Below are 64,558 nucleotides of genomic sequence, written 5' to 3' on the forward strand. Positions count from 1 at the left end.
CACCAACATGGCCGACAGCAGGGAGACACTGTCTGTGTGTGCCCTGAGGGTGCTGAGGGCACCTGGGCTGGCAGGGAGACACTGTCTGTGTGTGCCCCGAGGGTGCTGAGGGCACCTGGGCTGGCAGGGAGACACTGTCTGTGTGTGCCCCGCGGGTACTGAGGGCACCTGGGCTGGCAGGGAGACACTGTCTGTGTGTGCCCCGAGGGTACTGAGGGCACCTGGGCTGGCAGGGAGACACTGTCTGTGTGTGCCCCGAGGGTGCTGAGGGCACCTGGGCTGACAGCAGGGAGACACTCTCTGTGTGTGCCCCGAGGGTACTGAGGGCACCTGGGCTGGCAGGGAGACACTGTCTGTGTGTGCCCTGAGGGTGCTGAGGGCACCTGGGCTGGCAGCAGGGAGACACTGTCTGTGTGTGCCCCGAGGGTACTGAGGGCACCTGGGCTGGTGGGGAGACACTCTCTGTGCCCCGAGGGTGCTGAGGGCACCTGGGCTGGCGCCTGTGCAGCACAAGAGACACCAGAGACATCGGCAGAAGAGAAAGGGCCGACTCTTAGCAGGGGTTAATCCAAGGTTTTATAAGGATCCCAAAGGAGCTCCTGCACCTCAGGGGCTCCTGCCGAGAGCCCCGGGAGATGTGTCAAGGTTACATTTAAAGGGAGGTGGAAACCAAAAGCAGATAACATTTTACCAACCAATGAGTGACCCTAAGGGACGGGTACTGGGGGACAGACATCTAGGACAGCGTATGGGGCAAGGCTGGGGGGGCTGACCCCTGGCCTCTGGCTAATCACTCGATGACTTGGACCGAAACTTCTGGATGGAGGGGATGGGAGGCTGAGTGATTGACAGAGAGCCAGGGTGGGGGTTTGGGGATGATCTCATCCCGGGAGAGGGATAACACAGGTAAAGGGAGGGGAGTACAGTCTGGGATAAACCATTTGGGAAAAATATGGGAATACAAAACAAAATTACTTCAAAGTATTACAAAATATAAAAACGCACTACAACACATGGTAATAAGGAAGATAAGCAACCAGGTGTTTGACATGTCCTTTGGACACTGGCAAAGTATTTTTGCAGTGGAGCAGCCTCAGATCATAATGCTGGTAGCCCTTAAGTGGGATCATTTGCATGCAAATCTGTTGACTACTTGATGATACATATATTTGTTTGCAAATTTTTCTCATGTAAATTAGCTTGAGATAGAAATTGCGCTTATTACTAAAAAACAAGGGCCAGATTCTATAATTTTTACTAAATTGTCTTGTGTAATTATTATAATGATGAGTAATTGCATCCGTAACAGTACAGGCTTTGGGGAACTTGGTCTTTAGCAAAGTCAAAAAAACAAATACATTTGATAAATATTTTGTGAAAAAAAATGAATGCCATCATTCAAAATAGCACCTATGGGATAAAGAAAAAATCCCTGATTCAGATATTTCCCTTAGTGATTTTCTGCTTTTCAAATTGTGGTCTATCTTTTCTCCATGAAATTGTAAAGCAGAATAAAATTTCTAAGTTCTCAACTCCAGTAAAATGCACAAAAAGCTGCTCTATATTCCCAGATTTTACCTTCCAGTGTTCAGCACTTTACCATATGCATTTGAAGAGCAGTGTTGAGTGAAACAAATTCTGGCATCAGAAGGTATATTGATTGCTCTGACTCAAGTTGATTTTAATATTAATTACAAGTAAGGTGGACTGATATTGCAGTGTTCCATGTGCTTGAGTTCCTTCTTCTCTAGACCCTTCACCGGGTTCATTGCTGTTTTAAAATGTTTTGGAGGGTCTTTTTTGAATGCATGCCAGAACTTCAATGTCTGACTTGTAGTGAAGTGCACAAAACCAGACTATTTGAGGTGCAGCCTCACCAGTGCTGAGGATGAAAGGGGAAGAAGCAGTGGTAACCAAGCCCCCCCTCCACACCTGACAGAAACCCTTAGGGAGCATTAGCAGGCAGGAGCATCACAAACAGGGCAGGCAAACAGGAGATGGTAGGGCAGGGTGTGCAGGATGGGCCTGCAGCTCTGTCAGCCAGCCTGAGCAGGGAACAGCGGTCTTGATCCAGCAGAAAGTCATGGCCTCTCTGAGCTCTGCCCCCACTATGGCTGACACAGATGCTGGGAGAAAGCTTCAGTGGGAACAAGCTGACAGCCAGGCTGTAGGACGGCCCTTGCTCCTAGGTAGGGATGGCAGCCTTAATTAGAGCTGTGCCCAGGTAGAACTCCTCCACTTAGTGGCAGGGCTCCAGGAGGAGGTGAGTAGACTAAGAAGTAGGAAAGGGAGACTGAAAGAGACTACTGCAATCATGCCCTGTCTGCCCTGAGCCAGGCCCCACAGGCACATGAATCCATGACACATAGGCTTCCCTCTCCTCTCTCTGCTCAGCTGAACACAGCTTCTTAAGGGATGAGGGAAATGGCAGTATTTACACTAAGTATCTTCCTTTGTAGCCTCTTCTGTAAATTCATGTACTCTATTTTCTCCTTGTACATTCATGAATTTTATGGCAATATTCACCTTGATGTTCACTAATCTCCTGGAAATAAGTTAAGCAAGAGAAAGGTAGCGAGAAAGGAAGAGGATGGTTTCAGCAATGCCGGGTCAGTAGTGTCTGCTTCCTTGGTAAGCACATTTTCCTTGATCACCACTTGTTTCCTGCTTTGTTGACAGTTGCTCAGAAATGGAGAAATGTTCAGTGCTGCTATTTCCTCTCTGTAGCAAACTTCTTGATGTGCATGCTTGGAAGTTGCCCAGTTCCTGAATAAATGCCTTCTCTGTCCTTGTGGGCCTAAGGATTTGTATGTGATAACCATCAGCTTGAGCAATGTAGCACTTGCTTGTAACTCACAAAGATTAATTTATGGGGTGCTTTTTTTTGGTTCAATTTATTGGTTGTAATTTTTCTGTGAACAATTTTTCATGTGTATCTTTTAGATAAAATCTGATAAATGGGTCCAGTTGTATATCTGTTGTTTTTCCCCTGTTGGATCAGGATGGTTTTTTAGAAATAGAAATGGCATTACATATGCCAACATAAATTTGAAATTCTCCTTCTACTTATCACCATTTGATAAATATGCTGAGTTTTCAGAGTTACTGCAGGAGGTCAGCCTGTCTTCTAGCACGAGAGAATGTATATCTTGTCCCATGGAAGCTTTGCCTGTGCTTGTTCACAGCTCAGAGCTGAAGAAGTTGGACAATCCCCCTGTGAGAATATTCTTGGAAGGATATTTTATCTTCTGCAATTTTCTGTAGCTTTTACTGGGATGAATGATCTTTGCAGGATAGGTTTTCCCTTCAATTTTCATTTAACAGTCTGTGTATATTATGACTATTAAAAAAAAAAAGCTGACTATGGTATTCTATTAAAAATAATAATAAAAAGTCTTCTAACTTGAAACAGGAATACGTTCCCTGGAGAAATGAGAGCTTTTTACTTAAGTGAATGTTATATATATTGAGCTGGAAATGATCCAGACAGGAGATTGACTACTCAAAATAATTGCAGTCCAGTAGGACAGGCTTAATTAGGTTTTTCAACAAAATTTTGGACTGGGTGGAAGCATCTGAGCTTTATCAGCCTCCTACTTTATCATTTTCAAGACAGCAGTCAGGATTTCCACAATGAAATTACTGTATTTGAAAGACATGGTAGTGGTGCTGTGCTCTGACCACACAGCAGGGGATTCTGAAAGCATATTAAACAATTTGTCTCCCCTCAGTCTGACCACCCTCATGTATCTTTTTTACAATAGTGAATGTATCACTTCTGAATGCTGCTTGACCTTTCTCATCCAATTGAAAACAACTGTAATATCACTGTGCTCACAGAGTATTTCTATGTTTTAAGAATTCTGGACAACCAGAAACTTATCATAGTAAGATTGTGGAAAGCTAAGATTTCCTGATATGTTTAAGATACAATGGGCTCTGCTACTCAAATTGAAATAAAGAGTTTTTTGGGTTCCCCACTCCATAATTAATATCTTATACATTAGAAGACATAAATTGTTATAGTTTTACTGACTTGCATGGCCTTACACTAATTCACAAGAGCTATGAAACTTCTTCAAAATATCAGGATTAGTAGAGGATACCATCTTAGAAATTGCAGCTCATCATGGGATGTTACAACTTGTGCTGTAATTATTAAACCCTTTAACTATTTTGGTGTGAATAAAAGTGGTAAAATGTTATTTAAGATGTTTTCACAAAAACGTGCAGCAATTAATATACTGTGGGCTTGAAATGAGAGGGAAATAGCATAAAAAAGGAGCTATCTGATAGATGAGATATTCAGATATAATTTAATGGGCAGAGCAGTGTAGTCTAATATTGAATGAAATATTGAATAAACACCTTTGTGAAAAAGGTAAATAAGGACGTATTCTTCTTTGAGAAAGACTACAAGTTGCACACACTCCTACAAAATGAAATGTCTAATAGGTCTGTGGAACTATTAGATTTTTTTTCTGTCTATAACTGAAATTTCTGATCGTGCTATAATTTCATGGCATTGGTGCAGACATGTTTTGTCTAAAAATAATTGCTCTTCCAGGGTAGGTTTTAAAGGACACATGAGTAAGAGTGGACAAAGTGAAATCAAGGCAAGCAAAGTGGTAAAACCCCTCTGCCTATCAAACATTACTGAAGACTCTGATATGGAGATGTTTGGAGTTGCTTTTTTTTCCTGTGTCACTTCCTGTGTATGCACTCTGCAGGATTTTTGTTGTCTTGATGTTCACACTTGAACTTCATCAGTTCTCATAATGCTGATTCATCATTTTAGGGTTGAGGAAAACTCTGTATGGGGATATGACAATTAAGTGTTATTTCTGTTAATTATAAGGTTTTATAGATCTTGATAAAGATGAGTGGGGACAAAGTGCTTCAGTACACTGCAGTACTGAGTCCTAAGATTATTTAGATGCCTAAGCAAAATTGCAGGTGTCTACAGCATTCAGAAGAGCTTACCTCAGTAGTTTGGCAGCTAATTTAGCAAATGACTCTCCTGCAGTCTTGTTTGGAAAATAAACAAAACTGTAAGACAGTAAAACAATAGAAACATTGGGGCCTTAATTCTTTGGTGAAATTAATGTATATCTATCTACAGGCAACAAAATATATTTCAAAATATTTCTGTCTCCTTCCTGTCTTGAGACCAATTAAGAGAATTCTTCTAAGGTAATTAGCAGCAGATATACTAATCTGACCTCTAGAAAGATCAAGAATGGTCTATAAGAGCCACACAGGCATCTTTTCTACTGGACTTGGCATTCTATCATGCTATTGAGCTGAACCCTCAAAAATTACTTTTAGCTTCAGTGTTGCATTCAAATTTTTAAGAACATTTCCCTCAGTAATACTTTCACGCAACAGACAGCTTCTTGCCTGTTACTTTTTTTAAAAGTCATTGTCTCTATACCTGAGATTTTTACAAAGTAATCCTGCTTCATAACTGGGTCTTTTAGCTCCAGAAGTTGTTTATAATGAAGCAGGCTAGACACAATGTATTTGTGTTCATTTACTGGTGCTTTCCCGAGTTACTTATTTTCCACCTTTCATTTCTGCATTTTTAAAATTCTATTTCATTTGTCTTGTCTGTTTAGATTCAAGTTGGTGATGACTATTATTTAACCTAAAAATTTTTATTTTGAATGGATTTGAGCTTAACTCACTTTGATCTTTACTGTAACCTGTTTTTGAAATTATATAATTTTTCTGCCATTATTTCTTTCTGTTAAAATGGCCTATTATAAACTATGTCATTTGGTTGATACGACATTATGTTTCATTCATATATTGCTTCAGATGCTATATGTGAGATCTAACTAGTATCAGTAGTACAGTGAGCAGAGGTTAAGAATGTTTGACCATTCTTAAAAGTGTTAAACCAAAATTACAAACAATTTTCTGGTTCAGAACATTTCCTTGCAAAAACCAGTTCTGTTATTCTATGTTTGAAGAAAGCAGCTGTCTTCTTTACTATTTCTTCATGGGGTAATGAAAACCAAAGGAGAATGTATATTTAATTTATGAACTATGTCTGCAGCACTGGACATTTGTCTTGCATTAAATTTTACCTTAATGCTGCATGAGTGTTAAAGATATAGATCACTCATGCTGTGATTGCATTGAGTTCTCCAGAGAAGTGGACTCTATTTCATCAGGTACAATAGTCCTTGCCCCTTTTTTACAGGGTACACATGTTCAGGGTAAAGATAGCAGGAGAATATTTATTAGGACTGCAGAGAACACAGGCTGTGAATTACAGCAAAGGCAGCCAGTTTACCTACAAAAACTCCAGTGTGGTGGCTCTAGTTTAAATTGGTCCTCTCAAGTCAGAGTGTTCCTTGTAGCCAGGCAATGGTGTTTCACAGACTGTTTCTTTTATATTCAACGTCTTTCTGCAAGGTCAGACACAATGCTGGTAATACTGGGAACATTTGACCCAAACTTCTTTTTCAGTTGCTGTGAGGGAACAATGTGGTCTCCTGCACACATGTACAAAAAATTATGTAGTAGAACTTCAAGGTTTTCAGTAAAGGTCAAAAATTATGTGCAGATTTTGCCTGTTGATAATGGGTTTTATTTTTTCCATATTCCTCTTGGTAAGTGTAGGAATTGCATACAGATACTTCTACTTGGAAGATTATTAAATTCCTCTACCTATCTCCCACAGACTACGCATTCAATTTTATGACAGTGGCCCTTTCTTTTGTCAATCACAGCATGCTTTTAACAAAGAAAATATTTACATTGTTTTGATTTTTGTTCAGGAGGGCATTTTATTCACCTTTGGAAAGCATGTAAATTATTAAAGCCATCCCTGATAGTCTGCAACTGAATGGAACTTCTAATCCTAGTTTAAAAATATAAATTATTCATTGTAAGATTTAATTTGAAAGTAAGCTGCGTGGTTCCTATGGTTGCTTACATTGCACTCTCGTGAAATTGAAAGCACAAATGAATTCCACTAGGTTTTGTTAGAGACCTGACTTAGTATATCTGAAGGTTGTCTTTTATTTCTTTAAATATATAATCCCTTTGTTTTTGCTTCCTGTGTCAAAATAAAATATAGATAAAAGGAGAAAGTTACTAAGAGCTTTTAGCAGTAGCATTTCACTGAATGCTGTCTTCCATTCACACTGGCCACAGTTGACTCTTGGATGAAAAACATCCAAGGAAAATTGGTATCTGTAGTTGTAACACTAATACTTCCATATGTTGTGTCTCATTGTGAGCAAGAAATAAACTGATTTGCTCAGAACATGGTCATTTAAAGATAGTGAACAGTCTATACCATCCTTTTGAGAGAGGAGTAACAATGGGAGAGGGAATAGTAATGGCCTAGGGCTGAATGAAGTTTGTTTTATTCAGCATAAATACCTTTATCCCCCATTTCTTTTCCATCTAGTGTTTTGGAAACATTATGGTTATAGCATTTTACACTTCTGATGTCTTTCAGTAAACTTAGTATCTTCTCTTGTGTCAGTGTTGAATGCTCTGGTATTTTATAGATCAAACTGTGTAGATCCAATGTCCCCTCCCCAACATGTAAAAATGAACCTGGGCTATGCCACACATGAAACAATTTCCTAGTAACTCTTAGAGCATGAGAGAGGAGATAGGGAATTGTCTGAGTGAGTTCTGTGTCCTTGTACTTTTCAAAAACAAGAAGTAGGGGAAAATGAGCTACAAAATCAAGAACAGAGCAAAAATAAATATAAAAGCGTGGCATCCAAAACAGAATATCCCTTTATTTTAGCCTCATAGAAAGTGAGCCAAAAAAAGCAAGTAAATTAAAGAGAATATACTATATGAAATCTCAAGATTTTTTCCTCTGATTCCATTAAAAATTTTCATAAATTATAATTTTTATTGAAATTTTATTGTGCATCACTTGTTCTTCTTGGAGTTTTTTTGTTATTATCATTATTACTTTTTCTGAGTTACATGAAATTGTTCACACCTCCACCCATGAAGTTTTTTCTGATTCTCCTCCCCATCCCACTGAGATGGGGGAATTAGTGAAATGCTGCAGGGTACTTAACTGCTGCCTGGAGTTAAACTGTGTCAAATAAGTGGAATTATGAAGGAGAAAAAGGCTCCATACAGGTTCAGTTACACATTAGTGTGACACAAGAATCAACTACGTTCCACGCAGAGTGACTGATACATGATAGTTTTATGGGAATCTAGGGGAAAATTGGTCCACAGAGCTGTTATTCTGTATTTAATTGTGTTTAGCTGAGATCAGAATACAGCACACTGCTGCCTGGGTCTGTTTTGTTTAAGTTAATTCCTTCTGTGTTCTGTTTAAACTCAGTCCTCTTGCTTTTCTGACACAAGTTTCAGTGTATACCCTTTCTGCAGTGAGATGCTTTAGCATGTTTTCTGGGAAAATGCTTAGTTTCTAATTCCCGCTTCCTTTTGATCATCCATACTTAAATATGTTTGTGGTTCTCTAGAAAGTGTAATGTAGCAGCTGGCTGTTACTCCTCAAGCAGATTGACATGCCACAATCCTGCATGGTGCCCCCACCACAGGTGGAGAGCAATCCAATGCAGTCAGGTTTTTTAACTCTGTCATTTCCCATCACATCAACACTTGCCTTTCCTCTTTTTTGAAAAGAAGCACTTAAGAAGAAAGTTTATTCAAAATGTCAGCTGACACAATCAAAAATCTGTGACTGAGGCTGTAGTGCAGGGAACACTCTGAGATTATGATGTGTGTCAGCATGTCTGAGAACTAAATGAAACTGTGGGAGTTTTTTAATGTTTTAGTAAAACAGGGAAGAAATAAACACCTCTTGAAAAATTTCAGGGGCTTAGTTAATTTCTTGTTTCCTTTAAGAGACATAATTTTATTAAAAAATAGGGCATTCAATTTTGTTTTTATGAAAGCTACATCCTTTTTATGAAAGGTACCTCTCACTGTGTGCAGAGTTTCCCTCCAGAGTTTCACTAATGATATTTACCTTTTGCAGTGTTCAAGAACTGTCAGAAAATGTCATTTTCTTCCCTACAGGATTTTTGTCAATTTCAGTGAAATGCGCTTAAGTAGCTTTTCACGGGGGGAAAAGATGGAGAAAAGATTTCTGTCCTCAAAAAATATGTACTGAAGTGACATGACTGAAAGTTGTGAAATGCAACTTCAGCATAGAACAGGAAGTGAAAGTGTTTGGGCTTTTTCTTTGTTTTCCCTGAATGCTCTGGATGAGAGGTCATGGATCTGTCAAATATCATGGACAACTTCTGCATGTGTAGGAAGATTTTTCTTTTTTTTTCTCTTTGTTTAATGTTTTTTTTTTTTCATTAAAAAAATAGAATCATTTAGGTTGAAAATGACCTTTAATATTACCAAGCCCAACCATTTTCCTGACCTCCTTTACCACAGAAGCAATATCCCATAATCTCCAGGAGCCTTGCTGCATTGACTGCAGAACACTTACTATAACATTGTAATACACGTTTATTTGTCAAATTTGTAGTCTATATATTTGGGTTGGTGTTTGATCTTTTCTCTCCCCACCCCACATATCCCTGATTCCGGTGAATGGAATACATTATTGCCCATGGTTTTCTGCTGTGTCTGAAGGATCCTCAGTGGTTATTTCTGTATATTCTTCTGCTTGCTCCTAGAAGTTGATTATCTCACTGTCTGTAGTTTTAAGCATGCAGCTCCAGCATGTCAAATAGGCAGCTTTGCCACCCTAAGGTACTGACATTTGAATGCTGAAGTTCCTCCTCTCTGCATCATTTATGTAAAACAGAATATGGAATCCATTTTTTTCCCCTATACTTATAACCTATCTTAGGTTCTCTAGGAAAAGCTAAAGCAATATCAAAAAGCAACTCTTTCACTGAATAATTTTCTGATCTTCTAACATTGCCATGCCCATGGCATGGGCATTCCATAGCATTTCTAATCATATAATAAAACACTTTCTAAAGCATACTATTAATGCTTCTGGAATCAAAAGAAGAGTTGTGCAGTGAATACGAGTTGTGAATGCTTTAAATTCTGAAAGCAAGGATAGTTTTGATGATTTTCTGCTTCCAGACTATACTTTCTGGGACAATTCCTATTCAAAGGATAGCATACATAGTCTCTAAGGATTTGGCTTATGGCTGAGCTTTCAGGAAACAAACCTCAGAAAATAAGAACATAAGATCAGCTGTTTTGATTCAGACAAATTATTATCTAGCCTGTATCCTTTGGCTAATAGCAGATACCTGGGGAATAAGCATATAATGATACTGCCCTAAATCACTCTCCCAACACCTAGTGATTTGTAGCTCAGCTATTATGGAACCAAAGGCAGTTTCTTCCTTTTTAAGAGACTGTGCTTTATCTCCCTGTCCAGTTGTTTTTGAGCCACTCTAGTCTTCTAGCCTCAGTAATATCCTTTGGTTGGGGCTGCAAATGCAGACAGTGAGTGCTAGGCTAATCTAAGCGTAGGCTCAAGCATATGTGCAATCACATGACAAACTAATTTTTCGTGAGACTCCTTCCTTCTTGTGTGGTAGCAAATCCATCTGTCACTGAAACTCATCAATTATACCTTTTTTTTTTTTTTCTGTTTCACTGTAAATGTACTTAATGATTATATTCTTATATACTTTTGCTGCAGAACTGCGACTTCTGTAACTCATGTTACACTGGAGAAGATGCTTGGGTATGACATTTCAAAATCAATGGCAGCATGCCAGATTGTACTTGATAGATACAGTATACTCAGGGTTCCTGTATTGATACTTAATGTGAGAAAGAAATTGGAGCTGGTGTCCGGGGGCTTCACAGCAAGAAATATCACTGAAACAATAAAAATTTCTCAAGGATTTCCATTAACTTACACTTCTATACACCTTGTTCTACTTTGCTAGTATGTAAAAATAGATAAAAACTGATGTAAAATTTTGTAACAAAAACACCCCTAGAATGTCCGACTTGGTCAATACAAGTAAAAAGTTAATTCTTTGTGTAGGACAGGTTTGGAATTGTCTTCAATTCTGTGCTGACTTGCAGTAACATTTACCAATTTCTTCTATGGAGAGATTCTACTTCAGCAGTATGTGAGGAAAACCGAGCCATCTCATTTAATTTTTTTTTCTCAGATTTCATATCTTCAGGTTGTTTTCTCACTTATCAAATTCAGCAAGGATCTGAGGCTGATGCTGCCTCACAGTTCCATCTATCAACATTGCTAGTGATAACAGATTGCACAATCGGAACTCAGTTGAGGATATATTTGTTAGATGATAGAATAGAGTCCCTGCATTGCTGGCTATAGTTATAGCTAGTTTATTGTCACTAAGGAAGGCAGATACATCTCCAAATCTCATAGAATACAAGTATTGTACATAAAGTGTTTCTGGAATGGCATCATTTTTTGAAAATTGTTAGAAACCATCTCAAACACATTTGATTAAATGCTTAACCATAAAGTTATAAATTTTGGTGTAGTGGAAATTTACTGTGAGTATAGAATTTCAATGGTTTTCTATGAGAATGTTTCTGAAATGCATTGTGGAGTCTGGTAGCATCAATAGAGAAAAACAAAATAAAATATGTTAAGCACACATCTGAAGTTTTTTATGTAGGCTGTCTGTTTTGTCGCAGTTCTATTTTTTAAAATAGAATTAGAATTTAGGGGTTTTGTCTTGGACTCAAATGAAAACAGAGTATGAAAAGTGCCTATATGTAAAATACTTGTTTTGATTCTTTAAAAGCTCAAAATTTGATGACTCCAATCATGTTGGGGTTTTTGGTTTAATTTTTTGGTCTTTGTTTTTACAGCTAGAACTCTGGTTCTGTAATGTGTTCTTCATAGTTACATTAAAATTATGTTTTAGCAGATGCAAATTAATTTTAAAATTAGTTTCTCTTTTATGTCTATGCAAATAATACTATACTACATCAACTACGCTATATTCTTTTATACTTTTATTTTTTCCTTCAGGTTTGATTTTTTTTGTTTCTTTTTCCCATTAATTAGATAGCACAAAGTAGACACTAAATGTGATGTAAACAAAAGTCTCCAAGGACAAGTTGGTGTTTAGCTGATCTTTGTCACCAAAGACATTGCATTTGCAGACATGATGGCATAGGATCATCTGCAGGTTTTTAAACTTAACTTTGGGATTCCGGGTGGGGGTTTTCTGGTAATGCAAATTATTTCATCTTTTCCTCTTATGTGGTATACTTTTCCCTACCAAAGAAAGCAGACATGCTCAGATCCCAAATGTATTCCTTATGTATGGCCTGGCAGTTAATGTGATTTATATCAAAGAACTTCACAGCATTATGTGGGTTGTTCTAAAAAAGCAGAATTTTGTATGGTTGAGCCTTGAGTTTTAGGAAAATGTATTTGCAAATATCAATTTAAACATATAAGGTGTAGTTGAAACGAGGCAAGAAAACCCATGATCTGCTTTATGCCTTGCACTTTATATACCTAAAGGAAAATCTATATTATTATTCCTAAAGCTTAAGAAATATAAGAAGATGAAGATACAAGACACCCCAACAAATCTTATCTTAAATCAGTGACAAGATTGGTTAAGCCAAAAAGATTGATATAGACTTTGTCAAAATCTTGAAAGCATGTATTATCCTGCTTTGCACACTGAATGAACTTAATTGACTTCAGTTAAGAGTTGTTCCACGCCTTTAGTGAGAATGAACAGATTTTGCACTTAATGAGGTGAATATCAATTTCCTAGGAAAAAAGTGTTTGTGTAGTGAGTTTGCAGTGAGGCTAAGCAATACCAGAAGCAATGTAAAAGGTTGCACGCTTGGAGAGTGTGATGAGACTAACTACTGTTAGAATTGTCCTAGTGGAATATACTGCTTCAAATTAGAATATGTTCCTATGTCCTTATCTAGAATATTTTAGTAATATTTTTGTATGATATGGCTTTCTCCCTAGAGTTTTAGTATTTATGAGAGATGTAAGTAGTATATTTGTAAGGACTCTGCACTTTCCTTGCTTATTCTTCTGCAGTTTAATACTCATGGATGCAATAATCGATTTCTTTTTTTTTCACTCTTCCATTATGTAAAAAATAACGGTTTTCCCCAAATCTTTATTCATATTTTACTACTCTATTGATATTTGGCATTTGATAGATTAACAATATTCATACCTTAGAATCTGAGAAGTTTTGATAAATTGGGGGGGATTAGTAAAAAATAATAAATTATTAAAATTAATTTTTTGCTCTCGATCTTAACTCTTTTCCCACTTGAAAAATGACCCTTTTTATTTTTTCAGATTAAAATTATTTTTTGGTTATTGTATATTGAAATAATTTGACATTTCCGCTTTCTGAAACCTCAGCGTATTATTTTTATATGGAAAAGGGGATCATTGGTATTTGTAGTTTTTTCATTTTCCTAACCACAGTGGAGAGAAGACAAAGACTATCAGTCTTCCTTTTTTCTGTTGAATGGGAAATAAGTTTCTCTATTATCCAAAGGACTGGTTGAAGTCCAGCACAACTTTCAACTCTTGCTACCTCTTTGATGCTCCAGCTTTCTAAAGGTAGTACACCAGCCAACAGTAGGAAAGTTAGATGTAGTAATTATACTAATTATTTCCTGAGCTTTCTCTACTGAAATATAAAAATTACATTGGCACTTGACAGTATAGTATTTGATCTTGAAATTACTCATAGCTTCAGTAAAACAGTGTATTCAGGAGTGGCTATTTATCAATAGGCCATCGGTAGGATGAAGCCTACAGTGGAGGGCCCCAGTAAAAGAAATTCATTCTCATGAAATTATAGAGCATAAGTCTAAGGCAATAGAAGAAAATTAAAGGGCAGCATGAAAGATTTCCCCTTTGTATATTGATTTTTACTTAAAATGGATTTGTGACATTTCTGCTGTCATCAACTTTATTTATTTAATGTATTTCTCATGGCATTTGTTAAGTGGTTAAACATAACAACTTAGGAATAAAACTTGTCTTTGTAAAAGAATGTGGACCTGAGCCAGGCTGTTTAAAACTTAGGCTACATAAACAAGAGGAAATTAAACACTGAAATTTTCCAGGCACTGGAACTTGACTGTCATTTTGATAAATTGTTGGAACTGTCTTGCCTCAGTTTTGACCCACAGGCTTGCAGATGGTTCTCAGGTGCCACATGAGAGTGTGCATTGACAGTGGCTGGTTCCAAAAAGCAGTTTGGAAATAGTCACCTCCCCTTAAAGCATAAGAGAGTTTACAGAGACAGCAGTTTAGTGCCAGGATAGTGGCAGTGCTTGAGGATGCTCCTGAGCACATTAAATGTATTTAGTGGAAAAGCAGCTTTGCAAGCTGTGGCAAGAGTACAGGGGAAATAAAGGGAAAGCAATGCATGCAAAGTTTCTTGTCTTCGAAGAGTATGTTGCTGGGAATTTTATTTATATAACGTTATGTGAGTTATGGTTATTGCTGGAGACCTTAAGATGAATTTTGTTCTTATCAGGAAATGCCTTTCTTTCTCTCATACTTGTCTGCTGGAAGTCAGCTCTATTAAGCATCAGCTCCATTAAGGGCAAGTGGAATTAGCAGTGTGTTTTGTAACTGGCTAACTGAAATGTCAAGAGAATATAAAAACATTGAACCTGAATGACAAGCTTTATGGGAAAAAACAAACCTAAGTCCTCTCTACTCCATTAGGAAATATATTGTAGTAACTCGTGTCCTCCTGCTGCCTCCTTTTGAAATTGGTTGAAATGAACCAAATATCAGAATTTATGGGATGGGAGGTAAGAAATGGATGGACAGACACTCTATTTCCATGAACACTCTAAGGTAGATTTAGTTTGAAAGCTAAGGATGGAGCTTGTTTTCAGTAGGAAATAAATTGACAAACACACAGTTGTCGTTTTTATGTTGCCAGCACAGAACACTCAGTAAAGTCAATATCCCTGAAGTGGGTCTTTTCACTGGCCTCAGGTTACTAATGTTTTCTGGTTATGAGTCCTCCTCTCCCCTTTCTTCTTTTTTGCTCTCTTTCCAACTTTAACTTTCAGGTGGCTAAACTAATGAATTTGCAACAGCTATCTACCTCTTAGCTTATTTACTTAACATACTTTGTAAAAAAAAAAAAACCAAAACTAATCTTTCAATAAGATTTCAAATTTGTAAGTAGAGCATGATGAGTTGTATTTAATTGTTCATCCAGTTTACAATAGACTCAGCAGGGGCACTCTTTTGGTGAAAGAATGATTACGGTTCTGATCTCTTTTTTACCCCTGGCAGCAGGCTTATTTTAAACCACATTTGTTCACTTTGCTGTGTCTGCTACATGTGATCTAGGTCAATGTGATGCTTTTGTTCTTTTTCCTCTTCCAAGTGGAAAGTTTCCAGCAGCTCCATCTTCTGCTGATCTAGGCCTTCTATTGGCAGTAACAAAGCAAAGCAGTAACACTGGAGTAGACCTGATACGTGTAGAATGGATCAATATATAAAACAAATGGATTTTTTTACTGCCGAGCTGCTGATTCTTTGGTTTCATAGTCTAGTGATAGTTCTGATTATAATGGAGATTCTTTCTGATCTACAGAACTTTATCTTGAAAGAACTAGATATACTGTTCTTTGATTTGATATACTCATTAAGACATTTGTTATAAATCTCAGAGGCATCCTACTTTATTCATATTGTAACAAGGCAATGCTCCAAGCTATCCTTGGGGCATAGTTATGCATCTAAGACATATAATAAAACATTTATAGATAATTAGTAAAATAAATTCAGAACAAAATTTTCCAACTTTCTTGTTTTTTTTATTTTTTTTTAGTGGTAACGTACTTTAGGATTTCATATTTCTACCTTTTCAAACTACTTTGAAGCAGGCAGGATTCCCTGCTCTCTACTTCTAAAAGACAATGTCTTAAATAGCAATTCAGGTTTTGAACAAAATTTTACCACAATTCAAATGGAAGATTAGCATCTGTAAAGCTCATGTGCACTGTCTTGAGCTAGTGAAGTTTAGCAGTCAGACTTTTAGCACTGGATCTCCTCTTGGCTTTTCCACTGTGATGTACCTGCTTTTCTTGGTAAGGCCTGATTCAAGTAACAGGGGAAAAACAAAAAACCCCAACCTCATGTTCTTTCTAGAGGAAAAAGAGCATTCAATGAAATTAATATACAGAAACAAAATACAATTTTTCATTAAGTTTTGGGTTCCAGTGATCAAAGGTTTGCTACTCCATGCTCAAAACTCAGATTTTTCAATTTTATCTGATCTGACACATTTTATTTCATTTTTTTTTTCCAGTTCTTGGACATGTCATTACTTATATATATCTTCTATATAAAAGTAGGAAACATTCAATGTAAAACTTATTTAGGATACATTTTATTAACTAAGATTATATCGTTCACTGTTCATTTGGAAGAAGAAGATATTTAAATATTCCTGAAATGTCTAAAAAGAAACAAGCTTAATAATATTATTTTGCTGTTTCATAACACTGAAGAATCTCTCAAAAAGGTTGGCTGTAATTGCATTTTTATAATCTCCTAATGTTTTATTGCTTTTTTTTTAATGCATCATGATTCACAATAATGTTTTTCCATGGCTTCCATTAGATATTTCCAAGGTCTATTAGAATAATAGATTGATTCATGCTCATTTTCTGCTCTATTTTCAAGGTAGAACCACTTTTGCTTAGAATTTGAAAACTTGATTCCAGGTTTTGCATAGCATAATTATATGTCCTATCTTTTTCCAGCTGCGTTTTCTTTGCTTTTCACCCTGCTGAGGTCTCAATTCTCTTTCATCAGATTAATTGCCGCCATTCTATGCCTTAAGCATTAATATAAATTATGAAAGAGACTCATACAAGTAGAATATCCTAAGAAACACCACCACAGGGCCCAGACCTTCGGCCAAAATTTGCACAGTGTGGTGGGAGCTCACTTAGAGCTGCCTGGATGCTGCTTCTGGTATTTGAGTCTAGATCTGTGACCTGGAACTGCCCAGGTCTGCAATTGCCCTGTCACCCCCAGGCCACCATGCTACTGCAGCCATGACTCCAGCGGGTTTTGGAATACTTTCTACATGGCTTAGAAAACAGGCATAGATCCTTTTTGCTGAGGTAGTGTACAGGTTTCAGCAAAATTCATGATTAAGAAACTTAATGTTTTCCAGGTGCTGAAATGTTGCACAAAAATCCTTGGTCTTCAGTTCTATAAGAAAAGAAACCTCAGTCTTAACATGTTGCTCATAAAAGTTTACAAGTTTGAAGTAATACTGTACTAAAGGCATTGAGGACATTGTTTGTTCCTCAGTCTAATCTGTAACAAAACCAGGCTAATCTGTAACAAAAAATAGAGCTGTCAAAAAGGGACATGATCTGAGTTTGAATTTGCTTTTTTCTGTTTATCCCTCTGATTTTGTAGAAACAAGCCCATGATTTTTAGGGACTGCCAATTTCAAGCCAGCTGCACACCACCAAGTGTTTCACCTTTTTATAGAAAAGTACCTGTGAAACCCAGCTAGAGCTTCACTATAGCACTTGTATACTGCTTGAACTAAAACATAGGCAAAGGCCCTGGGCACACTTCTGTTAAATTTTGGTCACTGATAGGTGTATTTCCTTTTCTGTACAATAAAAAATTGATTCCAACACTTGGAGAGGAAGTCTAATTAAAGCCTTTCTGTGGTAAAGATTGTGAGCTCCAATACTGCTTTTGATACAGATAAGGTGGGGGCGAGGATTAAAGGATTTGTTGGACGTTGGTGAATGAAAGACCGAGCTTAGAGACAAGGTTAGAATTTACTGCACTGTGTGACTCACTTTTGCCGCTGGAAAAATTGTGAAAAAACACTGAGATTGGAATAAAGGACTGGTTACATGTTAAAAGGTATTTGAGAAGGAAATGAAAGTATGAAGAGTTTTAATCAAAAGAGAATGGCCATACAAATGTGATTATTATCCCTTGTTAAAACAGAGAATAAAGTTAGTAGACTGCACAATTTGATTAAATTTTAAGAAATCTAAGAAATCCAGTTTTAAGAAAAACTGGTTTTTTTTCTGTCCTGCCTCTGTGCACTGGGGGTTTTGGTGCACTTGCATGTTTGTATATTTGCATACCCATAGCTGAATTAACAAAAGCTTAATTGGAATGTATGGAAGTGCATAATAGAAATCAGACCTCCTTTGTTCTACAGTCAGAAAAGAGATTGATTGCAAAAACCATTTGCTAGGAATTGCAGAGTCCAGGATCCTTCCAGATTTTAAACCAGCAAATCTGTTTGACTCCCAGAGAATGAGACTGATATGGTGGTGTTTATTTCTCCAACTGCCACTCTCTACCTTGCAAAGTGAAGTTTAGGTGCTGTTGTCTTAGAACTGGTTTACATTAGCGGAACACCACAGCACCCAGAAACAGGAGAAAAATCCCATTCAGTACCCCAGATTATCACCTCTGATCCAGGCTAATAAGGATAAAGGACCAACCAACAGTGTAATGGGTGTGAATTTCACTGCAGGGTCAAGTTTTTCTGAAGGGGGTGAGGGCTTGCTGACTATGCTTGATGAGCACTTGTTTTTTTAGATATAACAGTTTTTATTGCTATTTTCTATTACTGTGTAGTTATACCCATGCTAAACATGGAAAAAATGTTTAGCTTCTACCTCTTTAATATCTTCATGAGTCCCTGCCAAGGCAACAGAACATCTACTAAAGTTCAGTGATAATGATGTGGTAGAGAGTCAGGTTGAGTAATAGGATGGTGTCCTCTGTGGGGAAAGTTGCTGAAGTTATTACAGACTAAGCAGTACTAGAATATCTCCAACAATATAAAAGCTGAAATCTGTCTCTATTTTAATATTTACTGTGGCCTCAGAAGAATTGCAAATCATGTAACTTGTAAACTCTTTTATTTATGTTTCCCCATAGCAATAGCAGCACTTACCTGCTGTAAAAATTAAGTTTGCATCACAAAGCTGAACACCAAGCCTGCTTTTCCCATGACAATTCCAGGTCCTGCCAGCTTCCTGAAGATTCAATATTATTGAGTTACATCTTCCTCATTCTAGTGGAATGAAATAAAATTAAAGCATTTGGTTGGTTTAAATTAATTTTTTTAAGTTTAAAGAAGATACTTAATTTTAGATTACTGGTGCTATGACTATTTTTATTTAAATTCTGAATTAATATTTTAATTGAGCACAATAACCTTTATGAATTCATGAGGGAAATCTGATGGCATGTCTTTTAATAAGTCAATCAACTAAATGTGCCAAAACCTCATGATTTATTTAATATATAATGAAGGGCAGAAAAGTATCTATGCAGTCTTGTCCTTGGCACAGCTAATCCAGAAAGTTTGCGAAGAATTTGTCCCAATGTAATATTAATTTTCTGATATGACTTTCATGTTGAAAGTCATAGCTCTGTGATTTTGAGGTTTGCCTCTTAAGTCAGTAATAAAATGTTGCCTCTTTTCACCTCTTTTATTTAACTGACTACTAGTAAGTAGTGACTGTGTAATTTTTTGTCAGTTTTGAGGATCCTCAAAGTATATAAAATTTACCTCTCTCTATGCAGACCCACAGAAAAAATTAATGGTTACTGGTCAGTACAATCTAGACTTTTATCCTGATGTATGCAGTTCTCCGGGTCTTTCTCCTTTCTTCTTGAAATGAAAGCCCAGGAAACAATAATCCCTGTATTAATTTTTCTAGTGCCAAAACATTAGTATTGATCTGTCTTATCCTAAACAGGCAGTGGCTGCTCTTTGTTTCTTTGCAGATCTTTTAAAAACCAGCCAGTTCAATAGGAGACACTAGTCCCTCTGCTGTGTCTGTGAAGTCTAAATGGTGGAAAAAGGGGAAAAAAAAAGCAGTAGAGGAATATGATTCTTTCAGAAATGAATATGATTCTTTCAGAAATTAATATTGAGTTCTTTTTATACCTGCAGTGGGTCAATGCTGGAAGAGTAATGGGAAATAACAATGACAACTACAAATCCTTGTAGTTGCTGAAGCTTTCAGTACTGTGTCCCTGTTAGCTGCTTTCTGGAAATCAGGGACCAAATCTGAGTAAATATAATTTTAAATGTAAATCCAGATATGTGCCTTCTTCAAAGAGGAACAGTTTTGGAAAGAAAATAGGTCAACTTAGGTCAGATTTATCTGATTATTCTTTACTTGCTATTGCAGCTCCAGGCCAGTAAACATAGTGGAAATTGCAGAATGTAGGGCTGCCCATTTGTTTCTATAATGACAAGGGGTCATAGGCCAACATTTAGAATGAGCTTGCGCTTATTCCAACAGGTGTAGCTGTAAAGGTTGATTTTCATCTGTCTCTGTGTTTCTTTCAGCTTTAGGTCTCCTTTTGTTTCAGCATTTTTAGTAATTTTTTTAATAATCTTTGCTTAGGCCCAGTGCCTCCTTTCTAGTAGCAAGTTCATTGTCAGGTTGAATTGCAATTGTCTTGTCCTGGGTAATTGTGTACACACCAGTAATTTGTCCTCTCCTTGTTTTTCATTTCTTTATTTTAGACTGTAATCCCAGTATCAGTTCCTGTAGTCTTTCATGGTAATCTTCCCCGAACTTCTCTAATAGTTTTAAGATTGGTTTCCAATTCTTAATTAATGAAAAATTTAAAACCCACTAAGAGCCCCCAAATGTTCTATTGGAGGTATAGGTGCTTTCTGATTGTCATCTTTCTTTTGATATCCACTGCTTACAGATACACAGTGTTTAGGTGCTCATCTTATTTTCTTTCTCTTTTAGAGTTTTGACCTTTGTGGGAATTTACTTGCTCTAGCCTCATCAGCTTATTTTATTTTTAACTCTTGAGAATCCGGAAGGCTTTTTGGTGAGCTCTTCATGGTTGAATTGCTGACTATCCATCCCTATCCCTAGGAAAAATGTCTTTCTCTGATATCGTCTCTTGTTTCCGGTGTTCCTAAAAATAAAGGAACACTTCCCAAGAATGCACACCAGGTACATGGTGTAGACTCACTCAGCCAAGGACACTTTTCTATAGGCTGAGCTACACAGTTCACAGGCTGAATTTACAGCTGTACCACAGTTTAAATTGATTTCTGGAATTAATGCAAAAGAAAAAGAAATAAAAAGTAGAACAGAAAATAATAATTTTCCCTTGCCTGTTATTACCTTAGTAAGCAGCTGATGTTCTGTAACTTGAACAAATTCTTGAACAAATGAAGCTGGTTTTCATCCTTCTGGAAAAGGATCTACTGATCGTCTAAAAACTCTTTTCTTGGTACAGGATTCCAAGTTCTGAAGTTAAAATCAGGTAGTTTATAGATTCAAAAGTGGAGCAGATGAAAAAAAGGACTTCTTAGAAAATGAAATGTCTTCTCTTTCAGTATGACCTTGCTTCCTACTTTTTGAATGTACTTCTACATAAATGGAGAAGTAATGTTTCAAAGAAATTTTTAAATTCCAGTTTTACAAAAATCTTTAGGATGGATCAAATTGTGTTCTTTATTCTCTGAAGAATTCAGCAACAATTTTATTTAAATTAGGAATATGTGTTTGGGAAAGGCCTTGAAAATATATGATATGTTTATCAGTGAGGGGAAAAAATGACTTTGCAGTGTAGCATAGTACCTATTTGAAGGAGTTAAGCAATGGATAAGAAACTATCTATGTTTGCTTTCATTAATTTTTGAATTTCTTTGTTTCCTTTCTTTATGTTTTTAGTAGGACTAAAGTGTAGTTATACATTTAGCTTGATAGATGTTCCCTCTGGGAGACATGCAACTATGCTAAGAATCTTAGTCTTAAGTAGCATTATATCTCACAGACAGTACCTTGATTAAGACGAACTTTAATTAAGATAAATGGTGGCTGCTTAGTCAACTGTTTGCCATGGTGAGACTTGTATCTTCAGATTAATGTTAGAAGTAATGAAAAATTTTCATTTTCTTAGTGAAAGCACAAATTAGATTTTTGCAGGGTTGTTGCCCACCTGTCCTGATGAGTGTGCACCTGTTAGAAAGTAAGCAATTTCATGATACAGATTTTTCTCTCTAATGAAGTTGTATTATCTTCCCAGCTATCCTAGAAGGATGAAAGTCAGCAGTATCTGTTCCGGGAATAACATTATTTAATCAAGGTTAACGTTAATTGCTACTGATGCAAACAGTCTGCATTTCTTAATTCAAAGAACAGTGAGGGTGGTGGTTTTTTATTTATTTGGGAAGATGGTCCATTCAGAAACCAAGAAAAATTGTTCTGTTGAAAAAGCCTCAAAAAGTATACATTATTTAGGTTTGATGTTTCATTTTTCTTTGCAGTATTGAGTACATCACCTTGAATAGCAATCCATAAAGGTACCATTTTGTCTGTACATCCACAGATAGGTTTAGATCTTGTGCAGTCAAAAATACTGGAAAATAGTCAGTTCCTTAATGTCACCTTGAAACTGAATAGCCTCTTATCTGGGAGTAATTTAAAATAGCACAGTGTTATTGGTATTTAAATGAAAGCATTCTCAAGATTGCACTTAAAAAGACAAAAAAAAAGAGTATCTTTATGACCCAAATCTACCATGGCAGATTTATACATGTGTTAAATTTTTATCCAAATGTTACTTTTTTGAGCTTCCACAGTCACAGAGAAAATCTGTCCTTTTTCTGGTCTGTGGGCTCTTCACCTGAGTTCCATCTTTCCACTCGCTTGGTGCCTCAGATTTTCCAAGCATATGTTCATGAAAGATTTGAGAGCAAATGAGTAATGAAAAATACAGTACAGCTCCCTAGTAGACAAATTAGTATGGATATGACGGTTAGCTATCTTTTTTACATTTCTATGGGAATGGTGTTTGAGTTACTTGTGTATGGCTGATGCCATGAATTTGTTCTTATCCATAAAGTGATGAGAAATTATATTGGAATTTAGCCAGATCAATGAACACCTTTTCTGCTACTGCTTACTTGCCTTTTTTACAGAGGAGGTTCATTTCTCCTCTTATGAGCAATTATCTTGTATTTCAAACATATGGTTAGACAAACTAATTAATGTCTGTAATAAAATTCGTATACAGGCTCTTTGGCATCTCACAGTCTTCAAGGACACTTTTTACTAAAACAGTGAAAATGTAAGTAGTCTGAAAAACACCAATCCAGTCTAATCTTGAGCTTGATTTAGTGCAGTGTCTTTGTTCAAAAGTAGGTTATAACATCACTTACCATGGGTATATGTGCTTCCTTAGATAAACAAAGCAGACTATCAAAAGTGGAAAATAAAACTCTTCAGAAAAGATTTTCTACTGCTATTGAGTATCCAGTTACCTTTTTCACTGTGCCAACATTTGAATAGTTCAATGAAACACACTCTTTCTGTAAATCTAAAGATTGTTACTACAAAGAATTAAATTGATGTTGATGGTTTCTTGATATGAGTAGTCATCCAAACAAGTTATTAGGAGTAAACAAACAATATGGTTATACAGCTTACTCCAGATTTTATTGAGAAATAGCACAGTTCTCTCAGCTTCTTGTTAATGTGCCCGGAAAAGACCAAAGACAGCAAGGCTTTGGTTTTGCACTTTGCCATATATATAATCTTGGCTAGATAGGATTTTTCAAAGGCTATCTTTTTACTATAATCTTGAAGGAATTAAACAGTTGTCAATGATACCTAATTCTTGTAAAATACTCTCAATATAGTTTTTGAAATGACCTAAAGAAGAAATAGTCCAGTTGTTTTGTTATAACGAAATATTTTCACTTGATTGTGAAAGCATGTATCACATTATGGTCTAAAGGACAAGTTATACAGACATTAGGATGTTGAGAAAGTGCATATTTTATGAAATTCTACAGCTGGGTATTTTATGATTTACATTTAACTATATACCATTTACTACCAATTATTGTTTTGTTAAAAGCAGGTTTTGTATCTAAAGAAGAAAAAAAGTCAAAAAGTCATATAACTTGAAAAATAAAAAACATTATTATCTTGAAATATCTGTAGAGAATATTTTGACAAGCTGTACATAGAAGAAGGAAAAAATTCTAACAATTTATGCTTTACCACTTTTTCTCCTGGGATACAAGCAATATTTTTCTAAACTATATTAATTTGGAATATTTGTTAAATACTTACACCACACAATTCAGCTGCAAAATGAAATTGTACTTCAGAAAGCTTAAAAAACCTAATAGCTTTCAATTCTGTATGAATGTTTATTTGACTTAGTTTATGGTAAATGACAAAGATCATAGTTTTATTAATTTTGTAGTTCTTGGCATGTTTTCTCTGTTAAGCTACGGTTTTATGTAGTGTAAGACATGTATGTGTAAAAGTAGTGGTCCAGTAAGCTTTTTTATGATTTCTAGGCTTCTTATTTATATAAAATTTTCATAAGAAATACAACACAATAGAGGCAGAACATTTTGGGCAGGTGTAGAGCTGAATAAGATTGCAACAGATCTCCTAAGCAGGCTATCCTGTACTTTAAAAAAATATTTGAAAATCTTTTTTTGCTTCTTGACCTCTAGTAAATATCAGCACCCTTCATCTCTTTTGCAGTGGCTTTCTAATCTTTAGTGCAGAGTAGCATTTGATATTTGATTTGATAGCCTTGAGCACCAGTTTCACTATTTCAGTGAGGTAAAGCCTAATCTCTTCATCCTGAAGAATCTATTTCTAGAAAGGACATGGTTTAGGAAGAAATTTCAAAGCAGCTGTATTTTCTAGTTCTATCAGAGACTCAGAAAACCACACAGAAATAAAATTACTTCCAAGCTCCTTTCTCTGACCTCTGGTATCTGGACTGTGTAATTCAATTTTTTTTTTTAGATTCTCTCTCTTTTTTCTACCCTGAAAAGTTGTCTTGAATTACCTGAAAGGTTTACATTTATCTGGGATTTCTGTATATCTGGTAGTGTTAATAAACTTCATGGTACCAACCAGGAAGTGGTTTATCTGGAAGTCCAAATATTATGGCTATTTCTATCAAAGCCATGTCTATCTAACAAGATACATACTTTTAAAAGCATCAGATGAGCTACCTGTGCATGTGTTTAGATTATGCATGCAAGGCTTAAACCCATTAAATCTGCTATATCCCAGTAGTTTGAGGTACACTTCATATGCAGAACAACCGATCAGCAGGTACAAAGGAGCCCATGTCTCCTTGCAGCACTGCATAACCTCTACACATAATGAGGCCATAATTTCCAGACAAAAGTTAGTGGGAGATGGTATTCCTAGCTCCAGAAACATCCTTGTGGGATGAACCATCATATATGATGATTCAATTATGGGTCACACACAATTTTTTGGAATAGAAGTGAGAAAGTAGGGAGGATGCCCCTGAACACCCAAGGCTGGGTTTGTGCATCACCATCTAAACTGAGCCCTGCTGTAAGGACACCTGGTGCAGACACAGGATGACACAGGATGATTCCAGAAATTCTGCTGGAACTTCTCATGTGCTCACCCTAGAAGGTTATACAAAGGATCACAGCTATATCTGGATATGTAATGTGTACTTTTTACATGCAGTCATGCAGATTTCCTGTGGTTTCTGCTGTGGGGGTTTTGTTCCTTTGTTTGTTTAATACTGTAGCCTACTATCTTGCATTAGCTGAAGCATATGAAAATGGCTTTATACTTAAGTCATTCAACTTGGGAATATATAATGAAAAATCCCCTTATAAACTTCAAGTATTCTCATGAGGTAATGAAAATTTATTGTTCTTACTAAGCAGAGCAAATGATTATACAGGTAATACTGAAAAACAAATCCCACCTGATTTATTGGCTCTGTTTTAATAAAACAGAAAAAATACAATGAATTATTACTAAAAGTTTTAAGGTTTTAAGCAATATCTGCACTTTTCTTGTTCTGTAGGACCAGAGCTTGGTTTTAGTTATATTTATTTTATTGTTTTAAACTCATATTTTATTAGTGCTTCCCTCTCATTCTTGGCAATTGGAGAACATGGTATGCAGAGATTGACCAAAATCTTTAGTTAAAAAAAAAAAATCATCACAAGGTAAAGAGCATGTTTTTGCATTGTTACAAAAATTGTTAAAGCCTCATGGCATACTCTTTTACAAGAAGGCTGAGCAAGGTGATTCTAGTTCTCCTTGATTGTCTGTGTGGTAAAGCACAAAATTAAAAAAGCAAAGAGATCATGAGGGGATGCAAGTAAGAAGTACGAGGACAATTTTCCTGAAAGAAAACACTTTTGGATAAAAGGGTAAAAGCTTAAAGATAGTTTTGACTACTTTGAGACTGTTGACTAAAAAAGGCAAAAAAAATCAGGATTGTTTCTTTCTAATTCCACCATGTTATGGGATTTGAAGGCTTTAAGTGGGGGGAGAGGGGGAAAAGTGAGAGTGACAAAAAATTGCAGACTATTGTGGGAAAATTTCCAACACTTTAAGACATCTTGTTTGAGTTTATTTGATGGCAAACATTTTTCTATCTTTTACTCCTCTGGCACATGTTTGATCTTCTACTGTTTCATAATGTTTAGCAATCAAGTTGATCTGAGTTCTCACTGATCACTCCCTGTCTGCCCACCTCAGTATTTTCAAGCCACTTGTGCATAAGATTTTTCTCACCCTTTCCAGTGTACACCAGTTTACAGATCATAATTTCTGTGACACACAGTATCTGAACATTCAGCATGTTGAAGATTTTAGACCAAGTACCCTGCAATTTGGATAACAGATGTACAGAGCTCTAAGACAAAGCCATGCCCCCTGCAAGGTACCTTTGGGATTCAATTGCTTTTTATGATTTACCTCTTTTGCTAGAAACGTCTCCTCCTATTTTCTCTCTGAAAAGAAAATCATCAACAGGCAGTTCCTTGCAGATTTTTCTTGTTCACAGTCATGTAAAAAATCTCCAGTATTCACTGTCTTCAGCATTTTAACCTCCTTTTTGTGTTTGCTTTGTCCACTCTTCAAAGATTTTAGAACAATTCAGTAACTATACAATCCATATACATTTTTTCTTGAAGCCCATCTTTTGCAGGTAAATTCAGAGTGAATTCTGGAGTTTTATTCTTCTTTGACAGGACATTTTTGTTATCCAGTGCTCATGTTTGCCATTATGGCACGTACTACTAATGTTACTGTAAGACATTTTTACAAGGTCCACATACTTCAAGTGGTTACGATACTTGTGATGCTGTAGCATCAGTTTGTAGAGGATGAGCTATAAAGTTATAAAAAAGCTTTACACCTTTACATTACATAATGAATTTCCAAGGACTCTCTAATTCTTTCTGCTTAAGGTGTAGAGAAAAATATTAAAAAAAATATATTATTGCTCTTGCTTTTCACTTCCATAATGCAAATGCCATTTGAAAGCAAATTGCATTAGAAATCACCTGTATTCTTCATCAATGTCTCTGCAAAGTCAAGTGCTGGAAGTTATGTCTGGCTAATTCTTTTGTCAGCTGTCATGAGCTCTGAGTGGTGATCATCAAACCAAGGGCTGCTTTCGTTCTTTCACAGTGTACCAATTTTACTGAGGTTCAGTTTTTGGTACAAACAGTCATTTGGTTTACAAAAGCTGTGACTATGACAGACAAAATGAGAGCTGTCTGTGTGTCTTTTCAACTGGTGATGTGATTGTGTTGCTGCTGGGATAGAATATCATGTATTCACATTAGGAAGAATAGTTTTGTACTATTTCTAGCCTTGTTCTAAATGTATTCATGGTTTAACGTTCACTGTCTGTTCCAAATTTATCCGATTGTCTCAGGAAGTCTGATAAAACAACAGCTGACATCTGTGGGTGCTTTGCCTCTCACAAACAATCAGCTAAAATCAACTCAAAAAAAAAGCATCTGTCACAGTGCAGATGAAGAGAAGAGTTGTGGAAAGGATGGGAAGATAGAAGTAAAGTATACTTTGTGGGTGGGGAGTGGAACAGATGTGTGATTTAAACCTGATGACACCATTACTTTAAAATTTTATGTGGTTTCTGGTTTACTAGTTTGGTTTGTTGAAACATGGCAGCTTGATATTCCAAGTCACCCACAATGTTTTGGGTATTTTGATTAAGTGGGGATTCTGGGGGAGGGTGGGGGGAGGGAGGCAATTAAATCATCTTCTTTCAGGATGAGAACATTTTTGCAGTATTAATTGAACCAGTAGACAGAATAAAATATGACTGAATTAGAGGAGGCTGAGGGGAGACCTTATTGTTCTCTACAGCTAGCTATAGGAGATTGCAGCAAGGTAGGGGTCAGTCTCTTCTTCCAGCTAACAAGTGATGGGTCAAGAGGAAATGACTTCAAGATGCACCAGAAGAAGGTTAGCTTGGATATAGGGAAAAAATTTCCTCACCAAAAGGAGTATTCAACGTGGGAACTGGCTGCCTGGGGAAGTGGTGGGGTTACCACCCCTGGAAGTATCTAAAACTTTTCTAAATGTATCACTTAGAAATGTGGTTTAGTGGCAAACATAGTGGTGGGTTAACAGTTGGACTCAATGATCTTAGAGGTATTTTCCAACCTAAATGACTCTCTGATACTATAAATTAATGTCTGAAACTAAAACTAGTTGTAGCTCTCTTGCTTTATCAAGGCTTGAGTTTAACCAAGGTAACTAGGTCTTGATCCTGGGAGTTGTGCTTATCTAAACATCCCTTTTTTGCAGTTGAGTAATTCAAATGAGAGCGGACTGGATGAGGTATTTTTTTGTCCTTTAGAGGTCCACAGGTGAAAATCCTCAGTTTTTATCAACATACATTCCTCTTCCCAATTACCAGCAGCCCTATGAAGAGTCAAGTGAAGCTGTAGTTACAAGTTATACATGCTGCTAATCTGCAATAGCATGATCTATGCTTTTACATTCTGACTTATTATTATGTCTTGAATTAATGATTTGCTTTCAAATTAATTAATGCATTCAGTGTCTTATATTAAAATGGTTTGACCTCTGAGATGTCTTGTGGAAAGGATCAGCTGATCCACTAAAGGCTTTGGCTATAAATTTTGGGGAGCACAATGGAATCCCTTCCTGGTTGTACTAGGTGATAAAACAGTATAAGAACTTCAATAAGAACATAGGTGATGGAATAGTGTAATAATGGTTAGTAAATATTGATTTTCAATTAATTCTTGCAAATTAATATATGACAATTCATGTAAGCAATATTTCAAAATAGGAAGTTAGAAAAATTATGGTGGGACATAACCTTTTGCTTTTAGCAAAGGAATACTTAAGTTTTGGGGAAAATTAGCAGAAGAACTCACACATATTGTTTGAAAGATAGAACATATAAGAATGTGATTTGTAGTACAGAAAGATTTTAACCCTTTCAGTTCAACAGTACTTGTCTCATTTTGTGGCAGTGGCTATAAATGTGTTTATTTTTTTCACTAAATTTAGACTGGCAGCAAATATTTGTGTGAATTACTGAGTCTGACATCTAATTAACACAGTCTTTACAGGTTTAACGAGCAGTGATAAATTTCTATCCTTTCTTTGGCACATTTTAATTAGTTCTAATTATGAGTGATGCGACCTGAAAAGCTTGTTGTCCCACGGATTCATCATAAATTTGTGTAATTTATATATGTATAGATAGGATGAATTCTCTTGCAATTGAAAAACCAAAGGTTGTTTAAAACATTACATCAGTCATATGGTATCCTTGTGTAAAACTCAGGTAAGCAAAGCATTGCACATAAATATTTGAGTATGCTGCAGATGATGCTTAATAAAATAAATTTATTGTGTTTTTTTGTCTGAAGAAAAAGCAGGCATGGAAATATGCTTTGTCTGTTGCTCACAACAGAAACATTGCTGACATTAATCTTTAGTGACAGTATAAGTTTCAGGAAGACAGTGTATGTGTTTAAAATATATATTTATAAATATTTTTTAGCACTGAATAGTGCTAAAAATGAAATAAAAATAAATGACAATATAAGCCTAATTAAAATGATGGCACATTTGTAAACTGTTTTCCTTAATATAAATATGAAAAAACTTTCTCAGCCAAGGCTTTTCTTCCTTCACAGGGAATTTGGTAGTCTCTAGACAGAGACATGAGAGAACTGCAACAAGACTAATACAATTTACATCACCTAAGATAGGATATTAAAGTAACCAAAAGATTCAATCATTTAAATAAACATGTATTTCATAAAAGTTATATAAATGAAACATGTTGACATCTTATAAAAATCTCAGCCAAGAACCGTACTTGGTATTAAAAAATATAGTTTCATAAAATGGGACTATATATAGCATTTATCTTCTGTAAACTTGATCTTTCACTTCTTGTATGAGTAAGAAGTAAAATGTTTTGAGGCCCAAACTTGTAAAGTGCTACCCTTTGGGAGCTGATAGGAACCTGGAGCATATGGCATCCTGCAGGATTCAGTGCTCTTCGTGCTGCGAAACACAGCGTCCCAGTTTTTTGGTATCTTTCATCCTAACTCCTCAAGTCTGGCAGCTACTACACAACCATGCAGAACATCTGAAGACATGAAAGACAGAAGAAACCAGGTAGGGGTTTTTTGACTGAATTAAAAAAAAAGAGTAAAATAAATCTGTCTTGTTAATACCATGAAAAAAAACTGCCTAGTCTCTATTAAAGGCAGCTAAAATATGCATGTTGAGAAGTCAGAAGAATATGTGAGTGTATCTGCTTGCACAAGTTGGGTTCAAATGGTCTTTCATGCAATTGCCAAAGCAGTGATCAAATTCCTAGCTTCAATATTAGCAGCAAAGTGATGATTCCCTTGGCATCTCTTGTTACTTTCATGTATGACAACACAAGTTTGGAGAGCCCCTGCTGAAGAACATATGGTAAAATTACCGAATAAGAGCTTTTGTTGAACCTACGCCCCATATGTGGCAGTTTGTGAACTTTTGGGGTGGAGAGGGAGCAGTTGAGAATACCTGTGCCTTTCCTTCCTAATCTGTATCCCTTCCATTATGGTTGCTTGAAATTGCTCTGTGATCTCAAATGTAATCTCAGTCAATCCAGAGACTATACCTGGACAAACCTGAAGTGAAATACATAAGAACAGACCTCTAAAAGGAATAGCCACATTAAAAAAGAACAGGGACTAGAAGTTGAAACAGGGCATGGATTGGAAACTTTAGATACTTTGGCAAGTTGGGTTTTTTCCCTCAGAAAATCTCTTGAAGATAATATTAAAATTAAATAGTGTATACCTGTCAAGCTCAGGTCTCAGTTTTTTGTAATGCCTTATTTTAATGAACTTGCTTTTTTATTCAGCTGTTTCACAGTGTTTACTAGCTTGGCTGTCTGCCTTCGTTTTCACTTTATTTTGTTTCATTCTCTTTATGAAAGATAAGTAAATTGCTCTCAATTACTCTGCATAATGATTGATGACAGTGCCTTGTTTAATTTTTTTTAATGTTTTTGTCTGTCATTTGGGCTGTGCAAGGATGTCTAGGATTTGTTAACACAGATAGTAATTGCAAGTACAGGAAGCTCACTTTTTTATTGGTGAGAAAGTTGCACCAGGTCGCATTTTTCCTAGAGAATATTTACTTTTGCTTTATTAGGCTGGTTTCAAACAGCAAAAAATAGAGAGGTTTTGGCAGTTTCCTTAGATCAGATCTGACCAGATCTGATCAGGAGGGCATTTTCTTTCTCAAAATTCTGCATTTTATTCTTTAGGCATGGTTTGTGCATTCTTAGAAAATTACTTAGGAGTTAATATTTAACTCCAAAAGGTACAGACAAAATTTCAGAATAAATTACTCTGAAAGAAATTTATTAATAGCAGAGAACTTCTTTGCTAAGGATCATTAAATAGTCCTTAGAAGGTAGGAAAAGTTTGACCCCATATTTTAACAATTAGTTCCTTTGTGTTTCTACAATATTTTTCTCAGGATCTTGTCCCTTTATTCATAAACATAATCTCATTCCAAGGACAGTTTTCTCAGTCCTTGGTAAATCTCACATGCAGAGTTTGTCTGATCTGTGGCCTTTCTTTTCAAGCCACTTATTCTCTTTAGTTAACTGAAGTAGCTTCAACTTTCACTTAACTTAAAATCAGTTTTTCTTCTTCAGATGCACTATTCTACAAAATGAGTAAGTTGAGTATTTTTGGTGTGGCATTTTGAAACTGGGCTATGAAGATGCAAATGAGAGCCTCAGCAGATGAACATCAGACATGTGAATACTATTTCTGAGATGGAATGTTAACTTGTCCCACTAACACTTTAAAAAATAAAGTAACCAGACTTTAGTGTCTCAGTTTGTTGAGCTGACTTTATTTTATCTCCTGCTATAAACTCATCAGGAGCAAAACAAGGAAATAAAATATTGTAAGAATCAACATTAAAATTATTCAGCCTGTGGATCTGAGAGAGATCTGGGAATAATTAAGTTTGCTTTAGTAATGCTGTCCATATATTTTCCTTTGTTCTTGATACTTATACTGTCATCAAGGAAAAAAAAATAGTTAAATGCTAAATCTCCTCCACTGTATATGAGCAGAGATATCTCCTTGGACTGTGTTGAAGGACATAATTTGACCTCTATTGTAAATTCTGTCAAAACTGCTCTGTAATTTGGGAAGGAATGATGACAGAGGATACACATCACTGTCCTTCCTGATTCTGCAGACACTTAATGATGATACACGTTAACCTGGACAGGTATCACTCTCAAACAGTGGAATTTCCTTTTTGGTGTATTTCTAGTACATTTCTAGCTCAACGCATTATGTTCAGGGCCTGGCCATGCTGGTTTGCAATGTGTATGCACATATATTTACAGTGCAAGTCAACATTTTACCATTTACAAAAGCAAGATGTGGTCTAAATGGTGCATGATCTGAAGTAAATTGATGTGTGAAACAGTGATCTCAAACATGTTTGTTTGCAGTGTTGGAAAGAAGTTATTAGAAACAGCATTTGTTGCATGCACTATTTTTTCTAGCTTTGATTATTTATAAACGAACCTGTGTTGATGAAAGGATGAATGAATGAAATAAACCTTTCCACTTAAAAATGGCCATACCCAGCCAGACCAGTCAAGTCAGTCAAATGGTGAAGAGGTTACCAATATATTTAATATTAGAAAAGGAACATCATATATATGATCTGCATTCTTATTGCTTATTAAAAAATTGCGCAGTTCCTTATTCTTAAAGGTATTTATTCAGGTCATCAGAGTTTGACTGACTTAATCTAAATTTCACTGGCAACAGGTAAGACTGAAAGTTAGAGGTAGTAAAGGATTTAGGTGCTTTAAAGTTGGATTTAGGCTTTCTAGTCCGAAGTTGTTATTCAGAAATATTAAATTTATTGATACTGTGGCTCAGGGCTATTTTCAAGCATTTATATAATTTCTTTATTAGTATAAATATTTCTCTTTAGCTGTAGAGAGAGTATTTCAGCATTTCTTAAGCCCTAACAGAATCCAATAACTACATGACACTTGTCTTCAATTTTTTCAGGCCAAATTATTGCACCTCTTCAACATAGACAAGGTCTTGCTTCTCAGGAAGCACACCAATTGAGATTTTGTTTCAGGGGAAGGTATGGGATAACACTTTTATGTAACAAACTGTTGTGTAGACTATTTTCCTGGAAATAAGAAGGCCAGTGATTGTTTAGAAAATAAATAGACCTGGATGCCTTAGCTGCTAGAAGAGACCCTCCTTCCTCTTTCACTTTTTGCACTTTTTTGTTTCACTTTTATTACATTCTCTTTTCTTAGAAATAATTTACAGGTTATTTCAAATGAGAATTCCAATATGTCATACATAAGGATGTTTCCTGGCCTAAAGAGAATTTCTGCTATCTCAGCTGCATCCTTTTCATCTGTTGTAGCCATGAAAAAGAAATAGAAATTTGCCTGTATGGCAAACTTATGTGCTGATTGTTCTTATTTATACTAATGCTTAGAAGATTCTTGTTTGAAAAATGAAAATTCTGATTCGCCTGATTTATAGAGAACTCTTTTGAGAACTATTTTAGTTTTTAATGTTTTTTCACAAAGGTTTACCCAAATGAAACAAGCAAAGTATTACTTGTGGCTTGTATAAATGAGCACTGTCCCATGATGCAGAAAAACTCTCACAAGAATTCTAATCTGCTGCTGAACTTCATTGATTAAAAAAACTGACAAATCCCACAATAACAAAACCCTATACTCATCTGTGTAGAAATTTAAAAAAGTATCTATTGATTGTTTTCTACCTGAAGGATTATTTTATTCTGATAAATTGCTTTTGTGGACTCCAAAAAAAATATACTTGTGTAAATAATGGAGTATATATGGTTGTCTCTGAATTGTGTAAATGAGAGGAGAGAAATTTTTGAAATTTTAGTATTTAATACTATTCTATGTTGTGTGGCTGGACTTTTTCTATAACAAATAGTTTGAAGACAGTTCTGCTCTGTTCCCTGTGTTCAAGGAAACAAAACTGAGAGAACTAGATATTGGCCTGGAAAATGTACATGAAGTATTTAACTGGTTTTATTAGTATTATTGTTTACCAGTTATTAGTATTATTTTGTTTCATTTTCCAATCATAAGTGCCGAAAAATGAATATGCATTAAAAAGCTCTCATCAACTAAAGTACCATCACTAAATTTAAATACACTTGAGCTTTGTAATCCTTTCTCGTTTATACTTAGCAGTCATAATTACAGTGGTACTAGACAGGTCCAGCTTCTACTTTAAGTTCTTTATGGTGCTACTGCAGCTGTTGGGAGCAGGATTTATTCCATGATTGCTATAACTTAGAGTAACTGTGGTCTGTGTATAAAGCAATAGGGTTTTTTCACTCTTTTCCACTTCCAAGTGCCTTCCAGCTTTGGTTAGCCTGCTTTCAAAAAGGCAAAGATACAGCTGGTTTATGCACTTAAAAGAAGTAGTGGCACCTGTCTCCTTAAATGAAAAAGAAAGAGTTCTCTTGTCACAACTACCTGCATGTACTGGGCAGCTGAGCAGCTAACAGTAATGTAATATACTTACAGTAGTGTAATATGCATTTACTGCTTAGCATAGACTAAATGAATTTATAAAATTCCACTCCAAAATAGACATTAACATGCAATAAATGGAGCTGTTGATACTTGAAATGTACAGGGTAAAATTCTTAGTTCTGAGCAGTTCTATTGCTGCAATACTTGGAGAGCATTTTTTTTACACCACCTTTGAGCATGTTTTTATGGGAAATGATTACTTGTGTTGGACATCAGTCTCCTTTTTTAACCCTGCTCTCTATTGGCATTGTGGACATCCCATTGCCAAGGTGCAGATTTCTGATTAGCAGTTGTAAAGATTGCTGTATTAGCCCTTCTACCTGTTTGCACTGGGAACTCTTTTTCATGGGTTTTGCTGGTACTGGAGTTGGGAGGAGGCACAGACAGGACAGCTGAAAACAACTGACCAAAGGGGTGTTCCAGACCCTGTGGGATTATCCCCAGCACATGAACTAGGGGGAAGATGTAGGAAGGAAGGATGTTTGGAGCAATGGTGTTTATCTTACTAAGCAGCTGTTACACACTGCAATGGGACTCTGCTTTCCTGGAGATGGCTGAACACCATGGGAAGGGGTGAATTCAACCCACCTTTTTATTCTTCCTAATCTCACTGGGGGGAGTGAGCAAGTGGTTAAGTGGTGCTTAGTTGCCAGCTGGAGTTAAACCACAACAACCTGCAGCTAGACAGGTGAAGTAATTTGTGAGACATTTTAGTGTCATGGCAGGTGTAAGGTGGAATTCACGTTACTACCATTCTTTATCTGCAGTAGATAAAAAAATAAAATATCACTCTTAAATAAATGAAGAGCAAAACTGTGATCTATATTAAGATGGTTGGGAACTAGCAGTTTCAAAACCAGCAAAAAATTAAACCAACTCAGGATTAGAGGGATGGCTAGAAGAAGGCTGTAATTAGGGAAAAGGGTCGCTGTCACTGTGTACAGTCTTATTGCTGTAGTCAAAACTGGGCTCACCTATTATACACATAGCAAAGTTTGACTATAGCATGCTGAATAATAAGTGTTCTGGATTTGGAACAATCAGAGTGAATATTTTTCTTGATATAGGATGTTTTTCCCCGTACAAAATCCCAAGATTTCTCTTGGGTGTACATATGCCTAGTCTTTAATGGTGCTTAAATTAGATTTTATTTATGCTTAAATCTGTACATTAGAGAATTGTCTGAAATGCACTCAAAATGAATTTTGATGGAATTTATTTTCCTGGGGTTTTTTTATACTATACCAAGGGCACCAGACTTTATCAGAATTAAGGGGCAGACTTTTTTTTAAATCTGTCACTGTAATCACTGGCTCTGGCACTTATTCTACTGCATTTTTTGCAGCTAATAGAAACAGGGGGAGTTAATGTGTTTAGTAACAGAGTGCATCATCATCCTAGAGGCTTGCCATCAAGGAACTGAAGGTTAGAAATACATGGGTTTTCCATGCACATCTTAACACTGCATGTGCTTCCCAAAATGCAGGAAAGTAGAAGATTTTCTAGAGAGAAAAAATTTGGCAGTAATCTCCAGGGATAGTAAGTGAAGAAAGAATGTGTGTGCATTTGGTGCCAGTAACATTAAAAAGAGGTTTGCTTGCACTTGAATACTGCTGAAAGATGGCCACTAATCCTAAAGTACTTCACTGATTTTTATACAAGAGTTGAATGTGGACAATGGGTCTCTAAGCCTCCTCATCAGCTTTCTGCTTTTTACTGTGTCCAGCATGACCAAAAAGGCACACAACAAAATGAAGATAAATAATGTAGCTGGCTTGATGCTTAAGCAGAGTCTAAAGAATGGAAACAGTCACTGGTTTTACAGTGCTAATGAACTGATGGGATTTTGCACTTCCCAAGTGTGTAAAAGAATTGTTTTAAAGTGAAGATTGAGAGGGGGAGGAACTGGCACAAGTGTCCTAATAGGAGTTTTTTCTGTACCTTTTGTGCTACCCACAGGCAGCTGTGCTACATAACAGATACTGCAGCAAGTGAGGGATTGAATTAATGGTATTCAGCAGAGGTAGAAAGGAAGGGAAGAAGATGGGAGAATGCCATAAGATCTGTGGGGACCTCCGTATGTGATGGGAACTCCATAGGCATGGCAGAGACAGGTAAAGGAGTTGAGGTGTCAACTCAGGATCTAATGAACAATTTACCATTAGGTCTCAGGATCTAATGAACAATTAATTCATTTTCCCTTCAGGATCCTGTGGAGAAAATTATAACAGATAACATCAGTAAGGTTTCAAGTCCAAACTGCATGCATTCAGAGGGCACCCTGAATTCTACCATCTCCTAGAGTTTGATGTTCAACTCTGAAATTGCTGTAAAATAAAGCTTTAAAAAAATCAATTGCTAATATTGAATTTTATTAAACTAAAATTTGTGATAATATATTAAAAAACCTGCTTTTCCATCAATATACAGTTGCTATCTGGGGACATAATTTGAACACTATATTTAATAAATACTTTTAAAATCATTCCTACAGTAATGCAGAATAATAAAATCTTTTACATATCATGCCTATGCTGTATACCATAGAGGAAGTAATAAAACATAGATACAAAATGACACACTACAACAAATGAAGTTTGAACTGTTAAAACCGATGATTTATAGGACCTTTTAGTAAGCTTTCCAAATTATGAAGAATAAGCGTCTTTCAGTAATTGTGTTTTCAGACATGGCAGCTTTTTAGACATCGCAGAATTGCAGCTGCCAAAGAAAAATAAAATCAAATTATTAATGAAAACATGTACTTTTCCTGTCCAAATTAAAAATAATAATAAAAAGAAACAAAACCAAAAACCTGTTCTAATCAAAACCACTCGCTATCCATAAGGGGAGGGAAAATCTTCATTTTGTATGAGTGCAAAATGAAAAATGTCTTGAAAAATAATCCCCACATGCTGAGACATGACAGGCTCTGGAATGATGTTTGATGACTAAATGACATCCTGTGGAATCTTGCCAGATTTTTTGCAAAAATCAGCATTTTTCTGAAATAATAATGAGATGTAACTGTCAGGTAAGACAAGCTCAATGTGTCATCAGAGAAAATGACAATTGCAGTTATGTACGTTACATGGTGTTTGCTTGGAAGTCTTTTCACTCATCAGCAAGGAGAGTGGAGCTCTAAAAGCACTGCAGAACTGAGTTTCTTACCAGCTTTAGAAAGCTTTTTCCATCCTTTGTATTGTCATATAATTAGAGGCTTTTCTCTTTGCAGAAATTGGGTGTACCACGGAAAGTATGACCCAGTAATGAATGAGCTGCCAGACAAATTGACACAAAAGGTGATCCTCTTGCACTAATTTTTCTGAGCTATTGAATTTAATATGAATTCCTGTTCAGGTTGCTTGAAAGCAAAACCCGAAAACCACTTCCCACAGCTAACCACTTCACTTAGATTTGGATATATGAAGGTACAATCTGTATACATCATTGAAAGTTATTTTCCCAAGTACTTTAAAAATAAATATGTGCCTTAGAAACCAAGCCAGGCAAAACAGCTGGGTCATATTCAGTTTTCACTCACAGGGGCAAAATCTTCCTAATCTCTCTTTTTATCATCAAAGAACTTATCCTTAGTGCATACTTTATTTTTGTGTCTCCTTTTTATCTCTCCCAAGTAATTCAAGGACTGCATGATAGTTTTTCAGTCTAATAAATCTTAGCAGTTGAAAGCTTTTGAGGTATTATTTCACTCCAGGTGAAATCTCCTCTCCAAGTACACAGTGGGGATAAGTTTTCTTCTATGTTTCATACAGTAAGTTTTTTTTTGTTTCATAGAAAAAAACTCTTGTCCTCTTGTAACTCTGCTTTCTACATGCTCCCATTTATTTTTTTGGTAAGAAGCAATTGAAACAGAAGACATGATTTCAATGCAGTGTCACCAGTGCAGTGTGGTACAGACTTGTTTGATGACATGATAGTAATACTTGAAAAGTCACTCTTTGCTTCCATAAACATTCATTTGAATCCCATTTTCTCTTCATTTCTAGCATATAAAAGACTACTGTCCTAATTTATACTCTTTTATAAAAAAATTTGTTCAGAAATCTTTCATATCTATATCTATATTTTATGGCTTAATTTGCTTTACCCATATTTCTAATGAATCCTATACTTTTGTAGATTTCTGTATTCTGACCTGTTTATCTTACTATGAATTTTATTAGTGCTTATGCAAGTGGTTAATACATTGAACAAGTGTAACTCAGACTAGACCCAGAAAACCAGATTCTTATCTATATCTAGACTTATTCTGCAACATTTTATTGGAAGCCTCTTAAGAGGGCGGTGAAAGATTATTTAATATTGTTTAAAAAGCATGTCGCTGCCCCTCTGGTCTCCTTCACATTCTCATGTAAAATAGAAACATTCTGGGTCATATTTGATCTGGAATTTAATAATGTTGTGAATATCTTCAGATTCAGACTCATAATCACTTTATCAAGGGAAATAAATGCAATCCTTCAGTGTTTCTGTTAGATTTAATTTGAAATCTGAGGCAACTATTCTATGCCAAACATTGCCTCTCTGTCAGAAATATGAAAGTGTCTGATTCAAGTCCCTACTTTACCTGCTGCATGGCAGGTTTGAAACCAGAGTTTCCTAATTTTCCACCTTTTTTTTTCTACTTTTCCTTCAGAATTGACCTGGGAACCCAGGAGCCTGTGGGAGGTAACTGCTGCACTGTTGGCAAGAGAGCTCCTGATATCCAGTGCAGACATGATTCATCTTCTGTAAGCACATGTGAAACTGCAGCTTTATCTGACCCAAGTATGATACCCAAAGGAGACCAAGTGGTGTTTCTAGAACTTATCTAGCCTGTGGTATGTGTATCAAACATCATAAACCACTTTATGAAGTTTATAGGTTCATCTTTATTCATTTTTTTACTTCAGATCAGAAATGAGCTTTTAAAGCTAATATTCTGATCATCCTGATTTTCCAGCCTGGTGTTGACTGGTGATCCTATAGAACAAAAGGTGAGTTTTTGTTTATATGACAGTGAAGGATTTTAAAAATGCTATAGCAGCACACAAAAGATGACCTAATACTTAATGGCTGTTTAATCAGGGTGGAGCTGAAATCAGGGTGGAGCTATGTCAAAATAAAACATGCTGAAATATTTAGAATGCATCTCGGGTCCCTGGCCTGAGGTGCTTTTTTATTAGATAAGATTTTTTAGATTCATTGCCTGCTGTTTTCTAATGTCCATATTACTACCTTATTGCCATACAGTCTCCTTATGTAGTCATTCAAGCCTGGTTTTTTATATGTTGGCTTACATGGAAGTAAATTTTACCCACTGACATTGCAGAAACCTTACCAAAATCTCATCTACACAAAAATAGCATTTTTCTATACTTCATACTGTTAGCAAAGAGGTTAAAATCAATAACATGTAAAGACTACCTTCCCTTTTAATAAGAGTTTTATTAGTGATTATATGAAGCTTTCAGGTAGTTGGAGTTTGGAGTTCTGTTTCCTAGTGATTTTATTCAATTACTATTTGATCTCCTAGACACTTATTTTGTTTTTTTTATTTCTCCCCTCCTGCTCCTGATGTTTTACCCCAAAATTATTTTCCATCCTTGCTATGAATAAGCCAGGGTGGAATCAGACTCCTCAGAACAGCTGAAGTGAAGTGTATTGTAGGGTGGGAGTAGAAATGTTACAGCTAATAAATTATGCATAAGTATTTCAGCTTTTCCCAAGGTATCTTCCCACGTGAAAATAAATATTGATTTTTTTTAAATTAATCATTTTTCAAAGGATCTTGTTTTCATCTCTGTGAGAAGTCAGATGCTTCTAATTAAACCAGTTATAATATGCTTCAAATTTACCAGAAGGGATTAGCATAGCTTTTATAGCTCAATTTCTGTTAATAGTATTTCCAGTCAAGGTTTCTGTGATTTCAATAATAACTGAATTTTTAATAGTCATAAATCTCATAAGGTTTTTATTGATATATATTTAACGTAGAGGAAGGTCACAAAACTTTTTCCCAAATGAAATAGCAGGTGAAGAATTTGAGGTGAAGCCTCAAATTCTGCACATGAGGAAGCAAGCAAAATAAAAACGGGCAAAAAGAAAAACCACCCCCAAATCATTGTTGCAATACATTAAAGGCTCTAATAAAATGTAAAGAATTTCTGAAACAGAATGAGCAAAACACTACATTCTAAACTCCACTCTTGAACAACCTATGATTTGTCAGAGGGATCTTAAGCAACAATGTGGATAGGATATCTATAACTGTGTCCCCTTCAGTGTTTAATATTAGATAAGGAGTCTTTTTACAATTGTACTTCAGTTCACCTCCAAGTGTTTTCAGAATGCTCAAACTCAGTTCTTTCCTGATGGCCCTGAATTGGTAAGAAGTGCTGTCCTGTTAGAGCACAGCTAATGAGCTCTGAGCCCTAATGGGCATTGGCTCACAGGAGCAGAGGGGGGTGAGTCAGCTATGATCCTTTCAAATATATATATATTTTATACACACACACACACATATATATATGTATGAAACATGGACTGCTGGTCTTCTGCAGTGAATTATTCACTCTACAAATTTCACTGCCACTGTGCCGTGCTACTGGCTAAATTAGACATAGTCTATATTCATCCCCTTTCTATTGATGTATTTTCTACTGCTTTAGTGATGGCAAGAATATGTCTTCTCTTTCTCATGTGACTCAGAGGGGATCTGAAAGTGGACACAGAGCTTTTAAAGAAAAACGAGAATTTTTAGATCCAGTGATCTCAGCTGGATTGAGTTTCAGAAGTATCAAGGACAACCTAAGGCAGATAAAAATAGAGTGGATATTTGATTTGATGCAGCTATTTTAATTCCAATATCTGATAAGAATGTTATGTTTGAACTGATTTCTTTGCTTCTTAGTAAATGCACATTTCACTGATTTCAGCAGAGATTACATGACAAGGTCAGAGATCAGCCATCATCCAAAAACCACTTCTGCTGTGAATCTGGCACATTCAGTTCAAGATTTCTACCCCAGTAAACAAGCACGTTTTAGAATTTTTTTCAACCTGCCAGTTTTACAAATTGGAATTTTAAACTAATTCATAGTTGTCAAGCATGTCAAGGTGGAATAAATTCACTAGGGAAGAACAAAAGTATAATTTATTGACTGCAGTATTTTCCAAATTATTTAAATGTTATTCCTTTCCTGTCTGCTGTCTCCGAACTTACTATACTATACCCTACTGAGGATGAAAAATACAAGGTTGTGGCAAACACCTCCATACAAATGAGTAAATTTGGTTTATTATTCAGAAAAATGAAGGACATTAGAAGGTCTTGCTATTCCCAGAAGTAAACCCACATGGTTTCCCCTGTCTGTGATTATGACAAAGAAAACATGAAACCCATTATGTCTGAAACTGGTTCCAGTTTAAGTCCTGTCTAAGAACTGACAAAATGCAAGTGATAGTTCTTCCTAAGCTGGCAACCTGTGCCTGCTATCCTCCTGCCCATACAGAGGTCCATCTTTCTCTCATTTTTTGCCTATAGAAACTGACTTACTGGAGTGCTCCCAACAAATGCCAGGTGTAATAGTTTCGTTTTCAGTTCCTTGACTCTAAACCCAATGGTCTTCCTGTGTTTTCCAAGCTTTGTTTCACCCCACTTGCTGTCCTCAGTAACTTGTACCTGGCATCTGTTATCTGTTTATTTCTTCATTTTCAACTCTGCTTGGGAGATTTGTTTCATGGCTGAGAACGTTTTTCTACCTTCCTCATCTTCTTGGTCTGCTGCCCAAATGCCCTATATTTCCTGGGGTCCTTTCAGCCTTGTTCACCAGTTTTGGGCTAACTGTTTCAAGGACTTTCTTCACAAACTTTAGGTTTGTTACCCCATTAATTAAAAATATCAGAGGATGAAATACTTGTTTAAGAAGCTTGCTAGTATCACTAGATATTCAGAAGAAGATGGAAGGTAGAGAATCCTAATGAAAGGTAGAGAATACACACAAGATGCAATAAATATTTACCCATTCCATATCTTGTTATAAAATTTATATAGTGGTATGTTCTTGTGCAAATAATCTTTGAAAAATATTTCTCCTCAAAGCATTATCTTTAATAGTTTTTGCCAGTTTTAAGGAACTATTGAAAGATGTGTTATCCATTTGGGTCTTGCTTAGTTTATCTTTTAGCCATTACAGAACTGTTAGTGTTATGTTCAAGAAATAAGTTTGGTTTAGAAATAAGAGACAGTCTTATACGGTCTTATATTGACAGTCTTATGGTTATAGGACAGTCTTATAGTTATATTAGACTGTCTCTAAGGGAGACAGTCTAATACTAAAAAGCCTCTGATTTTTTTGCCTGAAAATTTTGCAGATAATGACAAAAAGCAATTGCAAATGCTTTTTTTTACTATCAATTTTTTTTGTTTCTGAGAACAAAGCAGACTGTTATCACCTTATAAGGCACGTGTTTGTAAGAGATGTCAGAGCTAAAGCAAACGGTATGCTCACTGTCAGTGAAGCAAACTTTGAAGGGAACTGGATGACCACTATGTTTACTATATGTTCTGCCAACTGTGTTGCAAATTAATGTACTGAAGACTGCTGGGCAGAATGATTTGCAGATTTTCAGTGTGAGTGTGAACTGCCGGCATAAATATAGGTTTATAGATCAAACGCTTGGCAGTGCTGGGAACATTGAGAGTGATAGCAGCTTGCCACAGAAGGAAATGGTTTTTTGTGTGACTTTCCAGACATATTCCATGTAGATTAGCACAGACAAAGCCTCAGGATGAAATCAGCCACAAATTCAGTAAGAAATGTATGTGTGCTCATTACTGGAGGGTAAAGGACATCTTTGCATCTTCATGGCAAGTTGTTCCCTCCCTCTAAAAAAAAAAAGTTGGTTTCTGTGTTCCAGCTCCAATTCTCAGAACTGCTCTGAGAAAACCAGACTTGACAAGAGCAATAGCCATTGGAGCCTGTGTAAAGCAGCTGAGAAACTATGATGTTGATAATGAAAAGAATTTGAATTTTGGCCTATTTTTTTCGGGCATTGAGGGCTCTCAGTTTCTCTAATAAGATCTGAGGACAATCAGCATTTTTTTGCTATGAACTCAATACCTCGCAGAAATAGTCTCTGAATGGAGTCCAATGAGATGCCCAGGACAGATAATTTCATTGAACAGATAATAAAGAAATAATTGATTTTGGTTACAATAAAACAGATGCTTTCTGTCTGGTCACTAACAACCAAAAAACTGTGAGCTGAAAAAAGCTTTAATTACTTAAAGAGTAGGTAAATAGAAGGAATTTTTTAAATTGCCTTCCAGTTCTTTTTAAGATACCAGAGGTTGTGGGGTATTGGCTTTTCTTTTTGACAAGTATTAATATAAACTGGAAATGCTCAACCATGATGCCATATTTCAAATTGCCATCTATTCAAAGAGTGTGATTAAAAAGCAGAAGAATGTGGCATCTGTTAAAAAAATAGTATCTTGGAAGATTGTTTGTCTGTCTTTAGAAATTATTTGCATTTATTTTATATTTATTGTAATAATAAAATAAAAATATCTAGGAATAAACATTGTATATATTTAAACAGCAGATTTTGTCCCAGAGCATTCTACATATAATGGCTTCCAATCCCTACCCCACCCTCTGCAGAATCTTCAATGCATAATCTCTAGTGAAATTACAAAAGTACCAATATTGATTTGTTTCCTGCTCTGATGGATATGTCAGATAACATTTTCTCTTCTTAAGTCAATACTCAATTTTTTAAAACTCTGATAATGGAAAACTAAGTAATTTTTAGTATCATTTTTGCAGCTCTAATTACTGCTGCTAAGCACAACATACTGTTTTACTGTGTAACTTGCTGTAAGATAGGAGATGGAGGCCATTTAGAATACTTTGTTCTTGCTTTTTGTTTTTCTTTACTACATGCTGTAGTAAGCAGTTACAGCATTAAGAGCAAATGCTGTCTAAATATACTCTTTTAGGTATTTTTCTTCAAGTTGGATGCAGATAGAGAGCACTGAAGACACTGGAACCATCAGTTGACCCTGGAATTTGCCCCACTTGAAGAGCCAAGTGCTTTGATTCTGTTTCATGTTTATTAATAGACCTGAGAGCTGCAGTAGCTTGTCATGAATTTCAGCAGTATGTGGCATGAACACTGTAACACAAACATGAGAGAAAGGGCAAAATATATGAACAGCTGGTTGAACTTCACCTTGGTGCTGAGAAGATGGTACTCTTTAGGACAGGTTCTCAAGTAGTTGCTCATCAATATGCTGGTTAAAAATCCTTAGAATTGTAGAAGTATGCCTTAAGATTGGGAATGAGTAATTGATGTTAGGTGAACACAACAAATGAAGGCTTTGTGCTTCAGAACCAATTGAATGAAATGGCTAACTGCCACCGAATGTCTGATGATGAAGCCATGCATGGAGAAATGCAGGAGAGAGCTTCATAAAAGAAATAATTTTTTGCTGAAAATATAATATTCACATTGTTGTGACAGTGCTTACAAAACAGTGTAGTAATCTAATGGTAAGCCTTAATGCATGGTAATTCTTTCCACAGCACTGATTACTGTTTATCACCTCAAAGACTACTGTACAAATTTCTTGGGTTCTCTGGGTGTGTTTCTGTAGAAATTTAAGCTCCAACCATAGCCTCAGGTTTCAATTTTTGCCTTTGTAACCAAGATGAAATCTGCCCAGTGCTGGAGCAGAAATTGTGCCAGCAACATCACACAATGCAAGGCCTGTAAGCAGAGCTGAACTGGGACAGCTCCAGCAGTTCTGGTTGTTCTTTACTTTTCAGGCTGCTCTTACTGTTGTTTTTCTCACTCTTGCTGTGGAAGAATGTGTTTAAAGGTTCTCAGCTTCAGAAAGAGCAACCTGCCACTTAAAAAAAATGTCAGGTGCATATGTGAGAGCTAATAACATGCACCATAACACAGTGGAGTGGAATTTAGTTCAAGCAGATGTATTCAGTGAGAGATATCTGCTCATGGGTGTACATAAAGGAATTTTCCAAGTCTTATTTCCTAATTCCTAAGAATTTAGTGATGTTTATACAGGAAACCTTACTAAATCAACAGCTAACACAGTTTTGTACTGTGTTTGTACTTGCAATTGCATGGATAGGAGAGGAGAGGAAACTGGAAAGTAGCTTGATATTATAATTATTTTGAGCAGTAGAATAATTCCATAACCTGTTATAATTTCTTTATTAGCATGGACCCATAAAATAAAGTTCTGCTGTCATGAACATTGTGAGCCACAGTCTTGGTCACTCACTAATGACAAAATGTTTAAATTAGGATTAAAAGAGATTCCAAATATTCAGAGATGTATATATACAGTAATTAGTGGCAAGATGGTTTAAAAAATTTTGAGTGTAGAGATGATTTTAAGAAGGTCATAAGGAGGACAAAGACAATAGTAGCATGTCAATCCACCAAACATTTTAATTGTTTCTGCACTAATTTGAGAAGGGAAATAAACAGGAAGAGCTGAAATCTTAATTAATGATCACAACAGCGTCTCAATTGGCATATGAGACACTCAGTGAGATAATTCATATGATTAGAATATTAGTGGATTTAATTTGCTCCAGAAACATCTGCAAGGTGGGGAAAATAAGAGAATGTATTGCTTTGCATGGCAAATAGGTCCATAAAGAGATGATACACATATTTTGGGTAAGGATAAAATGCTCAAATCAGAAGTGAGTCACCAGATAAGGCTTGTCTCTTGGTAGGGGAAAAGACCTTTGACTAAGGAAAAAAAAAAGAAAAGACAAAGCTTTCCATAGTACAAATGATGGTAGTAAAAATATGGTTTAGAAAATAGATAAAAGTCTCATAAATTACAGCACATTTTTATGTATAAAATGGGGAGGAAGAGAATGAAAACTAATTTGAATTATATATGTAACTCTAAATATTCTAAAAACAAGGACAGAAAATATTAAAATACCAAAAATCCTGAGAATTACTGTGGAAAAAGACTGGTTACAGTTCCCCATGACTAAGAAGTTGAGTTGTTAAGCAATACCAAGAGCAATAAAAAAGTATTAGGCCTTGGGGGTACAAAATTTAGAAGATAAAATATTTAAGGCCTGTTTCTAAGCTCCTTCCAATTAACACTCAGAACTCAAAGTAAACTTCTTGTACTCTTTTCTGAGTATCAAGTTTTTTATTTAATCAAGTTCAGTTTTCAGTTTTCTTGCCTTGAAACGTTTTCCTGTGGGAAGGGGTACAGATCTGGGAAGTAAGTATTAGCTTCTTCATACAGGGGCTTGTAGAGGTACCTGTGTCTACTAGTCCTGTGTTTGCTGAAGGTGCTGAAAGCTTACAGGGGCTCAAGAGAAGGCTGGAACATCTTTGGAGGAGATAAACACTGATGGTGGTTGCATTCTTTAAAAGATACGTCTGGCTCAGGAAATCCTTGTACTGTTTGGAGCCTGGAAGGTAATTAAAAAGTACTACCAGATATACATTCCCATTCTTTCTGCTTGTGTCATGGAGGCTTGCAGACACTGCTGAAAATACTGCCCTGGTTTGGAGGGGTCCTTGGTGCAACCTTGCATTCCTGTGAGCCCAGAGCCCCAACTGGTGGGTACTCTTCCTGAGGCAGGGCAAGTGGAGCCAGTGGCTCCGCTGTTCCCTAGCAGATGCAGTGCATCAGAATGGTCACAGAGCTGGAAGCTCTGTTTGACTTTTAGAGCAAGGCAAAAGAAATGAAATGATCGTAAAGGAAACAAAATAAGGCCCTGCCTGCAAACGGCAGTGTAAGTTCTTTCCCTTTATCTGCTTGTATAAAACTCAATGGGTCACCCTTTTTAAAAAAAGAGTATAGAAACATGTCTCTTGTATACTCTGCTTGAAGGAGGTAATAATTTAGTCCTAATTCTATCAAAGATTGACTTTTTATTCCCATTCAGTATTTTCAGTTCATAAAATTCAGGTTTTAAATAAATAAGTCGACAATGGCAATTTTAGGCTAAGCAAGCATACTTGTGGTTAAATTGGTATTGAATGAAGTTCTTTAAATTTACTTGTTGCTTTTTATTTCTTCCTCAGCCTACTGAGATTACTGTTTGTACAGCGGGTTGTTAACAATTGGACTGGGAATATTTGGAAAATATTAGATATTGTGGAGCAGATATCAACTTAGCAACATTAACTTATGTCCATAAATTTGGATTTAATGAGTTCTCTCCCTTCAGATTTTATCTTATGGTGTGACTATTCTTAGTTTATCCTTTGTTATATTATTTAATTTTGTGCATAATTTCTAAATATGCAACATTCTAAGAAATTAGCTTCAAATCCATGTTATAAATTGAGGAGTGGCTCTTGTATATTCATTAGATTATTGCCACCCCTTTTCCTGTTGTGTTCTGCTACTTCAGCACAGCAAAGCTCTAATTGCCTGAGCAAACATTGACTTTCATATCACTGATAATCCATCAGTGATACAGAAGGGAAAAAGGGCACCATTTTTACCACAAGAAATTGCAAAAAAGAGTTTCAATATCACCATTAAAATCTCAGGTCTATTTTGTGTGCATGTATGGTCCCATGCTGTCCTAGATTAGACACATGCACAATGTAAGACTAATATGTTGTGTGGTGCTCCTATGAATCTAGTGTCAGAACAAACAGGAATGGTAAGCTTTAAGCTTTTTGTAATATATCATTTCTAGCTGTGGTAAATATCCCAATTGTATAGAATATTCTAGTTTTCCCTCCTATTCATTTGTGGAAGAATTTGGGTTTTGATTAGTTCCTGAGATAGCTGCACAGACTCCTTGCGTCTCTCTTCCTCAGTCTTACAGTCTGTCAGGTGTCTCTCAGTCTCTCCTTGCCCAGGTGTAATCCTTCCAGTGGCCTAGAAGGATATCCAGCTGATGTTCTGAAGTGTTGTGATGGAAGAGTGTCACTGCCTATTTGTCAGGAAGGAAGCAATGGAGAATTGGCCATTGGCAATTTCTTGTAGCAGCTTCTATTTAAATGAAAACAGGCAGGCAAAGACATTGCAAGGAACATCAGATGAAAAGCAATGCAGAGAATCTTACAGCTCAGGTTTACAGTATGGTGCTAGAAATAACATTCAGAAATGTGCAGTAACTGTTTCACCTGTATGGAGTTCATGCATTGTGCCTGATTGGATTTTGTTTCTTTTTCTTCATTGCAGGTCCAGTGGTGGTGGTGAGGATCAGACACAGCCCAGAGATCTCTCACCATGGCTGTAGTACCAGCTCTGGATCAGGAAGGTATGTGGGCAGACAAAGGCAAGGCACAGGGCAAGGGTCAATGGGATGGCCTGAAAAAGCTCCTGGATGAAGCAGGGGCAGGTCCATCCAAGACCCATAAGGTTCTTTCTTGAACACACTTCCTTCAGAGAAGTGTGAATTTGGGCTAGCTCCTTATCAGAGAGCTGTCCTTGAGCCAGCCCACTGTACTCCTGGGAGGCAAGAGTGTAAACTTCAGGCCCTGAGAGTAAACAGGAAATAAATATGCCAGATAGTAAGAAAAATAAGACTGATAGATTATTTACAGACAAAATCAATTACCTAAAGACCTGAAATTGCAGGAAGAAAAGATAATTACTTTGTGAACCATTACAATTCAAAATAACTCTACTTCTTTTTGAAGTAGTGTTAATCCATGCAAGTCAACATATTGTAATCTATTTATTAAATTCTCCTGTGTGAAATTAACTGATGGGGAAAAAAGAGTGATCAAGCCTTTAGCTGTCCCTTTGAAAGTGTTTAAACAATAAGATGTTTTTCAACCAGAAACAAGTAGAATTCCTCATGAATGTGGAAATTTAAATTACCCTCTTTGGTGTGTCATTGTACTACTTTACTTAAAGCAGTTGTTATTATGCTGCAAGCTAAGTAGCTCTCACCAAAGCTGGTTTGGTTTGATTTTCTGGGTCATATCTCACCACAGCTCTTTGTTTTGATAAATTATTTTGCAAAGAGTGCAGTGGCATACAATATACAATTTTCCATTTGAAATATTTGTCACAAAAAGGAGACTCTGAATATTTTAATGAACCATTTGGATGTTTATAACTTTTATTTTCCTGCTCCTAGGCTTGTCCTAGGTATTTCTATGATGGATGATGAAAGAAAGTTCCTATCTATTCCTATCCTAATCTATTTAGCCTTTACAAAGATAACCCTTTAACTGCTCAGAATTCAGGCCAGTAGTTTTACATGCATTACAGTAGGAAATAGGGTATGCACAAGGCATTACTGTGAAATGCCCTCGCCTCTTACTGGCTATTTTAGGTTCACTTAATGACAATGCCAAGACGAAGTGCAGCTCAAGATTTTCAGATACGTGAAGTGACAGTTACTATCTTAATTATCTATAGAGAGGGCTTAAAACCATGTACTTGCAGTACAAGTATTCATCTAGTGAATTTATAGGCACACACAAAAATGTTCCAAGGATATATTATGTGTACATTTTCAAAGTAATTGCCAATATGTATTTTGAAATTCAATTTTCATTTAGTATTAATAGACAGTGTGAGGGGAATTATGTATCTGCCTTTTAATATCTGTTTTAGTCTTCTGTGTCTCCCCATCACTTCAACAGTCCTTCAGAGTACGTAGTGCTTATGAGCATTTTCTTTCATCCTCCCTTTCCACCCCTTTGCCATTTCATTTTCTCCTAGGTATCGGTTTTGTAATATTAATTCTCATCTTCAAAGTTTTATTTTCATTTATTTATCTCCTAATAAATAGCTTCTTTCATTTTTCCATCTTCTGTTTCTTCTTGTGTTACTTTATACTTCCAAACTCTCTGTTTTACAACTCTGTGTTCTTGCTTTTCCTTCATCATCTCTTCATTTCACCCCACAAGGATGTGTTGGGAGAAGAGTAAGGGGAAGGGATTGTGTGCTTGAAATTCTCTCCCTTTTGTTAAATCACATCTTGAGGGTTCTTGTGTTATGGTTGCAAATAATTTGTGACATAATTGTCTTACATATCATATGTGTTACTTAAAAAATCAGCACTTTGTTATCAGCTCACATCATATATGGATCAGTTTAAAATCAAGCAGAGATGATGCTTTGCAGGTGGGCTGTATTTTTATTGTGTCCAACTCTTAATTCAGTACACTTCTTTCATCTTATTCTTCAAATAACATACTCAGAAAAAGATATTTAATATAATTATAAAATAATAATGTTGTAGTAAATTTTTCATTAACTATTTTAATTAGTTTAAGGATATTTTTTATACAGCTTGTGAGAACAAGGGCCCTTATATGGCTAGCAGCTTTGCACTCTGGCAGGTGAAATCAGAGTTACAAATATAAATTCTGTGTGATCTTTGGACACTTACTGATAAGCAGCAGCCAAGATGACAGATTTCCATGCACAATTATTTCCCAAACCTTTAAAGTAAACTAAGAATGATTACAAGGAATAAAAGCTACCTCTGTGTTACTGGAAGGGTGGGCTCTGCAGTTCTCCATTAACATTAATTTCTTGTTAAAGCACTCTGAGGCTTTTCTGTCTTGTAACTTTGCCAAATGCTAAACATTAGGGTTGATGGCTTCCATGTCATGCACCTGTCCTAAAGTTTAACTATCTATAAAAATGTAACCCTATATGGGTCATCTTCACAAGGCCAGGTTGCAAATATTTTGCAATAAGGAAAAAGGGAAATCCTTTTGTAAGGAAAAGAAAATTTGAAGCTATTATTATTATTTGATTTTATATGCAAAATATCTTTTATTCTTACTAGATTATTTCCTATTGTTATATGCAGCATAATTTTAGCATCTGTGGATTTGAAGTGAGAATTTCAAACTTGACCGTGAAATGGTTTCTGTGAATAAAAGCCTTTTGGCTTGTGTGGAATCTACTCAAATGTGTGTAAGCCAAAAAACTTTCCATGTGCTTTGCCTGGAAGCTAAAAGCTTTGAGGTGTTCTATTGCTGGCAGGGAGTGACTGCCCTTAGTTCTCTTGCAGCTCCCACTGCAGACAAGAGAACGCTTGGTTACCACTGAGGAGCTGGGCAGGACTGCAGATGGAAGGAGGACAGAAGTCTCTGTTTCCTCTGCTCATAACTGAGGCAAAAGAAAAATCAAATGCCTTGAATGACTTTCGGTTAGAGAAAAAGCAGTAGGTGGTGGCTTTGGAAGCCTGGAGCAACAAAAGCTGGGTCAGAAGGGGATAAATGTTGGAGAAGGAAAAATGGAATGGAGAATGGTAACATGGAGGGGAAAAAAGAAAATGGGACAGAGGAGTGGAAACTAGTGAGCTTGATGGAGGGAGAAATGTCTGTTTGTGATTTGGATATTCTGTTTGGCATCTTGAATGTATATTTGTTTATGTGGGTTTTCATTTTTAGTGTTCTTGTCTCTTCCAGACAGTCAGACAAATGTATGCATGGATGTGAGATTGGAATTTTTACCAAAATTAGAGTTTGCTCCTCCAAGAGCATAATAAAACTTCCATAAGATCTCCCTGACCCTGTAATCTATTAATTCCAGGAGCTCAGGGAGAAACCGCTCCAGGGTTATGCTCCATGAAATCAGAATTTGAATACAGAATGCATAAACAACACTTTAAGAATGTAAAATCCAGACATGTACATAGAGGTTACTACTTTTGGAGTGCTTAAATGATACATGGTACTCTAAGTGTAACTTGGAAGTGTTGCTATATGATTTAATGATGTATATAATATTTAGTGCCTTATTACTCTTTCACCATATATACATTTTCTGCTACCACATGTTTAGAAGCACTCTAAGAAATACTCTGTGTTGGAAATGAAAACAGACAGAAGCAGCTGCTCTTGCTAAGTGCAATGTTTCATTTCATCCATGTGCATCTCACATGAGAACCTGTAGACGGTGGTGTGTGGGTGGATAGTTAATGGTGAGATTATGGTTAAAATGGATTTAATAGTCTAGCTGAGATGGGCACTTTGGGAAGGCAGTGAAAATTCATGAGTGCCCTGCTGCTCTCCTGAGTGGCTCAGGGTGCATTATGCTGACCAAACTGGCATGTCTGAGCTGTTGCACAGTAGTCAGCCCATTTTTATTCTACAAGTCTGTTTTGTCAGACAGCAAAATCTCTTATTTTGTTTTCTCTCCCTCTAGCCTGATTCTAGTGAAACTTATGCCTTTATGGGTTGTTTTTGAGGTGTTTTTCCTTAGAGAATATTGTCTACTCAAAAGTTCGGATCAAATCAGGAACTCCACCTTTTGCTGCTTCTGTGTTTATGCCTGGGTATAATTAGGATGGAGTTTGTGAGGCAGAAGAAAAATTATAGCTCTTACTTGAAACAGAATGTTTTGCCTTGCATTCAGCGTCCATTATGACTCTCAGAGTTTCATAATGTTTGTCCCAAATGTTTAATATGAACATCTATTTCCTTAATCAGCCGGAGTTGCCTGTGCTAAGGCAGGAAAGAAAGTAGCTGAAACCTGGGAACTAGCAGAGCAGAACACTGTGTATGTTTTTAATTGAAGGGAAACTGAACAGAATCTTTCATGTGGATGAATATTGGTCAACATCTGAAATAATTTGAAGGCAGTCTTAAAATCCAGCATGTGAATTCTTGCCTATCTCCTTGTAGATGTGAGGAAAGGTAAAGAGGGCTACAAAATCTCTGCTATTGAAATCATTGCAAATACTATCTGTTGGGGTGGTTTCATCTATAAGGTGATCTGGTGACAGAGTACCTTATTTTCATGTCAGCTGCCCTTCAAATAGCCACTTCAATTGACCTGAGACCTCCTAAAACCTGCCTTACTTCACCCTGTAATTAATTAGCCTTGAGTTTTTCTAGAGATCTGGTTTTCAAACCTACTATTCCTTTTCTCTACTTAACAACAAATGTTTATTAGACAGAACAGAAAATAACAAAAATAAAACAATTAAAACCTTCAGTGACACTTCCAGGAGTATTTCCTTTAGAAATCTGCAAACGAATAATGAATTATTAAGATTGACTAAATGGCAAAACATAGCTACCACACGGGCTCAAAACAGCAATAAACCACTTGTAATACACACCTAGACTTGTTTTTATCTCATCAGTTCCTTGAGTCTCAAAAGAGAAATCCAGTTTCTGAAGGGTGCATAAGGTTGTCTAAGCATACATAAATAAAAACAAATCAATATATAAAATTACATGATGCAAGAAGCAGTAATTCTGGCCAGCCAAGGAATACACTGGCAGCTGTGTATATATCTTTTCATATTTACTGTGCTCATATACTGTTCAAGTTCTCAGACTGACAGAGGAGATACAATCCTAGGCTAGACTAGCTTAATTCTCATAGACTCTTGACATCAGAGCATCAGCCTAGTGAGATGTTTGTTACACAGTCTGTATTGCTGAGTTGACCTCTTCATTTGAGGAACTGCATTACAACTAGAAAAGTCCCTAAAGCTCTTTATGGAAACATTTTTAGATATCTGCTAGCGTAGAAATAAAACTCTTACCAAAGTAGGGCCCTTCAGAGGTTTCTTTCATACTACTGTCACCTCCATATCCTTGAACTGAAAACACTTTTTTCAGCTTTAAATCAGTATCAGTTACTGCAATCATACAAATTAATAAATGGGAACACAAATCAAGCCTCTTGAAATTTTGGCAATGATATTGCCAGTGTGAGTGGCATTCTGTCAGGGTCTTGAGCATCCTACAAAATCTTAACCATCTTGACCAGCTTCAACTGAGGCATGCACCCATACATCCTGTAGGAGGTTCATTTCTGTCCTGGGCATGGACATCTTTTATGAACTGTGTTAGATCTGGCTCAGCTTGCTGACTGATTTTCCTCAATGAACCATACACTACCTTGTAGGTTGCTTTGTCTTCAGTCCTGTTTTTGATCATCTTATGCTGTTTTTGGCTTAGCTCCCTGAATAGGTACTGGATTTCAGCCTGTTTGGATACAGTGAGACTGTGACCTTGTTCATGAGGGCTCTGTCTGTTCTGTGGTGGTTCTTGGTTTCTGGCTCATCATTGCTGTTGGAACATGCACACTCCTGTTTCTCTTTGATCAAAGTGTCAATTGTCCAGGTGTTTCTGCATATTTAGGCATGGGGATATTCAGAAGATGGAATATGATGAGGTCATGAAGGGCATTAAACCCCTGTAATTACCTAAAAGTTTATACTTGCCAGACAGCCCAGTTACCTTGTGTTAGTGAGTATATGAAAACTCTGTCTCCTTTAAAGCTTTGCTGGTGTATCTGCTTAAAAAAAGATATAATTTCAAATAATAAACTGCATTTTTTTTTGTTTTCATAGTACATAAAAGTATGCAATCATATTGCAAATAGTAAGCATGATTTAAAGAAAGAGATGGAGAATGTCAGCATCCTTGGAAAGCTGTCAGAAAGTTGAGCATCTTTGTTCAATCTTTTTGACTCTTTCATTTCATCCTCACCAAAAGAGAATTACACTGATATAAAGGCCAAACCACCCCAGATTATTGCTGCTATGGATTGCTGGAGTTTATTGCTGTACTATAACCACTAGATATGTTACAGCAAAACTTAGTGACTTCGCTATGTTGTATTCCCAAAAAAACCCTAAAAAATCTCTGAATCAAACTCTCATGTCTTCTCTGTATTGAAAATAAATCATAAGAAACTACCCACAAAAAATTTCGATGCTACATAGGAAAGAGATCCATATATATTTCTTAGTCCTTCCTTTTCCCTTAAAGGAAAGCATTTGTCAAGTGAGGAAGATTTGGTGCTGCACTTTGACAAAAAGAAAAAGGACTGTGCTGTATGCAATGGGAGGAATGCATTTCTGGCTGATTAAAAGCCTGAAATTTCCTTTTCCTGGGAAGGGAAAAACACAAAGTTAAAAGACAGCAAAATTATTGTCCTTGTCTGTTATTTTTTTTCTAATTGGTTCAACATTGGCAAGTTATTTAAGGTATTGGCTGTACAAAAGTGCTCTGTAAGACATAAGTCAAGTGTTCAGTAGAAAGTCTAAAGGAGATGTCCAACCACATGCTTAATATTGTTTGCATTAGATGTTTTTTCTTGTTCAATAATCACTGTTACGGTTCTCTACATTAATTACTCTTATCACATTAATCCTTGCCATGTCATAAATAATATCCCTAAGTAAAAATCATGAGACAAAATGCTGTTACCTGACTCAGACTAAAATGTATTAAAGTAAATTTTTGTAATACAAAGGCAGGAAAGAAAACACAATAAAAACTTTTCAGGGAACTCTTTCAACCCAAAGCAAAGGATGTCAGATGATTAATGCCATGATAAAGCCATAGGAATGTATATTTGATAGAATACCTGAGAAAAGTGAATGATTGTTGCTACATATGACAGAAGATACCCTACCCTCAGGAAAACAGGAAATGAAAGACTGATAACACAAGCAAGGTATTTCATATCATATCAATGAAACTCATTTAATGTAACCTAAAACTTCAAAAACAAATTTCATAAAAGTAAAAAGAAACCACTCTTTAGTTTTGAGTTAATAAGTATATCAAAAAGGCTGTTTATATTTTTAAATGCCAAACTTCCTCAGGTTCTCCATCTTTTTCACATCTTTGTGTTTGTGATGTGTTTGCAATGCTGCTTGAACTCCTAGAACACCTAGAATAGAGAGGGCACAGGGAAACCCTTTTGTCCTATAGGTTATCTTAGATTTTGCCATATTTCAGGTTTTTTTCTGCAATAGAGGAGGATATGCTTGAAAAAGAAGGACAATCTCTTTATTTTTTTTCTTCTCCACATCAATTTTTGTCTGCAATTCCACTAGGTATTTCACTTGCCAAGTGAAGGATGGTGCCTTTGTGTGAGGGTCTCTATTGCTAGATGAAAAATCAAAGTACTATTTCTTTTCAGGGGGAGATTACTGTATTTTAGACTAAAATTCAGAGGAAATAGATCTGCAAAGAAAAATGTAGGTTCAAGTTATAATCTTCCTTGGGAAGTTCAGATTCTTTCCTACAATGTGTAAAATTATTCTTCAAGAATCTATGAATCTTTCCAATAACTTCAGGTTTCTAAATGTCTTGCTAGACCTGAGATTCAGGGATACATTCTGAGATGCAGATGTAGCTTCCTTACTTGTCAACATTTTTTTATTCCTGACAATGATTCAAAATTTTTAGCGCTTTATTGCTACCAAGTTGTCTGTGTAGTAGCAGTAATTGCATGGTTCAAGGAACAAGAAAGAGTAGTTATTACATAAGGCAACACCTTTTAATTGCTACATCCAAAATTCATCTTACTATCTCTGCTTACTGAAAGTCAGCTGCAGCGTTTTCTCCCAAACTGGCCTTTTTAAGCTGAAATGGCAGTATTTAGTATTTCCTGAAATCATCAGGAAATATTTAAAATTATATTTATATGTTCCTGATTTTATATGAATTCCATTTATGCATTCCTGATTTCATACTACTAAGAATACTTCAGGAAAGTTGTATTGGAGCTTCCTTTTTTTGAATGATACAAAAAAATAACTATCATGTTTCTCCCAAGGGCATATGGAACTGGAAGCTTCTTATAATGAAATATTGGTTAATGATAAGGTACTTAAATTTCCTAGGCCAAGCAAACCAAGTTATCCCAAGAGTATTGGCTCTTAGAAACTGGGAAATCAAAATAACTAAAAAAATTTAAATAGCTCTATGGTCTTGGTCTACTACAGCTAGACTCCTCTATTTATTTATAATTAGAATGAATGTTCTACTGTGCTACTAAATTTACTTGAGCTTAAATCAGTAAAGCTTTCTTTGTGTGGAGGAGTACATTAGATTACAAACTATGACTTAGTAATCTTTTATAGTAACAGTCAGTCCAGAAAAAAAATGGCAGAGGAATTTTTTTCTTTAATGAAATCTCAGTGTAAAATAGTGAACTTCTGGTGTTCAGAATAGTTTATAAAATTACTCTGTAGGACATGTCAGTGTAAGAACTGAATCCAGAGAGGAATTCAGTTAGGAATTATGCTAAACTACTTAAAAATGGTAGCATTATATTTAATTATGTGATGTGGTCAAACCTATGCTCAAAATTGTTCGGCTGACGCACACTTTGCGTGCATGAGTCTCCCTGTGGCTGCAAAACTACGTCGAGGTATTGATAACAAATCCTGAGCTCTGGGCTGCTATGGCAACAATGGTAGCATACAGGAGTCAGCTAATTTTAGACTAGCTTGGGTATGTCTACAAAGATTGTAGTTATGCTGTTGCCTCCAGTAATAACATAACCTTGGTTCACTTGAGCATTTTAAAATATGAAGTAAATCCTGAATACCTAAAAATGATATTTATATGTATATTATGTGTGACTGGATGTTTGAGCAACTTCAGACTTCTTTTTTTCCTTTTTGCTGTATATTCTAAGATATATTGCAGTAATCAAATGCAAGGCATAAAAAAAAAGGACTTTCATGACCAGAATACATACCTGAGGCAAAACCAATCTGCTTGAGATTTCTTTCCATATTTAGTAGATTGAAAATCCAATAATCTCTTTGACAAGAATGTTAATGTCCATGCTTGTCCCCTGGGAATCGATGAAATTTTCCAGGTATAATATTCATAGGCAACAGTTATGACATGAAGATGGGAATGGAACATCTAATTTTTACATGAGTGGGGAATAACACAGTGCAGGGATGGAGGTCACCTTGAATTACAACTGATACATGTCACAGACTTCTCTGGTCTGGACAGAATGACAAAGTGCCTTGTGCAGGTAGACCTACAGATAATTAATGGCCTTCAGCAGTCTGCTTGCACTTTCTCTGTATTGCTGATGGCATGTCAAAATTAGAATTTCATTCAAGACTAATGTCAGTAAACTGTTATAGCAAGAATGGATTTTATTCAGGATGCTTGAGGAAATGAATTAGAGAATTGAGCTGAAAACTGTCACAGTAGGCTCTAGAATACAATACCAGATACTCTGACACAAGCAAGAAGAATATTGTATTGATTTTATTATTTTAATTATAGACTGATTTAACAAAACATGCTTGCAAATCTGTCTCATCATAAAGGTTTTGATGAGCTATATATGCTATCCGTTTTGGAAGCTGCTTAAGAAACTTAGATTGGGAGACCTAAATTAAGTATGTTTGGTTTGTTTTTTCTGACATTTCCTCCGATATTAAAGCATGGTTTATTTTAATGTAAACAGAAGTTTGCCTTGATCTCACAGCTGAGACTAGCAGTGATTCCCTTGCCAACAAATTAGCTAAATAGTTTCAATTTACACACCTTATTACCATTTCATCTTGGGTTAGCTAAGTAACACTGCTATTGAGCAAACTACCTTGTTCACAAAGAGTTGCATGTCTAGGAGGATTTAATTTCTAATAAAACAAACCTGAAATCATCACTGCTTGACTTTCACTAATGCAAGAAAAAACCTAGCTTGATTTATAAAATGCTTGGATTAAAACATTGCCAATCTACATGGCTGCACCTCCACACATGTTTTCTGAACCTGGGGAAGACGGTCTGCTGTGATGCGCCCTAAATGGCTCAGGTGACAATTGTTGCTAAACAGCACACTGTTAGAGCAGGGAATGCAGTAATGTCCCCAGTTACAGCACAAATACTTGAAGATTTTGCTGCATATTGGAAATAAGAGAGTGACTCTTCCTTACAGTGGCAGCAGTTTTGTTGGTTGTTTTTTTATCCTTTGTGTAAGAGGGTTGTTCCAGTGTGTTGGAATGTGTTTTACAGCTTCTGAGATAGACCTTGACCAAACACATTTAGGACTATAACATTCATTCAGGTCTGGAGTGCTACATCTGGTGGTGCTCTCTTTAAGAATTGTCCATTCCTGGTTTACCTGCTGTGACAAGGTTGTAGTGGAAATGGGGAAGGGATTTTGTATGCAAGAAAGGAGAGGAAAGTTCCAGAGAGACACTTTCTGAAATTATCATCTTGACCCTCTGAGCATTAATTTTTTCTCTCTCTCTTTTTCTCCTTTGTTCTCTTCACCTCACTTCACCAAGTGGTCTTCTTACAGATTTGAGGGGGGTTCTGATGTATTTTTGATTATTTTCCTGATGCTACCTGAAAAATTTTGGTTTCATCATAGAAAAAAGCAGGAAACAAAGAGTTTTTGAAAAAAGATCATTTGACCCTAGAGCTGATAGAAGAGAAGAGTTTCCCAAGTTGGATAACAGAATGCAACATTTGGACTACTGTAACTGAAATATATCTCAGAATTTCATGAAACGTTTGTAGGAATAGTATTTTCACTATTTGTGTTATTAGCACATTCTTTAATCTGTTTTTCAGAAATTGTCATATGTGATAATATGAAGGAGACAGAAAGCAAGGTTGGTGATTGTCACTACACAGAATATAATTTTGAAAAGGGTACTGACAGCTAAAACAGTAAGTAGCCCAACAGACTACTATACTAGAGGAGGAACTATATTAATCTCTCAAAACTAGCTCAAAATCTACTGACTTGCTTATGATCCTTTCACTGCTGAACTGAACAATCTGAATTTACCTTGTGTTGGCGAGATGACATATTAGGCATATTGGATCAATTCCTGAATGCAATTGTTTAGAAAACAACATGCAACAACAAGTTGTGTGAACAAATCCAGCACAGAAAAATGGCTTCATCAGTTAGCAGAAACTACAATCTGATACTTTCCTTTAAGTAAAAGCTCAGAGGATCCAAAGGAGTGAATAGGAAAATAAATATTTATCTCTTTAGAGAGATGAGATGGAAATACAACCCAAACAACTTTTACTGATTACAGAGTAATAAGGTGCTACTTTCTGCTAGCCCAGAAATTTATATAGTTTTGAAAATAAGTTAGCACAGATAGCTGGTGAGTTTGGAAAACATAAGCAAGAAATACAAAAAGGAAGTATGGCTGATAGACTTTGAAAGAAACCTCTGAGATGTAAACTTGGCTTCTGTTCAGATTTTTTTCTGTACTAACTTGTGCAAGGTCACTTGTCTGTATGCTGTCTCTCTCATTTGTAAATTAAGAATAATACCTGCCTGCCTTAGATTATTTATGCTGAAGATTAATTAAAATTAATAAAAGCACTTTTAGAATTTAGTGCTGCAAAACTGCAAGAAGAAGACTAGTAATTTTGATAAAGAGGATACTTGTCATGAATAGTAAGAGGAAAGAAACACCACATACCTAGATGGATAATGGAGTTAGAAGAAATGACAAAGTTTTGTTTAGCCTTTGTGGTGAACTATTTTCCTGAATTTTGTACCTTTTTTTCTGAAAAGACCTAAGTTTTATGAATTATTGATCCTTCTTTTTATTTTTTTTCCTTCAAAATAGCCATTAGCTGTACAGCCAAACATGCACACTATGAAGCTTTTAATAATAAGGTGGCTTTTTCATGCTGCAGAAGTCTTACTATGACTTTAAATCATGGGTTGGCTACCAAAATTTGAACAAATGGGGAAACTGACTATCAATTACAGTGGAAAAGGACACCCCATTTTTCTTCAAGCAGTCCAAGTTGAAAGGAATACTTTCACAGGGGAATTTTCTTTGCAGACATTGTGACCATTTTCTAATCAGGGAAGAGGAAGAGGAGACTGACTCCTTAAATATTTTTCCATATACTGTTTCCTGGAACAGCCAATTACGACCTGCTGTTTGAAATGGGTCTTTCTGTGACCAATTGTAGAACAGTGTGTAGAACACATTTTGATTAAAATGTGGTTGGGTCTGGTGGGTTGGCCTTGGATGCCAAGTGCCCACCAGGCTGCTCTGTCACTCGCCCTTCTCAGCTGACCTGGGGAGAGAAAATAAGATGGAAAAGAATTTGTAGATTGAGACAGGGCAGTTCACTGGAAAAAAAGAGAAAGGTTGTGCATGCACAAACAAAGAGAAAAAAGAAAAAGGTTTTGTTCTCTACTTCCCATCCATGAGCAAAGTTCAGACACTTCCTGGGAAGCAGGACTTCAGCACGTGGAGAGGTTTCTCCAAAAGACAAACATTACCGATAACAAATGCCTCCCCTTAGAACTCTTTTCTTTTTAGCTTTTATATCTGAGCTGATGTCATTTGCTATGGATGCTCCTCTGAATATTTTGTGTCAGCTGGCCTGGCTGTGTCCCCTCCCAGGATCCTGCCCACCCCCAGCCCCCTGATGGGGAATGTTGGGAGGCAGCGCTGAGGCTCCGCCAGCCCTGCCCAGCAGCAGCCAAAGCACTGGGGTGTTACCAACCCCTTTCCAGCTGCCAGTGCAACGCACAGCACTGTGAGGGCTGCTGTGGGAAAACACACAGGAGGTAGGTCTGGGAATATTCAAATAACAGCACTGCCTGACAGGTTCTTTTGGTCACCTAGATACTAAATATTGCAGACATAAAACTCAATAAAAAGGTAATAACTGTTCATAAATGCAGTATCTTCTTCAAGTCATTTGTGATAATTCTCAATGAATGTTAGAGTCTATTTGATTTTAGAGACATCAGGCCACAATATTGTCAGATTTTTTTAGAACACTATTTCAATTTCTTAGAAACATTAATTTGATTCTTTTTAGACTATTGTGTAGCATCTCTGCGTATATAAGTTCTAGAAAATAGCAATTTTTTAAAGTAGGACTGAAAAATCCACTCAGAGTTTATATATTATCTGCTCTGTAGTGTTTTTATTTGCAACAAAACTAATAAAAAACCAGTATCAGTTCCTGGTTTTGAACAGAATCAGTGCTTTATAATACTACTGCAGCTTGCTTCCTTAGTGCATTTTTCCTTATATTTCCATGTAATGGTATAGTAATGTATATGTAACAATATACTTAAACAAAATGAAAATTTATAATGAAGTCAGAAATATTTTTCAACAGCAAAAATGGTATCTCTTAATTTCAAATACCAAGTGATAGCACTTCTTTTTGATTTGCAAAGTTCATTGAAGGAATATTGGAGTTTTTCATATCTGAAAGTCCTAACTGTACTCTACTATCCTTTAAATTCATTTCTCTAGCCATAGATTTTCAAATTAAACTTAATATGGGTAATCTTTTAACAGCATTAAAGATTTGCTGCTAGCTCTTTTCTTCTTACAGGATTGACATCATCACAAATTATACATAGTAAAAATAAACATATGCAAACATATTTCACTGACAAATGAAAAAAACCACCATTATACTATTACAACTTTGAATTAATAGTCAATGGTTATCACCAGTGACACATTTAATTTCCTTCTTGATCCTAGGTCCTTTTCTTTCAGTGGAAAATACATGTACATATCCTATTTTCTAAGTGTTCATTTCCAAAGGTTCAATTCTTCAACTGCAAATGATTTCCTTGCTTCTTTGCTTAAATTCTTCCTGCCTAAAATTCTTTGCAACCCTTTTCTTAGTGCTGAAAAGAGGTTCTACATTTTTTGATAAATGGCTCCTTCCTTGTTAACGTTCAGAATAACCCATACATGGAACTAATAATTATTACACTCCCTATATCTAACCTCTGTACCAATCAATTATTTCTAGGCATGGCATCAATTCAAATATAGCCAAAGTAAATGTTTACAAAGGTGCCAGGTGAGTTTTGAACAAGGTTCCTGCACTCCCAATAATATTCATGCTTTGTAAAGCACTTGCACTTGGGAGCTGCTGAGCAACAGATATTTGTGACACAGAAGGTAGGAGAAAATAGTGATTATGTCAAATTAAATAGGAAATAAATAGCAATAAACATCCTTCCTTTTTTGTATATTGAGTAAAAAATCTAGATATTGCCACAAACATTGTCCTTGCTGATTTTAAATAGATGAATTGATAGTCAGCTGATTGTGATTGTCACATTCTACTCTGCACTGATGTGGCCCCACCTCAATTACTCTGTGCAGTTTTGGGAGCTAAGACTCAAGAGGGCTGTAGAGGTATTAGACAGCATCTAAAGGAGAGCCACAGAGATGGTGGCCTTGAGGGGAAGCCATATGAGGAGCTTCCATTTGCTCTTCAGACCCTTAGTAGCAACTCATTTTCTCTGCTTCATGTGAAAAAAAGCCTCCCCCTACTTTTCCAGCAAACAGTCTTTCATTAAAGCTTTATTTTTCTGTGAAGTTTTGCACAAATCTGTAATTAGTTTCTGAGTTCCAGTCTATTAAATACTGGCCTAGAATAGCTCCTGTTTAGGTCTCATGGTATTTTGGGTCTCTGTGGTCGGAGGGTTAGACTGTGCAGAAAGTAGAAAACTACAGAGGAAGCATTAGTTGGTCTCTTTGGGTTATGTAATCACTTAGTTACCTACCAAAATCCCAAAAATGTTCATTGAGAGAGAAAGATTTGCAACAGCTGTGTAGTACAGCACGTGCCCTCCTAGTTCAACCACTTTAATAGGGATATAAACCAAGCTGTGATTTTTTTAAATGTTGAAAGGATTTTTTTTTATAAAATACAATTGCTAATACGGCATTGGTTTTATTTTTGAAAATGCAGTGTAAATTATTTTTGAAGCTTACTGTAATTGCACTTTTTCCTTGATATGAGACATGACACTCATTTTATTCAGTTCCTGTCAGTTTAACATTAACATCAACTGCATTGATTACA

General features: G+C 36.1%; 1 long non-coding RNA gene across 2 annotated transcripts; it reads left to right on the forward strand.

Moving 5' to 3' along the window:
- The first annotated feature begins 30,392 nt into the window (after positions 1-30,392).
- LOC139592622 (uncharacterized) lies at positions 30,393-60,361 on the forward strand. 2 transcript variants are annotated; one of them, XR_011680066.1, is made up of 4 exons: positions 30,393-30,486; positions 39,621-39,804; positions 49,182-49,260; positions 60,290-60,361. It is a non-coding gene; the product is annotated as an uncharacterized lncRNA (long non-coding RNA). The 2 variants fall into 2 exon arrangements; XR_011680065.1 differs by lacking the exon at positions 30,393-30,486 and having other exon boundaries at positions 39,598-39,804.
- The last annotated feature ends 4,197 nt before the right edge of the window (positions 60,362-64,558 follow it).

Source organism: Agelaius tricolor, unplaced genomic scaffold (assembly GCF_023055355.1).
Source record: "Agelaius tricolor isolate 1412-34295 unplaced genomic scaffold, bAgeTri1.0.p SCAF_8, whole genome shotgun sequence".
NCBI lineage: Eukaryota > Metazoa > Chordata > Aves > Passeriformes > Icteridae > Agelaius > Agelaius tricolor.